The 72,089-nt window shown below is 39.8% G+C and overlaps 2 protein-coding genes across 2 annotated transcripts; both read right to left on the reverse strand.

Moving 5' to 3' along the window:
- Nucleotides 1–9,101: 9,101 nt before the first annotated feature.
- Nucleotides 9,102–11,742, reverse strand: LOC118490524 (mediator of RNA polymerase II transcription subunit 15a-like). The gene is made up of 8 exons (XM_035988212.1): nucleotides 11,603–11,742; nucleotides 10,931–11,033; nucleotides 10,685–10,756; nucleotides 10,226–10,320; nucleotides 10,012–10,114; nucleotides 9,706–9,837; nucleotides 9,288–9,362; nucleotides 9,102–9,155 (listed from the first exon to the last, which is right to left on the reverse strand). The coding sequence occupies exons 1-8, from the start codon at nucleotides 11,725–11,727 to the stop codon at nucleotides 9,102–9,104; spliced, it is 759 nt and encodes a 252-aa protein (XP_035844105.1). The 5' UTR covers nucleotides 11,728–11,742.
- A 16,290-nt stretch (nucleotides 11,743–28,032) lies between these two features.
- LOC110932215 (mediator of RNA polymerase II transcription subunit 15a) lies at nucleotides 28,033–36,689 on the reverse strand. Its single transcript, XM_022175567.2, has 13 exons — nucleotides 36,474–36,689; nucleotides 36,218–36,329; nucleotides 35,872–36,045; nucleotides 35,237–35,403; nucleotides 34,483–34,594; nucleotides 34,228–34,348; nucleotides 31,627–31,891; nucleotides 31,339–31,450; nucleotides 31,065–31,173; nucleotides 29,702–30,637; nucleotides 29,532–29,602; nucleotides 28,651–28,725; nucleotides 28,033–28,534 (listed from the first exon to the last, which is right to left on the reverse strand). The coding sequence occupies exons 1-13, from the start codon at nucleotides 36,566–36,568 to the stop codon at nucleotides 28,181–28,183; spliced, it is 2,703 nt and encodes a 900-aa protein (XP_022031259.1). The 5' UTR covers nucleotides 36,569–36,689; the 3' UTR covers nucleotides 28,033–28,180.
- Nucleotides 36,690–72,089: the final 35,400 nt, after the last annotated feature.

The following is a 72,089-nucleotide window of genomic DNA, read 5'->3' on the forward strand; positions in this document are numbered from 1 at the left end:
ATATACCTAAAATATAATTTAATATATAAAAGTTTTACTAGTAGGGGATGGTTCAAATGAAAACCACTTTTATTGTGAAAACTCGAAAACTAACTAAAAAAAGCCGAAAAAACACACAAAATTTTTTTTTTTCATTTTTTTTTATAAAAATCGCTAGTTTTTATATATAAAAAAAAACTTTTTTTCAAAAAAAAAAAAAAAATTTTTGTGTAGTGCACATGTGTAATAATACACATGTGTAGTACACATACATATGTGCAGTATTACACATTTGCACTACACAAATTTTTTTTTATATTAAAAAACCTGCGAAATTTTGATTGCAAAAAAAAAAAATTAAAAAAAAAAATTTTTGTATGTTTTTTTGGCTTTTTTTAATTAGTTTTCAAGTTTTCACAATAACTAGTGGTTTTCATTTGAACCTTCCCCTTTACTAGTAAGCTACTAAAAAATAAATATATAAAAGTAAATAAATAAAAGACAATAAAAATTACCATAGCAAAAATGTTCCAAGCAATCTCGGGTTGTTTTCTCCGCCATCTTCAAGTACTCGTCGTTGATGTCGTACGTGTTTCCGTATGATAATACGCGTAAGGCGGATGTGACCTTTTGAATTGAGGTGAAGCCTAGATATCCTCGCGCGTCCATCCTTTGCTTAAAGAAATCATACCTATTTTCCAAATCATTATTAATGCGCAAAAATAACCTTTGGCTCATCCGAAAACGTCGTCTAAAAACATTCGGTCCGTGAACCGGTGTCGCATCAAAATAGTCTTTCAACAAACGCTCGTTCGCGGCTTCACGATCTCGCAAAATATAGGTGCGTCGCAAGATGGGTCGTGGAGGGGGAGTAGGCCGAATGTGCTCAAATGCTTGTATCACAAAAGTACATGCACTCGTAACCGCTTCTTCCTCGGCCGCGTCTTCTTCGGGCGAAAAAAATTTTCGGTAAATTTCAGTGAAAGAGTCTTCCGACCGGGAACCCATTTTTTTGAATAGGGTGAGAGTAGCTTCAACACTTTTTAAAAAATATATAGAGAATGAGAGTTGGAATGTATTGATTTGTAAAAAAAAATGGAAGAGTTGGAATGTATTTATAGTGTGAAAATAAAAAAAAATTGAATTTTTTTTTAAATATGACCGTTTGACAACGGTCAAAAATTTAAAACATTCATCAAATAACGCCGTGAAAATCATAGCGCTTTGAATTTTTTTTTTGGGCATAGCGCCCTTCGTTCTGGTGTTCGCGGCGCCATCTCGGCGCTATGGGGGGTGTTCGCGCCCCACTACGTATGCTCTAATAGTAATGGGTTTTGTTTTATACGGTGGGACTAGTCTAAGTACCCTGCGTTACACGAGTGGTTTCAAAGTAAATTATATTATATTATATTATTTAACAATGTTGATATAATAAACTTTTAAATGAAAAAAAAAATGTTCTAGTACTTGGATAAGTATTAAATTACAATGAATTGAAATAAATGAAAACAAAAAAATCATTCATTAAGGATTTCTTTATACACAACATGTGTTGCTTTATCTGTAGATTTACCGTCCTTGTCTAATACTACTAATCTGACTCCATCTTTGATAGTGGCGAAGCTTGAGATTTCCGACCAGGGGATCAAAAACGTATATACCAAAAAATTTCCATACGAAAACTACATACTCTCCACTGCTGAGCGAAAAGTTCAGAGGGTCGGCCGCCTCCTCCCACTCCCACTATGTTGCGCCCCTGGTCTCAGGTTTTTACTATTGATAATGTCACGACCCCCGACCCACCCTGGACGGAATCGGGTGCCGTGAGTAGTCCAGTGGTACTGGTGATTATTTTTGAAAAATATTGCAACGGAAATTTCATCAGGACCATGAGTTAGGAAAAATATCAGAGTTTAAAAACACCGGATTTTATTTATTAAATAGATGGGATAAAACCCATGTTTTACAATGGTAGCTTTAATATAGATAAATTTGATTATATTAAACAATATTTCTTAATTTGAATTAATTAATAAAATAAGCCACTTCTTCTTGAAGTCTTTCAGTGCCGGATCCAATTCTTACTCCAATCTACTGTAATTACCTGAAACGCGTTTTAAAAAGGTTTTGTCAGCGGGAAATACTGAGTGAATCATTCATTTTGATAAAATAACATTTAGTTATAAATTACAGCATAAGAGCGATTACAATGGTTTCTATCTTATTGTTATATGGCACCGTGTCACTTCCTGGTAACGGTGGTCATACCACTATGAGGTCCTGTCACCCAATTAGTGATGATTATCACTGTTAGGGCTTATATGCCTAACCTGTGTTAGGGCTTATTAGCCTAACCCTGTGAGAAAATTAGTAATGTGCACAATACCCCACTAGCCATTGATTAAGATAGCCACGACTTAATCCCTGTAATTATAACCTTTCAAAATAACTTGAGGTATTGTAAAACAGTTGATAAAAAGAGAATGACTCACATTATAAACATGCAGTATTTATTTAACAAGTTTCCTGATTCAAGCTCTTCTGAGAATTAACATCTACTTTGATTGTAAGTGTATGAGTAGAGTTTAGTATACTGATAAGCCTGATAACCTAATTTAAACTATAATGCATACGAAACTAGGTAAATAACTAATACAGCATTTACGATAAACTCACGAAATTAAAACCCTCACGACGAATGACAAAGTGCAATCACTTAAACATCCATCAGATTCACAACGAATGACAAAGTATTCCCCGAGTTCGGGTGGTACTCAAACATCTTGTCGAAATCACGACTAATGACAAAGGATAACTCAATTTGAGCAGCACTTAAACATTCATCGGATAGTTTAGATCGATCGAACATTGAATCGTAGCAGCGATCGAGTTAATACCCTGTATCGTAGCAACGTTTCGGGATTGTGTGTGTTTGGTAGTACAACGGCTATAACTCGAAGTGTAAGACGAATTTTATCATCGTTCCAACTCCAGAAATCAAGTCTCAACATCCTCTATTTATACTGAGATTTTGACCCCCTCGCGTGACGCGAGGGGTCACCCTGGAGGCGTCGCGTGGCGCGACGGGTCATCTTTCTTTGTAGGGTTGCCACGTGTGTTTGTAGGTTGGCTGAGTCGACGGAAACGATAATTTCAATTTTGACAGCAAACTATATGGATAATCGTCAATAGGGAATACCCCCCCCCCCCGAGTTTTAGGGGCCCTGATCCTGATTCTGTTTGTTATGAAAATTTTAGGGTTTGTGCAGAATTACTTGGGTGTCTCTATTAGTGTTTCCTATTGGGTAAAAATAATAGATATGACTTTTGATGATATTTGTTTACAAAATAGAATAATAAATAATAGGTTTGGGTAAATCACACAAAAGGAAATAAAACGGTGAGAGAAGATAATGGACCTACTTTGTAACTTTAGGGTTCAACTAGAAAATCTCCTGGTATAAATTTTGGGTATAACTTCTAAGCTATTAAAAATATAATGCACTCGTGTTAAGTATAGTACCCCTAATTCAACCTTGTCCCGAAGTCCCGAGATAGAATCCCAATAACTTAGTCGGGCAGAGCCCTGACATATGTTATGAGGCTCAGATCAATCGAAAAGGGTAGCGGTGGTCGGGAGTTAAAACATTTAAAACATGGCAGAGCCTTATGATTTATAGTGTAAATAATAAAACAATAAGAATCTATATTATTTCGAGAGAGTGCGTGTAGAAAATGGAAAGAAGGCTGAATCCTTTAATTGTTTGTAGAATGTCTATTTTATAGTTGAACTTTGAGATAGGTAAAGTCATCTTTAAAAGACACGTATGTACTTTATTATTTACATATGCTTTCTTTTTATTGGATGAAATTTTAGATCTTTATCCAAAAGATATGTAAGCATTTCAACAAACTTTCAAAATGGACATGTAGTGGTCATGCATGTATTTCAAACTTGTGTCTGACACATATCTAGTTTTCTAGATTTAAATATAGGTGTTATTAGTTTAATTTATTTATTTCTTTATTTACGTAAGTTTATTTATTTATTATTATTATATTTTATTTTGATTCTTGTCTTCGACATACACACATATAGTTCAAAATTAAATTTGTTAACATTAGTATTATTTTATTATTTAGATATTAATTTAACTGCTTCACTTATTTGGTGCGTATAACTTTTAAAATATAACGTTCTACAAAATAATGAATATGTCATTCGAACGAGAATATTTTTGTCTACATTTGGGTCTAAGTTTCATTAAAACGGAGTAGGTTCAAATATAATGTATTTTTATAATTTAGTAATTAGACGGTTACCAAACTCGTCTAGGTAATTCATATTTCTAACATTTGACTTACCCGTAAGCTAACTGTCTAATAATATAAGTTTTTATATACTTTCATTTTATTTAGAAAGGTCACCCATATACAGGCCAATTAATTATTTTATTTCAACCAAAATAAAATAGTGTTAAAAACTATTGGGTTGAATATTTATATTAAAATAAACTAGTTATTAGTTACTAGTGGTTAATAAATTTAACCAAACCTATAATTCTTATATAAAAATAGGAATATTACAGATAAAGAGACATACAACTGACTATAGGTGAAAACCGACTGATTCAGGTACAAACCAACCCTAGATAGTGATTGTCCTTGGCTTTTGTTGCTTTTCATTGCGAAACATATGACTAATGGAAATTGCCTTATTTGAAACCTAAAAGGAATCTTCTTACCCGAAGGTGTCAAATTAATTCTAGGTATATAGGTGCGTGTACCGATACTTCCTTCTGATATTATATCTGCTTCTATAGCAGGGTTATTCGTTTTTTTACCTGTATTCTTATTCCATTACACAAACCATTTTCTTGGTCAATGTTACGTAATAGCATTACTGGCAAACCAACTTTTAGCACTAACCTATGATTGGACAAACCTAATACTTTAAGTTCGTTGAGTTTCACATACTACATAAATAGAATAACCAATGTTATGTTTTATTATTATAATTTTGTATTAAAATATATAAAAGTATTAGCAGTGCATCAACTCTTACATGTATAAAGTACTATTAAAAAAGACTAAATAAACGAGATATCTATATCTACATCTATACTACTTTATTAAGAGAACTGAGCTTTTTACCATTTGGTAATTTGCCATAGACACAAGTCTTGAAGTAGCATGTACAACGAAGTCAAAGCCCTTTGAGAGGGGTTGAAGTTGTAAAGTGTACAAAGTTTTAAGATGGTTTGAGGGTAAAATTGACAAGCCCTCCTCCGGTCCAAAGCTTTACTATACCCTACTCAATGACAAGGAAAGCCAAGAGACATTAGGAGAGAAAACGATAAAGAGAGAAATCCTAGCTTCATCACCCATTAGTGTGAAACCCTCCGTTCTGAATGTCTTTGCCAATTACTTCTTCGATTATATGTTCCCGAGTCTCATTTAATAGGGGAGGGGAAGGACAATTTTCTTTCCTAATCTCTCCAATTTGGGAGGATGAAAATATGGTCATATTTGGTCATATTTTCTTCATTTTTCCCTCATTTTCCCTCTCCTCTCCCTGTTAAATGAAATGAAACGCAGGATCATGGTTTTTTATATTTTCATCTCGTTTCTCTCCCATGAACAATTGAACCAGTTTAATCTTCCAGTGAGCCTCGAATGAAATGTATGAAACCTCCCATTCAATTTGTGGTGCAATTGAAGAAATTAATGTGATTCATGAAACCACCATTCAATTTGTGGTGTACCTTCACATTGAGACGCGAATTCATATGGGTTTTACTTTATAAACCGCCCCTAGGGTTTTCCACTTTTCCAAGCCGACGATTTCACGTAGAAGGTAGAACCACCACCGCCGTGGCGTCAAGGAAGGGACAATTTGAGTGATTGGTTGATGTTGGCTTCATAGTGGCTGTGGTAACTGATAAAAACTCGTTTTAGATTGGAACATGCGAACCAAATGTGTTAAGAATAGAGTTCAGATCAAAGATGTATTCACTTCCAACATTTTTTTCATGATTTCACATTGGTTATGTATATTACAAGCTAGTATGTTCAACTCTATGATCTACTTACGTCTCCTTGGCATGAATACGTGATTAATACTTGTTTTTTTCATGTTCTTTACGGTTTCCCATTAGTTGGGCAGGTTTCCCACATTGCTTCACAATGAGTTAACGAATGAACCGGTTAGTTTGTTTTAAAACAACTTTTTTTTTTTCTAGAACTTTAATGTTGCAGAAATTATATCTGCATATGATGGTTTGGAGTTGCGCCTTAAAGGACATGGGCGCCTTAAAGAACTGGTATATTAATGGAAGTAAACATTGTATTTTTGTGTGGATCATTTGTGTTCTTTAACATTGGCTTTAAATTTATGACACTACTTTGTAATGCCTTTTTCCTTTATGCCATGTTTAATTTTCTGTTGCATCTCTTAAGGCGTTTTAGATTCGAAAGGTTTTGGCTCATGAATGTGTCATTGGCACAACGCCATCCAGCGGCTCAGCACCATGTGCGGGTAAATTAGCTAAAATAACGTTCGTTGATAAAATGAGTAATAAATTGTAAGTTTTCCTCTGCACCTAATTTAAAGTCTGGTTGAAAAAACCAGAGAAAAGTTTAAAATTTGTTTCTATTTAGGTGTTGTTTTCCCTTTTATATTTATTTTTGATACATACACCCTTTTTTGATGTCACATGAGCTGATGTTGAACATTGATAACAAGTGGCTATTGGTTTTAAATGATGATGCATGCATAGCGGTGTTTTAGGTAGCTGGCAACTGGCTTTGAACTAGGAGCCAACGGTTAATTTCCAGGTTTGAGATGTAAGATCAAGGGTTCTGCCAGGTGTGGCTTGGGTGACAACGAAAGCCTATGTTGGGATGGAGCACGACACCGGCCCTATGATATGAGCATGACTAATGTGTTTGAGCTCCACAATGGTGAATGGTGAATGGTTCATCATCATACCTTTGTGATGCTTGCTGATGGTGAGGTGCAGTGGCGGATCTTGACCTAAAACTCAGCATGGGCCGATGTTTTTTGGAGATAAAATCAGCCTGGGCCGAACCAATACACATTTAAAAAAATTCTCGAAAACCTGAAATTTAACACTACTAGGCGAAAAAACCGCACGGGCCGAGGCCCGGTCCGGCCTCCTCTAAGCTCCTCCCCTGGTGAGGTGGCTGCTCAACCACCTTTGCTTGGGTGGACTCTTTTAGACGATGCTTTTTTTAAGTAAAGAAAAAAATTGGTACAATTATTTTATCTTGAATGTTACTTTCATTCGTTGGATATGATGATTGATCGTATATGAATCTTTGGTTTTTGCCTAACGACTTCCCTAAGGCCACATGCGTTATCAAACGCTTAGATTACGTTTGGTTTACACCTCAATGGAGGGATTTGATACCATATGATGAAGTGAAAACCTTTTATATATTAAATTCCCACCCTTAAAACTAAATCATCAAACCAAACATTAACAGACCATTTTTAGTATCAAATATATCTTGTCTTCTTCTCCGATGGGTGATATGTGACCATAGACTGCGCCCTCTCATCTGCAGCTCCTTGTGATTTAATAAACTTGGCTCTTCATATGGAAATTCGAGACTTTCTTTGCATGTTTCTGACCTTATAGGTTCTACGGCTATTTTTTATTTAATGGAATAATATGTTAGAAGTTCAAAATGGGCTGTGGTTTTTGGAATAGGCATCATAATTGAATTCTATATCAGTAGGGACACCCGCCGCAATGCACGGATCCCACTAGTATAAAAGTATCAACATTGCATCGCGTATCTAGTATAAAATTTGTTTTAGCGAGTGGCATACATTTAAAAAAAAAACTGAATATAAAAATTGAAGTTTTATATTGGCAAAGGTTCCACTCGCCATTACTTCATCATTTCCACGACGACTACCATAAGAGTCGAAGTCCCTGCGTCAACACCATGGTCAAGGAAGCAGGGTATCCTTATGGATATGATTTTGTTGTTTGCTAAACGTTATGTCGTTTGAAATTATGTGTAACAAATGTTAAAAAGTATTAAATCCATATAAAGTGACGTTTTACCCTTTTAAAATCCAAATACACCATTCTAATTCTCGTCTTTTCCATCATTCTCAAATCTTTTATAAAGGAGAGTGTTGTTTAAGTCATTTGTCGAGTTCTTGATGGAATGGTGCATGAAACACCTCTAACTTCATGTTAGTGGTGTTTGTGTTATTAAATAAGTTCTAGACATGAAAATTTTGGGAATCATATACAAAACTTGGTTGTATTTTAAAGGGTCAAGTCAAATTTGAACAAACACGCAACAGACTACATAAAACAATCTTACCATGAGATCTTTTAAAAAAAAACTATGAAAAACCTCCTACTTAAACAACACATAATTATCGAATTTTCATGACAGGACATCCATTAAAGATACAAAACTAAATTCCCGAATCAAAAACGAAACTTTAATGACTAAAGTTTATAAACATAAACGACATTTTTACCATATAACATTCAAATTAAGATAAGTTTTTTTTAATCAAAAATGTAAAAGCATGGAAGTTAACAACTATATTTGTTGCCAGGATTCCAAGTAAGATACCAAATTAAGCACCATTTAAGCAATTCGGCCAGGTACCATATTTAGAGCTGAATCTTATACATGGATGTCTTTTGGGCATGATAGTAACATGCTTAAAACCTTCACCTTTGTAATGCATACAATATAAGACCACCCGTAGTGGGGCGTTATTTTTAAAAAGATTGAAAAAAAAAACGCCCGGAAAGCCCCCACCACCATTACATGGGCTTTTTTTATAAAAAAAATTCACAAAGTTGAGTTTGGCGTTTTTATGATAACGCTGAAAAGGAATTGCATGGGCCAATGGGAGTGGATAAGGTTTGACTGGCCAATGATAGTAGTTTGCTTTTTTTTTTTTTGTTTAATGATTGGAAGGGGCATTATGAGGCATTATTCCCACTACGCCACTTTTGCAATAACGCCCCATGCTGACTGGACTGCCACGTGTCGAATAATGCCCTATGGTGGGGGCATTATTTTGTTTAACCACTACACATGGTCTAAAGACCCATTTATTATCTTATCAGTATCTCAAGCGGCTCGTTATCTGGCTGCTGACGGGAATCATGCTGGACAACAAAAGGTTTTTCATCAAATGACTTTTCCGTATGCTTTTGTAAATTAACATGTTATCCTTTAAACGATTACACATTCTTTTGAACCGAAAAGATTTCCATTTTTTATACGAGACATTAACTTACCTGTAGCAATTTGGAAAGAGAGTTCTGGTGCATGACATTCAAATCTTGTAGATACAGGTCTTTCATAGCTTTTATCTGTAACCAGAAGAAAAAAGAATCCAGGTCATATAGCGCCTATAATTGGAAAAATATTGATATTACCACTCATGGTTTATCAAAAAATTAAATTGTAAAAAAACATACCCCCCCCCCCCCACTTTTATAGTTGCTTAATGCTATTCAATTGGAACAGTAATAACGGCACAAACTTGTATACACTCTTGACATTTGATCGATATTTCATATTAAAAGATGCGTGCGAAAAAAGAAGTAAACTTTGGTTTAGAGTAATGTTGATGAATTTCGTCAACCAAATGCAAATTGAGATGTGAGGTGCTTTTACTACTTTAAAAAAAAAATGCAAGATAGCATACAACACCTTTTGATACACTTCCTCTTTCCAGTCTTGTATCAAATCTAACACCCACGGGTTTACACTGTTGGCATCAGATTTCGATTGCATGGGGTCTATAGCCAGCATCTTCACGGATAACTCCCGTAAATAATTAGACTGCAAACCAAATAAATTGCATGATTTTAGGTCCCACAATGATATCACTTCATTCTCTTATTTGAAGTACTTGGATAATCTGAACATGAAGACTTGCAAAATCTTCATTCCATAGAAGAAAAAAAGCAAAAACTATAAACTATTATTATATATGATATAAAGAACACAACAAACTTGGCTTGTGGCGACGGTATAAGTCTTCTCTTCAAACCACACAGCTATATCCTGTAGTTCCTTATCTCCGGCGAATGGAAGACACCTCTTCAAGGTTTCCGTTCTACACAAGATCAACATATGTCAGTCAAAATAATGCAAATATGTCAGCATAACCAAACTTTAAGTGCACAAAAAGAGAAGAAATCGAAAGGAATAATATAAGTATACATACATCTTGTTCACGAAGATTTGTCGTGAATCTGCTTCTAGTTGAGCTCTCCAATCACCAGATTCCAAGGTAGGGTCATCGACACCGTCAGTTGCACCCTGAATTGGAAAGAGAAATAATATCAAGGTCATAGAGCCTGTAAATGGAAAGAGATCAACGTTCCGACTCATAGTTGCTTATCATTTCAAGTCATTATGTCAATGCTATTCAAACGGAACAATATTAAAAGCGCAAATCTAGTATAAACAAGAGATCGGCAACACAAGCATGATTAAACGCAATAACGTTGCATACTTGCATACACATTTGACAATTGATTGATATTTTTTAAGTAACGCGTTTTTACAAAAAGATTTTATATTTTCAAATCATTGCGAAGATAAGCAAAAGTAAACATTGGCTTAGGAATATGGTGACGATTTTGTCCAACTCAAAAGGGACTTGTGATGAAGATTACAACACCTTTTGATCTCCACTATTTGGATTGCTAGTCTGAGCTGCTGTCTTCAGTGATGTCTGCTGTATATATTCAGACTGCAAACCAAATAAATTACATGACTTTAGGTCCCATGATACGCTACGGTATACCACATATATAATATCACTTTCTTTTCCTATTTTGAAGTACCTTGGCTCAACTGCAATATCTTTATTCAACACAAGCAAAAATTACAAAACTATTAATACAATATAGAGAACACAGCAGACCTGGCTTGTGGCAGCAATGTAATTCGACTTTTCAAAACTCACAGCTTGTTCCATAAGTTCGCTGTGTCCTAAGGATGGAGCATGACTCTTAAAGGTATCAGCTCTACACAAGGTCGACACACACAAGTCAAAATAATTCAAATAATTAGCAGAAATTTTAGAAAGTAAACATCATTTTCGAAATTTAGAGAACCACTCAAGCAGCTCAGCATAATCAAATCATCATAGCACAAAAACAAGGTCGGCCCATGGGAGGGGCAAAGTGGGCGACCGCCCACAGCCCACTTTACCCGGGGCCAAAATTTTTAAATTTATTTATATATATTTTTTAAACAAAAGCCTGAAATTGAATTTGAAAACACAACATATTTGTTCAACCCATCAATCTTTTGATTTAGTTTAGGCCCATTGAACAATTAAACTCAATTACCCAAATAAGTTTTAAACTAGACCCGACTAATAAAAACGTTGGCGGCAAAGAAAAATAAAACAAGAGAGCTAGTGGGCCCATATAATTGTTATCAAAATTATCGCCGTATTATTGACTTTATTATATATACAAGTTTATATTTTAGAGGCCCATTTAATCTAGTCGCACATGATCCTCGAATTCTCAAGGATGACCCTGCACAAAAAGATATAAAAACTAAAAGGAATAATAAAACTACATACATCTTGTCGACGATGAGTTGTCGTAACTCCGGATGCAGTTGAGCCCTCCAATCATTTGATTCCATGGTGGTGTCACCAGCAGCACTACTTGCACCCTCAGTAAGACTCCGGTTACTTGTATCCATCTTCTGTATGATGATTGATTTTCAATCCTATTGTGACAATCTAACATGAAATTACTTCATAGTTTTTTTTTTTTTTTTTTTTTTTTGTTAAAGATGACATAATAACAAAAGTTGATCATATTTATATTTTGTATGAATGGTGTAACTGGAATTAGATAATTTAGATAATTGAATAGTACACGATCTAACATTCAACACAACTTTTAAAGGTTTGATCTGTGAAAAATATTAAAAAAAAGTTGATCATAAATATGTAGTATTTTTTAATTAAAAGGTCAGCATGATTGTGAAAAAAGGGAGTGAATAGCATACATACCAGTCACACAGATGCCAAATCTCGGAATTAGGGTTTTGGTAGCCGGAGCAAATGGACTTAGTCTTATTTTCTCCGCTGGTAGGACTGTAATGGAGAATGGTGAAGCTGCATTTGTAATGAAATGCTGTATATATGAAGCAATTAAATATTATATTAAATGTTTTTTGTTTTGTAACTATTTATAGGCATTATTTAGTATTATTGGTTTTTTTAATAGTCAAACTAATATTCTCCTAAAACAACATCTTCTACGATTTGAACCCTCCACTTCATGAATAGAGAGAAGACATTGGGGGTGCAAACAAGCCAAGCCGAGCCGAGTCTGACTAGACACGAGCTTCTTTAACTAATGAAAGCTCGAGCTTGGTTTCGAAAACTCGAGCTTGACTCGTAGGTAGTTTTTAAAGCTTGCGCTCGGCTCGTTTGTTATTTTTAATTAATTTATATTGATTGTAGTTATTGTTTTATATCTAATTTAGTTATTTTTTAAATTTTTAAATAATAGTAATTGTTATTATTTAAATATATGTTTAATACACTAATTAAAAAATTATTCAAACAATGAGCTCGTTTAGGCTCGTGAGCCTGCTCGAGCTCGTTAAGTGAAGCTCGGGCTAGGACTAGTTTACTAAGGGAGCTTGTTTTTAGGCCCGAGCCCAGACTCGAGCTTCTTTAAGCTCGACTCATTTCAAAGCAAGCTCGAGTAGCCGGCTCGTTTGTATCTTTATACAACACCTTACCACCATATTACGAACTATAGGGACAATTATTAGTTGGTTTAATGTGAAAATTCTGTTGATAAAAAAAGTAATTTGTTTAATATATTTTTCTAAAATTATGTACATTACAAAATCCCCATACCTATAATAGGTTACCTGATTCGAATTTGAAAAACCAAATTGAATAAATTTGAATAGGCTTTTAATATGTATTTTTATCATGTTAATATCAAAACAATCCAAAAACTGGCCCGAAGAACACCGTTTCCTACAACATCCCACTTTACTTTTCCAATATATTATTTCAGGAATACCTTTTCTTATAAAATAATGTTTAGTTCTCATTATAATTAATGTGGTGACATAACTTGGATTAAATTATTAAGAAAATTGACCTAAAATTTCAATAAATATGGAAACCATGGCCAATAGTGAATTTGCGGTTGTGCCAAAAATCCAGATTTATAGACATAGGAGATTAAAATTGTTGTCTAGGAAAACTTTGAAACCCCAAAATTATATATTTTTAACGGTTGATTTTATTAAAACACTAGTAACTAAGCAACTTGCGAGCAAAACAGAAAAAACACGATTATAAAACCCCTTGATATATTTTTTTTAATGGTAAATTTGGATTACTGACGGACCACTAGAGTATCATCGTTCCACTAGCGAAACCACCCAATCATATCCATCTTCACTAGGCAATAATGTTGATACAACAATTTAGGAGGAAACTTAATAAATTTGGGAAAAATCCCCTTGTAAGAATCGAACCCATGACCTAATGGTCATAAGCCTTATCCCACCACTAAGATGACACTAGACTATAATGCCATGAGCCTTAGTATTCATTAAGTGGAGTAGGAACTTCATAAATATTAGTGTGTTTTGGATGAAATCAAGGAGGAAGGTTAGACTTTTGGAAATGAGTACTACTATTTTTAGAAAAACAAATGTTTATGAGTTTCCACCTCTTCCCTTTAGGTTTGTGAACTCGATCCTCAATATAATACAAACTAAGAGGACAACTTTTAAAAATTTTAATAATTATATATTTTATTTATATATATATATATATATATATATATAGAGTTAGGGAAGCACGATGAATAGTAATATTATTTTTAAAATAATATATAGCTTTTTCTTATTATTTTTATTTCATATATTATAACACTTTATTATTATATTTACTTTTAATAACATATTTTTTCCTTTTTAAAACCATATATTTCCTTTACCAAATTTTAATATTTTTTTTCTTTTTTAGAATATATATTAATTTATCAAATAATTTGATACTTCTTTAATAACTTACGTGTATAACTTTATTCTAAAAACTTAAGCACATAGTTGTGCTTGATTTTTCTCTCGACATTCCGTTGTAAATTTTGTTATAAACGAAGTTGTACTCAAAATAAAGTATTCATTTTGTATCATAAAACGGTACAATGATAAACTAAACCGTTCTAATGCTCTGGCTTTCTAAACAAGATATTTTATTTTCAAATCACGTTTGTTTTACATTATCATTTGTTTCGTTTCGCCGCAACGCGCGATGTAAAATAAACTAGTTTGAATTATAATACAAAATAAGTTTACCAAATATGACGCCCGCATGCTGCACCACGTTTGTATCTGTAATGGTTATGTAGGCTTTGGTGATAGTTAAGGACGTCGTTGAGTTTTTTGCTATTATCGTTTAAGCTGAGGTACGGATTTTGTGGTCTTTTCTTGTAGCGTTTTATATCACTCGTAGTATCTAGTTCATCCCACCGTATCATTGCTTCCTATTATTAGTTTAGTATCTAGTATGGAATTGAATTGTTTTCATTGATTCACATGTGATAGATTAAATCCTTAAATTCATTATCGCATGTTCCCATTGATCATTGATTTATTGCCATAGAAGTGCATTATTATACTAGCTGTCTTGACTTAAGTTTACCGTTTTATTGACCTCAATACCCGAGCACATCCACCTATGGGGACATAGGGCGTCATCATTCCGCACTGATGACGTGCACCATCCGTAACGGTGCAATTAGTTCACGGCGTCTCTATATTAGAATTTATTGTTCATTGATTATTGAGAAGCGTATGGATCAATCCTAAGATATTATTGTTATTGTATTGGTATTGGGATAGGTGTGTGTGCCCACATCCCCTTTACATAGCGTATGGATCAATCCTAAGATATTAGTCTGCAGCTAATGTACATATTATTGTTTACTGTTTATTGACACTGGCTCACATGGGTATTTCCACATAGATTCTTATCGTATTGATTGACCATTGATTAGTGTTGACTGTATCGTTACATTGTTATTGTCATAGTATCGTGTCACCATTGATCGAATACCGTATTGACCGTTACCGTTATTGCTATTGTTTTTCCGTTACTGGGCAATTTTTGGCTCAACCGTGTTTCTTTTGTTGTTTTCTCTTGTTTCTTAAATAGGTACTCGGGGGGGGGGGGGGATATGGGGAAAAGTGAGGAGAGAAAACTAAATGGCTAGAGTTGGAAATAAGGAGTTTAAATAAATTTGCTATTTAAATTTTAGACATTTTTATTTTCGTTAAGAACGTTGTGTGGTTTTAGATTTTTAAATCTTTGGAGTTAATGTTTTATTTGAGTTAAGTTTGAAATGTCTCTGATTACTGTATTAGGTGACACGTCAGCCCTATTCGGGCCGGGGTGTTAGAGTATCCGTCCATAAACACCACCAAATGTTTTTCATTAAAGCGTCTCGCGACCTCCTCATTTTGGTTTCAGTTTTCTATTTTTAGACAAGGGGATCCTCTCTCTCCTTTTTCTTTTTTTGGTGGTTATGGAGGCTTTTTCGTGTATGATGGTTAACACTAAGGAGGCGGGCATTTTAAAAGGTATTGTCTCTCCCAATAACGGGCCGATCATGACGCACCTTTTGTACGCGGATGACGCTATCATGGTGGGGGAATGGTCTAAAAATGAGATATTGAACATAGTGAGAATTATTAGATGTTTTCATATATGTTCGGGTCTCAAGATTAACTTGGATAAATCTAATTTATATGGGATTGGAGTGGGTTCGGAGGAATTAGGGAGCATGGCTAATGAAGTGGGTTGTAAACCGGATTGCCTTCCTTTCAAGTACCTAGGCCTTAAAGTCGGAGCCAACATGAACCGGATCTCTAATTGGCAACCGGTGGTGGAGATCTTTAGGGCTCGTTTAGCTAAATGGAAGTCACATCTCTTATCAATAGGGGGTCGTTTGGTCCTCATCTTCCGACTTACTATTTTTCACTCTATAAAGCTCCAAAAAAAGTCATTGCCGGCTTGGAATCCATGATCAAGAGTTTCCTTTGGGGTGGAAATTTGAAGGAAAGGAAAATGCATTGGGTCGCTTGGGATAAAGTTGCTCGCCACAAAAACAAAGGGGGCCTTGGTTTAAGCAAATTACAAGAGGTTAATACGGCTCTTTTGACGAAGTGGGGATGGAGGTATAAAATGGAAAACAATAATCTTTGGAAGAGAGTTGTCGACGCCTTTCACTCGTATAGGGGGGGGGGGGTTGGGAATGTATTCCTTTTAAGAAGTCTCTCAACGGAGTGTGAAATAGTATCGCTAGGATTTTCATTAATACAAAGGTGGGCGAACGTCCTTTAAGAAATTTTTTAAAGGGTGTTGTAGGCAATGGTGAAGAAGTGGCGTTTTGGTTAAGATCCGTGGTTATTAGATGAGCCTCTTAAACTAATATTTCCGGATCTTTTCAGCTGGGAGATGGATAAAAAGTGCAAAGTTTCGGATAGAATTAGGAGTCTTGGAGAAGATCGGACTGTTTTATGGAGCTGGAGATCGGTCTCCTCTGCAGCAGAGCTGCAGTCTAGTATCGATCAGCTTAGTTCCTTGGTTTTCGGGGTTCAAATGTCGGCTGCAAGTGATCGGTGGGTGTGGTCCGCTGACCCGGTTGGTGGTTTTTTAGTCAAATCAGCCAAACGGCTGCTGTTAGCGGAAGATTCTCAGGGAGATGTTTTTATTTTGGATTGGTGTAGGTGGATTCCAGCCAAAGTTAACATACATATGTGGAGAATGGAGATGGATAAAATCCCTACGGCGGCTGCGCTTAAAAGAAGGAACATTCAGGTCGAAGACGATTCGTGCCCGTTTTGTAACTCGAATGAAGAAAATTCAGAGCATTTATTCATTGGGTGTCTTTCGGCTTCGATCGTGTGGAACTTTATTAGCTCTTGGTGCAAGATTCCTAGCATTTTCGCTCTCTCTAAAAGACCTAAAGAGCTTAGATTTTCCGATAAAAAGAAAGACGCGGTTCAAGGGATTATGTCGATTGCTTGCTGGAGCCTTTGGCGAGCTAGGAACAATGCTAAATTCTCCAACATTCCGATAAAGATAGAATAATTAGCGAGATCAAGGCTTTGGGGCTTTTGTGGTTTGTAAATAGATCTAGATATAAAGAGATAGAATGGTGGGATTGGTGTTCCTTTGTTAATATGTGAGTTGGTCGGTTGTTTGGTGTCGGCCCGGCTTGGGTCGGCGGTTCTTTTTTAATGAAGTTTACCTTTCAAAAAAAATAAAGAGTTGTGGTTTTGGTTTGATTTTTGAGTCTCAAACTAAAGTTCAGTTTCAGTTTTGATACGTGACAAAGCACATGAACCATTCATGTAACTTCTAAAACACAAAATGCCAAATCTATGTAGTTACTTGAGTTACCAAGTGAATTTTCATCCAAGTTGGTGTACTGAATATGTGCTAGTAAGAGATCAATTGTGACAACCCGAAATCTAGAACCTTTCTTGTGCCTTGATGTAACGTGCTTGAACGCTATGTGACTAGTTACCTTGTTAACGTAATAATAAATGTGAAGTTTTATGTGATTATGTGTTGTGTTTGTATGCATATATGTATGTGTATACGTGAGCCGAGAACCCAACTCGAGACGACAAGGACCCGACTCGGGACCATGAGGTCTCGAGTGAATAGTGACCGATTTGGGCCTTTGGGCCGTGACCTCCTCTAACCGGTTTTGGTAAGCCCTTTAGGGTGGATCATGAAGAACTAGTATAAATACTACACTCATGACCACACTCACCATTTCCTTGGACTACACACACTCACACTCTCATACTTTCCCTCTCACTAAAACCCTAAGAACACAAACACACATCATTTTCGGATCCAATCGGTTAGCACTAGGATTTCGGTTCAAGCTTGGAAATCAACATTTGGAGTTCACCTTTCATACCTCTTAACCGGTTAGTGACTCACATTGTATTTCGGTTTGTTGTTGATGTGTAATGAGGTTGAATGATAATATGTGTTGGCTTGATGATTGTCTATCTATGATAAAGATGTTTGCTAGATAGAAAATAGTTGTTTGTTGTCAAAAGATGATATTACATGTATGATAATAATGAACCGGTTAACATGCTTGAATTCGGATTGTTGATGCTTTGTGTTTAAAGGAGGTTGAACCACTAGTTTTAAGGAGCATGAAATCGGTTTGTATTTGTCATGTAATCGGGTTAATAAAGGACCGAATTGTAGCCTTTGGTTCAAGTGTTTGATAGTTGTTCATGTTATAATTAGGATAAATGCATAGTGTGCTTGAACAAGGGTTAAATGTGTTATGAATATGTCTTTTGGATATATGATGAACATGAACATGACTTGAATATATGAAGAACTTGTTGAATATCATATGAATGTGTGTTGAATATTTGAATTCTGCCATGTTTGATCCATTTTAGCAAGGGTTTAGACAACAAAACATGTTTTAGTGGATAGTACAATATTTGTGTTGCATGACATTCAAATTCTATTGGATAGTACAACTGTGCAGAATCAGCAACTGTTGGGGAGTCGAGACCCCTGGTTGCGACTCGAAACCTCCACGTTGCGACACCAATTGCGAGTCGAGAACATCTGGTTACGACTCGCAACCATAACATGACAAGCCGAGACCACAGGTTGCGACACAGGTTACGAGTCCCGTTGCGACTCGAGACCTTAGCATGACGAGCCGAAACCATGGTTGCGACATAGGTTGCGACTCGCAACCACCCATGATCAACACAAACAGCATGACTCGAAACCATGCTTGCGAGTCCGGTTGCGACTCGAAACCACACTTATGGGCTTGCTTAATTATGGGCCAGGCTTATGGGCTTCTGTATTACTGTTGACGTATTGTTTGGGCCTGTTATCACGAGCCCAACTGTTAGGGCCTCACACTTAGACCTTGGACTGTGTATGACTGTTAACTGTGAGCTGTTAATGTTAAACGTGTTTGCCATGATCAATACCTGTGTACAATACGTGTTGAACATTCGTGCACTGCTTGGCTTGAATCTGATACGAATAATATCTGTGATAGGACCTAATTGATTACCTGCAATTTGATTGACTTTCTGTGTTACTACCGAGCAAACCAAGGTGAGTTCACACCCTCTACAAAGCATGGGATTCCCTGGGATTGGGAACGGGGTTAAGGAACGTGGGTTCCTCGTCCTCCTTGGGTAGGACGGCTATGGTTCAGGAATGTGATTCCTCGTCCAGATGGACGGATAACTCGTACTAGACTAAAACTCTATCACGAAGTCCCTCCTTGTTGTATCGACTTAATCGCCGGGCCAATGGCGAGCGGGTCATTAGTTAGATAGCGCTATTTAGGTCTGACAAACCTCACACCGTGCCGCAGAGGACGGGCGTGAACTAATGGATCTGGGGCACGTCAATGATGATAGACATTGATGGTTTTCAGGGCACATAAACATGACTACAGTCAGCAGTCGATATGGTAACGAGTCTAGTGTACGCATGGGGTAGCCCCCACGGCCGAAATGCCTGATAACTAACATGGGGTAGCCCCCACGGCTGGAGTGCCGGAGTAACTGGGAATGAACAAGTCACGTTTTTAAACTATGGGGTAATCCCCACGGCAGGATGCCAGATAAAGGAAACTGTTTTCGAAACAACTAAAACGAACAACCACTGTGAACTCACTCAACTAGTTGTTGACTCGTTACTACATGCTTTGCAGGACCATAGGTACTCAGCTGGAGCTTGCATGGAGGAGAGTCGTTGTGGGACACGGATTGCTGCGTACCTTGTTAAACTTGAAAACATTTGAACTTATGTTTTACTTTTGAGACTTATGCTTCCGCTTACAACTTAAACTTGTTTGTTTTGAAACACCAATCGTATTGGTTAAACTTTTATGATTATTTATATGCTTGTTCAGTATGATTGGTGGCTGGATCCTGGTCAGTCACGCCTCCAAGCGGTAGTACTCCGCGGGTGGATTTTGGGGGTGTGACAGATTGGTATCAGAGCCATTGGTTATAGTGAACTTGGTTTTGATAAAGGGGAAACGTTTTTGTTAAAACCAGACTATAACCGGTTTAGTGCTCAACGGTCCACAACGACGCTCCACTCCACATGCAAGGCTCGACATTCTAGGTGATATGATATGTGTATATTGCCTACTTGTTAGTTACGTATTACATTGCTCATGGTATGCTTGATTAGTATAACTACTGTCGTTTGAACACGTACGTGCTTACTCTGTCCTACTATCGTACTTTCGCGAACCCCTCTCACTCGTATTACTCTTGTTATGAAGAATCATGTCTGGACGCGTTAACATGACACAAGCCCAGTTGACGGCTTTGATCAACGAACGAGTTGCCGCAGCACTCGCAGCTGCACACGCAGGAGGTATATCCTGCAGCCCGAACTTATCCTAGGATCTTAGGATCCTACTCTCGTGAACCAACCTTTGTGTTAAACTCTATCTTTCTTTCACCTACCTTAGGTCAATATGCTCAGGCACCGGTGTGCACTTTTAAGACCTTTATGGACTGCCGACCCACTACTTTTAGCGGAACTGAAGGAGCAGTAGGTCTCCTACACTGGTTTGAGAAACTAGAATCTGTGTTCGAAATGTGTGAATGCCTTGAAGCGCGCAGGGTAAAGTATGCTACTGGTACTCTCGAGGGTTTGGCCCTCACGTGGTGGAATGCTCAAGTGCAAATGCTGGGGTTGGTTGCTGCCAACGCCACCCCATGGGAGAATTTCAAGGAAATGATCAGGGAGGAATACTGCATTCGCGATGACATCCATAAGCTGGAAGATGAATTCTACAATCTCAAGATGACGGGGTCAGAGATTGAGGCATACACTAAGAGATCGCATGAGCTTGCCTTGTTGTGTCCTACTATGGTGGACCCTCCCTATAAGCGAATTGAACTCTATCTCAAGGGCTTGGTGCCAGAGATCCAAAGTCATGTGACTTCAGCAAACTTGACTACTATCCAGCAGGTTGTTCAGTTGGCTCACCGTCTCACTGATCAGGCGGTGGAGCAGAACAAGTTACCAAAGCGTATAGGTGCTGCAACTACTTCTGGTACCTCTAGTGGGGACAAACGGAAATGGGATGGAACTTCAAGCAAGGGTTCAACTTCTGTGCAATCTCAGTCTCAGCAGAGAAAGACTGACGACCACAAGAGCCCCAGTCAGCAATCGTCTGGTGGTCAAAGTCATGGTGGGTACAAGGGGAATCACCCCAAATGCAATCGTTGCAACCTACACCACAGTGGGCCATGCACCAGGGGCAACTGTCATCGGTGCAACAAGCCTGGTCATGTTGCAAAGGATTGCAGGAGCGCATACCCCGCCAATCAGAATCGTCAGCAACCTCAACAGAACCAGCGACAGCAACAGGGTAACAACAAAGGATGCTTTCAGTGTGGAGCTGAAGGCCACTTCAAGAAAGATTGTCCCCAACTGAACCAGAACAACAACAACAACAATCAGGGGAATGGTAACAATGGGAACCACAACAACAACAATGGTGCTAGGGGACGAGTGTTCGTGATTGGTCAAGGTGAAGCAAGGAATGATCCCAACGTGGTGACGGGTAAGTTCCTTCTCGACGACTTTTATGTTACAGTCTTATTTGATTCGGGTGCCGATACTAGCTATGTGTCACTAGAAGTTAGTCAAATGCTTAAGCGAATTCCAACACCCCTGAACACCAAGCACACCGTAGAGCTAGCTAATGGTAAGAGTTTGGAGGCCTCGCACGTAGTCAAAGGTTGCCAACTTATTCTCGCTAACCAGACCTTCTCTATTGACCTCATTCCTATCGTCTTGGGTAGTTTCGACGTTGTCATTGGGATGGATTGGTTATCCCAACACCGAGCAGAGATTCTTTGCAACGAGAAGATCGTTCGTATTCCTGGTTTAAGTAGTGAACCTCTCATGATTCGTGGCGACAAGAGAAGTGCTGTTGAGAACATCATCTCTCTCCTTAAGGCCCAGAAGTGCTTACGAAAGGGCCACACTGCGATTTTGGCTCTAGTTACTGATACCACAGAGAAAGAGAAGAAGCTAGAAGATTTTCCAGTTGTACGCGACTATCCTGAGGTATTCCCTGAGGAATTACCTGGTCTTCCGCCCCATCGCCAAGTCGAGTTTCAGATTGAACTAGCTCCTGGAGCTGCGCCTATAGCACGTGCACCTTATCGTTTGGCTCCATCAGAGTTGGAAGAACTCTCCACGCAACTACAAGAACTCTTGGATAAGGGTTTCATTCGTCCTAGCTCATCGCCTTGGGGAGCCCCAGTACTATTTGTGAAGAAGAAGGACGGTACCTTCAGAATGTGTATCGACTATCGTGAACTCAACAAGGTGACTGTGAAGAATCGTTATCCTCTACCGCGCATTGACGACTTGTTCGACCAGTTGCAGGGGTCGAGCTACTATTCAAAGATCGATCTGAGATCGGGATATCACCAGCTGAGAGTTCGAGAAGAGGATGTCTCTAAGACAGCCTTTAGAACTCGATATGGGCACTATGAGTTTTTGGTCATGCCGTTTGGGCTGACAAACGCACCCGCAGTTTTCATGGACTTGATGAACCGAGTTTGCAAGCCGTACCTGGACAAGTTTGTTATAGTCTTCATCGACGACATCCTGATCTATTCTAAGAGTAAAGAGGAGCACGAACAGCATCTACGGCTTATTCTGGAACTCCTTCGGAAAGAACAGCTCTATGCAAAATTCTCGAAATGCGACTTCTGGCTTCGTGAAGTCCATTTCCTAGGTCACGTGGTAAACAAGGATGGGATTCACGTTGATCCATCCAAGGTAGACTCTATTAAGAACTGGCCTGCGCCTCGCACACCAAAGGAAATTCGCCAATTCTTGGGATTGGCAGGTTATTACAGGAGATTCATCAAGGACTTTTCTAAGATCGCGCAGCCTCTCACCTTACTAACGCAGAAAGGCGTTGTTTATCATTGGGGAAATGCACAAGAGTTAGCTTTTCAGCATCTAAAGGATAGACTCTGTAGTGCACCTATCCTTTCACTGCCAGAGGGCACAGACGATTTTGTGGTTTACTGTGATGCATCAATTCAAGGTCTTGGTTGTGTATTGATGCAACGGGATAAAGTCATAGCCTACGCCTCACGCCAACTCAAAGTTCACGAGAAGAACTACACAACACACGATTTGGAGCTGGGAGCTGTTGTTTTCGCACTTAAACTATGGCGGCACTACCTGTACGGAACCAAGTGCGCAATCTACACCGACCACAGGAGCCTAGAGCACATATTCAAGCAGAAGGAACTGAATATGCGGCAACGACGATGGGTCGAGCTGCTGAATGACTATGAGTGCTCCATCAGGTATCACCCGGGCAAGGCCAATGTTGTGGCCGACGCCCTGAGTCGAAAGGACACTGCGCCTAAGCGCGTAAGAGCTCTACAACTCACGATCCATTCTAGTTTACCTTCGCAAATACGAGCTGCTCAGATAGAAGCACTGAAACCAGAAAACGTTAGAGCCGAAGCCCTACGCGGGTCAAGGCAACGCTTAGAACAGAAGGAAGACGGTGCTTACTACGTGACAGGACGCATTTGGGTCCCACTCTATGGCGACTTGCGAGAACTTGTGATGGATGAAGCACACAAATCTCGCTACTCGGTACACCCTGGTTCGGACAAGATGTACCATGATATTAAAACTACGTATTGGTGGCCTAACATGAAGGCCCACATAGCAACTTACGTCAGCAAGTGTTTGACTTGTGCGCGAGTCAAGACGGAATATCAGAAACCCTCAGGCCTACTCCAACAGCCAGAGATACCACAATGGAAATGGGAGCAAATTTCCATGGATTTCGTTACTGGCCTACCTAGATCCCAGCGTGGAAACGATACTATCTGGGTGATTGTGGATCGACTCACGAAATCCGCACACTTTTTGGCAATTAAGGAGACGGATAAATTCTCCACTCTGGCGGAGATATATCTCAAGGAAGTTGTTTCGAGGCACGGGGTGCCCACCTCTATCATATCTGATCGAGATGCACGTTTTACTTCAGAGCTGTGGCAAGCAATGCACAAGTCCTTTGGCTCACGATTAGATATGAGCACAGCGTATCACCCACAGACGGACGGGCAGTCCGAGCGCACTACCAGACATTAGAAGACATGCTTCGTGCTTGTGTAATCGACTTTGGCAACAGCTGGGAAAGGCATCTGCCACTCGTGGAATTCTCGTATAATAACAGCTACCACACCAGCATTAAAGCTGCTCCGTTTGAGGCATTGTACGGACGTAAATGCCGGTCACCTCTTTGTTGGGCAGAGGTGGGGGATAGTCAGATCACTGGTCCAGAACATGTGGTAGACACTACTAAGCGGATTGCTAAAATACGACAGCGCATGGCGGCCGCTCGTGACCGTCAGAAGGCCTACGCCGATAAGGGCAGGAAACCACTTGAGCTCCAGGTTGGGGAGCGGGTATTACTCAAAGTTTCACCCTGGAAGGGTGTGGTTCGTTTTGGTAAACGAGGCAAACTCAACCCACAATACGTTGGACCTTTCGAAATCATAGAGAAAATAGGCAAGGTGGCCTACAGACTGAACCTACCAGCAGAACTCGGTGCAGTTCACAACGTTTTCCATGTGTCGAATCTGAAGAAATGTCTGTCAGATGAGACCCACGTAGTTCCTCTGAAGGAACTCACGATCGACGAACAGTTGAAATTCGTCGAAGAACCAGTCGAAATCACGGACCGGGATGTTAAGGTCCTCAAGAGCACTAGAATACCTCTCGTTCGAGTTCGTTGGAACTCACGTCGCGGCCCAGAGTTCACCTGAGAGCGCGAAGATCGGATGAAACAAAAGTATTCCCAACTGTTTGAGAACAGTACAACCACTACTGAGGCTGAAGCTACGGAATTTCGGGACGAAATTCCAGATCAACGGGGGGTGGATGTGACACCCCAGAACAACCGGGAAAACCATACAACTTAACTAGCTTCCTCAGTGAGTGCCATCAAATTTCGGGACGAAATTTCTTTCAACTTGGGGATGATGTGACAACCCGAAATCTAGAACCTTTCTTGTGCCTTGATGTAACGTGCTTGAACGCTATGTGACTAGTTACCTTGTTAACGTAATAATAAATGTGAAGTTTTATGTGATTATGTGTTGTGTTTGTATGCATATATGTATGTGTATACGTGAGCCGAGAACCCAACTCGAGACGACAAGGACCCGACTCGGGACCATGAGGTCTCGAGTGAATAGTGACCGATTTGGGCCTTTGGGCCGTGACCTCCTCTAACCGGTTTTGGTAAGCCCTTTAGGGTGGATCATGAAGAACTAGTATAAATACTACACTCATGACCACACTCACCATTTCCTTGGACTACACACACTCACACTCTCATACTTTCCCTCTCACTAAAACCCTAAGAACACAAACACACATCATTTTCGGATCCAATCGGTTAGCACTAGGATTTCGGTTCAAGCTTGGAAATCAACATTTGGAGTTCACCTTTCATACCTCTTAACCGGTTAGTGACTCACATTGTATTTCGGTTTGTTGTTGATGTGTAATGAGGTTGAATGATAATATGTGTTGGCTTGATGATTGTCTATCTATGATAAAGATGTTTGCTAGATAGAAAATAGTTGTTTGTTGTCAAAAGATGATATTACATGTATGATAATAATGAACCGGTTAACATGCTTGAATTCGGATTGTTGATGCTTTGTGTTTAAAGGAGGTTGAACCACTAGTTTTAAGGAGCATGAAATCGGTTTGTATTTGTCATGTAATCGGGTTAATAAAGGACCGAATTGTAGCCTTTGGTTCAAGTGTTTGATAGTTGTTCATGTTATAATTAGGATAAATGCATAGTGTGCTTGAACAAGGGTTAAATGTGTTATGAATATGTCTTTTGGATATATGATGAACATGAACATGACTTGAATATATGAAGAACTTGTTGAATATCATATGAATGTGTGTTGAATATTTGAATTCTGCCATGTTTGATCCATTTTAGCAAGGGTTTAGACAACAAAACATGTTTTAGTGGATAGTACAATATTTGTGTTGCATGACATTCAAATTCTATTGGATAGTACAACTGTGCAGAATCAGCAACTGTTGGGGAGTCGAGACCCCTGGTTGCGACTCGAAACCTCCACGTTGCGACACCAATTGCGAGTCGAGAACATCTGGTTACGACTCGCAACCATAACATGACAAGCCGAGACCACAGGTTGCGACACAGGTTACGAGTCCCGTTGCGACTCGAGACCTTAGCATGACGAGCCGAAACCATGGTTGCGACATAGGTTGCGACTCGCAACCACCCATGATCAACACAAACAGCATGACTCGAAACCATGCTTGCGAGTCCGGTTGCGACTCGAAACCACACTTATGGGCTTGCTTAATTATGGGCCAGGCTTATGGGCTTCTGTATTACTGTTGACGTATTGTTTGGGCCTGTTATCACGAGCCCAACTGTTAGGGCCTCACACTTAGACCTTGGACTGTGTATGACTGTTAACTGTGAGCTGTTAATGTTAAATGTGTTTGCCATGATCAATACCTGTGTACAATACGTGTTGAACATTCGTGCACTGCTTGGCTTGAATCTGATACGAATAATATCTGTGATAGGACCTAATTGATTACCTGCAATTTGATTGACTTTCTGTGTTACTACCGAGCAAACCAAGGTGAGTTCACACCCTCTACAAAGCATGGGATTCCCTGGGATTGGGAACGGGGTTAAGGAACGTGGGTTCCTCGTCCTCCTTGGGTAGGACGGCTATGGTTCAGGAATGTGATTCCTCGTCCAGATGGACGGATAACTCGTACTAGACTAAAACTCTATCACGAAGTCCCTCCTTGTTGTATCGACTTAATCGCCGGGCCAATGGCGAGCGGGTCATTAGTTAGATAGCGCTATTTAGGTCTGACAAACCTCACACCGTGCCGCAGAGGACGGGCGTGAACTAATGGATCTGGGGCACGTCAATGATGATAGACATTGATGGTTTTCAGGGCACATAAACATGACTACAGTCAGCAGTCGATATGGTAACGAGTCTAGTGTACGCATGGGGTAGCCCCCACGGCCGAAATGCCTGATAACTAACATGGGGTAGCCCCCACGGCTGGAGTGCCGGAGTAACTGGGAATGAACAAGTCACGTTTTTAAACTATGGGGTAACCCCCACGGCAGGATGCCAGATAAAGGAAACTGTTTTCGAAACAACTAAAACGAACAACCACTGTGAACTCACTCAACTAGTTGTTGACTCGTTACTACATGCTTTGCAGGACCATAGGTACTCAGCTGGAGCTTGCATGGAGGAGTCGTTGTGGGACACGGATTGCTGCGTACCTTGTTAAACTTGAAAACATTTGAACTTATGTTTTACTTTTGAGACTTATGCTTCCGCTTACAACTTAAACTTGTTTGTTTTGAAACACCAATCGTATTGGTTAAACTTTTATGATTATTTATATGCTTGTTCAGTATGATTGGTGGCTGGATCCTGGTCAGTCACGCCTCCAAGCGGTAGTACTCCGCGGGTGGATTTTGGGGGTGTGACATCAATAATACCCCAAATGTGAATATTCTTAAATTAGCACATTATGTTAATTTGGCAGAGATTTTGCTACCTTTTGGTACCAACTTATTAACAATAATAACTTAAATACATCTACAAAGTTGCATTGTTTTGAATCACCATATATGCAACATACTACAAAAAACAATCTTACCATTAAAACTTTCCAAAAAAATATATATACGGCATAGATATTGCAATTTTCACGGGAAGACAACCATTAAAGATGCAAAAAGCTTATGCGAAACTCCCGACTCAAAAGAGAAAGATAAAGAAATTGTAATGTCTAAAAAGTCTAAACATAAACCACAGTTTTATCATAGAACATGAAAGTTTTGATAAGTTTTGTTTCAAATATGCAAATGTAAAAGCAAGGAAGACAACAACTATACTTGTTGCCAGGATATCAGAACTTCAAACAAAGATAACAAGATTAAGCAGCACTCACCACGGTATTTTGTTATTGAGAACCGCTAAGGACCTGGGGTGTATGCAATTCATCATTTTCTGTTGAAGATTTTGAATCCACTGAGGGAGAAGCGGTGGTAGATTGCTGCAAACTTCCGATATCATTCAGTTTCATTTGTGCCATAGAACCCTCTAAATTCATCTGATTTTCATGTGATTGAACTTGCTTATTTGAATTGATGACATTAATAATATGCTTCTCATAGACAGGCAGTTTGTCTTTATAACTTTCTGATATTCCATTCTTTGGGATTTGTAAGAATTGCATGTAACGCTCCAACACATGTTTAAATACAATCAGCTTCTCAATTTGCACATTTATTGGGTGCTGAGGAAGAGAATTGTGCTGGATAACAAAGGGTTCTCATTAATAAGAAATAAAAGATAGCATATCATCTTTAAATGATTATACATGATTTAGAACATAAAAGATATCCAATTTGATATGAGCAACTAACTTACCTGCTGCAATTTGGATATAAATTTCTGGTGAATGTCAATTAAATCCGGTAGATACTTATCCTTCATAGCTTTTATCTGTAATCGGAATAAAAAAATAGTCAAATAGCCTATAACTGGAAAAAGACTAATATCATCATTCATCAAGAATATCAGTACACAAATACCATTTAGCATATTATCATTTCAAGTCATAACATCAAGGGTATTTAAGTGTAACGGTACTAATTTCAGAAAGTTGATATAAATAAGAGAATGACAAAACAAGGATGATTACAAGCAAAAAAAAACTTGTAAACGCTCTTTTAAAATTTGATTGACATTTTATCATTTTTAACGCCCTGCTTCCGGTGTGCACATATAATGTATATGTGTGGGCCCTCGGGGGGCAAAAGTGAAATTGCACTAATTTTAACGTTATTTTACTAATTTCATGAAAATAACGTTAAAAGCGGGGGACGGTTAATCATGCATCATGTAGTGGCGTTGATAGCCGAAAGACAAGGGGGTACATGCACTAATCGGCCTTTTTGCCGAGAGTTATGTGCCTTATGTCCAAGGCTTGATGCAAAACTACTATGGAGCCAGGGGTCTCACTGGAAGCAGCCTCTCTATTCCTACGGGGTAGAGGTAAGGCTGTCTACACCTTACCCTCCTTAGACCCTACCTTAGCTTTGCTATAGGTGAGATTTACCGAGTATGATGATGATTTTATCATTAATTTATTTTTTACTCAAAGTGGTCATATATTTTGAAATCAGTGCGAAAAAAAAGTGAGTAAACTTTGGTTAGAATAATGGTGATGGTTTTGTTCAACCCAAATGTGAATTGTGATGCCAGGTGCTTTCACTGCTTTAAAAGAAATGTAAAACAATATACAACACCTCTTGATACGCTTTCTCTTGCCAATCGTCGCCATTTGGAATGCCAGTCCGAGCTGTCGAATCTAATGATGCTACAGACGAGCAGAAGTTTGAGGCATTAGCTTATTAAAATTATTTCAATATCTAAAAACAAACAGATATAACAAAATAAAAAATAAGAATAACGCTACTTGATGAAGCCGCTGGCATAACTTTCTGCTTCTGAATTGGCTGTTTCCGTTGATCAATCACATTTTGCAGCGGAAAACCACTTGCGGTTGGAAGCCTTTGTTGTGTGTTCCTTTGCAGCAGATTTGGCTGTTGTTGCATACCCAGCTGCAGCCCAAGCGGCGATTGCATGTGTGGTGGCGTCACCTGCTGCTGCAACTGTGGCTGTGATTGTTGAACCTGCGTTGGTAACACATTTGCTGAACTCTGCATATCTTGTTTCTGATTAGGCATATTAATAGGTTGCGGCATTGGAGACATATTTTTAATGTTCGGCATCTTTAAATTTTGTCCAGCAACATTTGTCGGCGTGGTGGATTGACCAATTAACGGCTGTGATGACTGTAGTGGACTTGAAAGCCTATTTTGCTGGCCTATGAAACTCTGCTGTTGCCGGAGCTGTTGTAGCAGGAGCTGCTGCGACTCAGAGAGTCCCATAGCCTGGTTTCGTTGAGGTATATTTTGAATGTTCTGCATCTTTAAATTTTGACCAGCAACATTTGTCGTGGTGGATTGACCAATTAACTGCTGTGATGGCTGCACTAGACTTGAAAACTCATTTTGCTGGTTCATCAACCTCTGCTGTTGCAGCATCAGCAGTTGCTGCCGCTGCTGGAGAATGTTAGAGGAGTTATATTGTTTTCCACTGAGCGGGTTTTGTCGAAAACTAGACATGTTTTGCATGTTTAAACTTTGACCAGCAACATTTGTCATGGTGGGTTGTTGTAACGCGCTGCCAGGTGGCAATGCAGAAGAAGATAAACCAGAATAGTTGTACATCCCATCTAAACCAATGTTACCGTGCATGTTCTTTGACATCACTTGTTGAGTATTATTAGACGGCACATGAATAGAAGGTTGTTTCACTTGGTTGTTCACTTGCTGCATGACCTCGGAACCTATCCATTGGAGAAAAATCATATAATTACCATAAAAAGCATTAAAAACTGTTACACTAAATATACATATAGGAGAGCCTTCTTTTCAAGACCAATGTTGAGAACCGGATAAACAGAAAAAGTGAAAATATTAATTTCACCCGGTGCGCATACCATCACCCCTCCCCCCCCGACACACACACACATATATATATATATATAAGATTATGTATTATCCCATTATGCAGCTCAATGGGTCTTAAGGTTTAGTTTAGAGTTTCTATATATACATGTCCCCTCTATAATGTAAAACAAACAAAATATATAAAATATAGTTAGATGTATTCCATCAACTTGTATCTCATTACAGAAATAAACTTGTACCTACATAAAACATAACTATAAAAATTAGCGGCAGAACATTGAACGATGGTATGTTATAAAATACCTGGATTTGAAGGGTTTACACTATTAGTCACAGCGTTTGATCGCATGGGACTTTTTGATCTATCCTCCAAATCCAGTATCTTCACCGATATCTTCCGGAAATAATCAGTCTACAAACCAAATAAAAGAACATGATCTTAGGTCCCACAATGACAAACATGATACCATTTCCTTGTCTTATTTGAAATAGTTAGATCATTTGTACATAAAGACTTGCAAGATCGCCATTCCACGAAAGAAAAGGCGAAAACCACAAAATTATTCACTCTTCAAACCTGGCTTATGGAAGCAGTATAAATCTTCTCTTCAACCGTCTCAGCTATTTTCTTAAGCCCTTGTAGTTCCTCGTCTCCAGCGAATGGAAGATGCATCTTCAAGGTATCCACTCTACACATGTCAGCCAAAACGATGCAAATATTTAGCAGAAAAGAAAACATTATTTTACAAAATAAAAGTGGAGTGAACCAGTCACACCAAGCAATTGGCACTCAACAAGGTCAGCATAACCAATTCATTTAGAGCACATAAAATAAGAAGATATAAATAATAATATAAGTGTATACATGTTTTTCACGCTCCTTTCACGTGCATCTGCTTGCAGTTGAGCCCTCCAATTATCAGATTCCTTTGTGGGGTCACCAACAGCACCGGGCATATTTTGAAGGTTCTTCATGTTCGAATTTTGACCAAAAACATATGTCATGGTGGATTGACCAATTAACTCCTGTGATGACTGCGGTAGACTTGAAAGTAGATTTTGCTGGCCTGTCGTCCTTTGCCGTTGCAGGAGCTGCTGCGGGTTGTCCACTTGTTGCGTCACCTCAGAACCTATACGTTGGAGAAAAATCATATAATTAGCATAAAAAAAGCATTAGTAAATTTTTAAACTAAATATACATATAAGAGGGTTCGTTTCAAAACCAATGTTGACAACTGTGAGAACCGGATAAAAAGAGAAAGTGAGAGAGCATTAGTTTTTACCCTACGCAAAAAAAAAAAAAAAAAAAAAAAAAAAAAAAAAAAAAAAAAAAAAAACTGCAATAATAAAAAAAATGAAGTATGCATAGCAGCCTAGCAGGTATATAGAAACTTAAAACCTAATATAACTAGTAATAGAAATTAGTAACCTTTTAAAATCTTTGTATATTTTATTATTTCTATCAATTAATGAAAAAAAAATGTCCAAAATTAGTTTTAATAAGAAAAGCCCAAAAAGAAAAAAAGATCCTGCAGGTGCAGAATTAGGGCTATGGCGCAAACTATTCACTTTGTAGTATGCTTGGTGAGATTTGGTAGTTCTCGCGCGCACACCCACACGGACATATATATATATCAGCTTATGTATTAGCCGTGCAGCTCATTGGGTCTTAGTGTTTAGTTTAGAGTTAGTTCCCCTTCTATATATACGTGTCCCCTCTATGATATAAAACACACAAAATATATACAATATAGTTATATATATTCCATCATTTTGTTTCTCATTGCATAAATAAACTTATATCAATGAAGGGTGGAGATACAATAGGAAGTTTATTTGGCTAGGAAGGATAGGAAGTGATCTTGACCATTCATTAAGTTAATCAAGGGCTAAGATTAAATCAGGGAAATTGAAAAGAATAAAAGAGGCGCGTGAGTTTGTTCAAGGGCATTCTAGTCAATCCAAGCCAATAGTTTCTCTCTCCTCCAATTCCCCCCCATTTTTTAAACGTTAATAACTCTTTCATACGACATTATTTTTTTATAAAAATTGCACCAAAAAAACGAGCGTTTTTTTTTCTTTAAAACGAGTATACTATTGCTATATTTTAAAAAAAAAAATTAAAACCCAGTTGCGTAAAACGCAATAGAAAAACCACCAGTTACGTAAAACGCAATGAAAAAAAAAACCTAAAAAATGACATTTTTCTAAAACGCAATGCACCAAAAACACAAAGAAATGACTTATTTGTAAAACGCAATGGCCAGAAAACACACAGAAATGTCTTATTTGTAAAACGCAATGGCCAGAAAACACATAAAAATGTGTTCTACCTAAAACGCAATGCACCAAAAACACAAAGAAATGACTTATTTGTAAAACGCAATGGCCAGAAAACACACAGAAATGTCTTATTTGTAAAACGCAATGGCCAGAAAACACATAAAAATGTGTTCTACCTAAAACGCAATGCACCAAAAACACAAAGAAATGACTTATTTGTAAAACGCAATGGCCAGAAAACACACAGAAATGTCTTATTTGTAAAACGCAATGGCCAGAAAACACATAAAAATGTGTTTTACCTAAAACGCAATGCACCAAAAACACAAAGAAATGTCTTATATGTAAAACGCAATGGCCAGAAAACACTTAAAAATGACTCATTCTAAAACGCAATGGACTGAAAACACCTAAAAAATGTGTCACTGTGAACTGTCTGAATTGTCTACGAATTACTGTCTTCGAAATGAGCCAATTTATGGAAAATTAATTTTTCTGATGCGTTTTTAGTACAGCAGCAGCTCAACCCCAGCCAGGGGCTCTGCCCCTTGGACCCCGCCAGGGGCTGCCGCCCCTGGGACCCCGCTACCGGGGGCTGCCGCCCCCGGACCCCCGCAAAGATTGTAAAACGCAATGACTAAATCAAAAACCCAGATCATGAAAATGAAATTAAAGAATTTCTTACATGGATCGAAGCCGATTTCTTCATCAATTGACAAATTTTGAATGATAGAAACACTTATCAACGCTCGAATCGAACGAATCGAGTGATTATCTCCAAAATCACCGGAAAAAACGAGATTTTTTTATGAAATTAAACTGGGTTTTCTTCAAAAAAAAGCTAAAGAACACGTTGATCGGGTTCTGAATCATTGATTGGTGATGAAAATCGCACTATAATGTAGTGATTATTGAGATAGAAAGTGAAGAAATAGTTGAAGATGGTGGGTTTTGAAAATGGTGGGTTTTTGAATTTACTGGGTTTTGAAAAAGGAAGAAGAAGGAGTTGGATTGACTAAAATACCCTTTCTCTTTATTTTAAAATTTGCCACATGTCATAATCCTATGGCTTCCTATCCTTCCTAGCGAAAATTAACTTCCTATTTGATCTTTTCCCTATCAATGAAAACATAATTATAAAAATTAAGGGCTAAACATTGAACGTTAGCGTATTATGAAATACCTGGATTTGAGGGGTTTACACTATTAGCAGCAGAGTTTGACTGCATGGAGTCTGACATGAAATTTCGTAATCTAGTCTCCATTGTCAGCATAATCAAGCATAGCAACCGTGCATATTCAGACTGCAAACCAAATAAATTACATGTTTTATGCTGTACGACAAACAGGATATCACTTCCTTCTCCTTAAGAGTTGCAAAATCTTCATTCCACGAAAGCAAATAAGAAAAAATACAAAAACTACAAGACGAACAAACCAGGTTCGTGACACCGGTATAAATCTCCTCTTCAACCGTTTCAGCTATTTTCTTAACTTCCTGTAGTTCCTCGTATCCAGAGAATGGAAGATGCCTCGTCAAGGTATCCATTCTACACAAGGTCAACACATGTCACTCAAAATAATGTAAATAGTTAGCAGGATCATAGTTGTTAAAAGCCATCGCCTCTTGCGCCTAGGCCCATTTTTCAGACGAGGCGAGGCAGTTGCTCTTTAAGTCGAGGAAATTGGGCTTTAATTCTCCAGGTGATGGTTCAGGCGCACATTCCGGCGAGATTCCTAGATTCCGGAGAGTTTCCGGCTAAATTCTCTAAATTCCGACAAGATTCTAGCCAGATTTCTACTTTTATTCAAGGAAAACTACTTTTCTACACTAATACACTAATATTTTGGTACTAATTAGATTATATAAAGTGTTACATAATAGACTTTGTTAATTTTGTTTGAAGAATAGTATTTTTTTTTCTAATACATAATATATTTTTAATTTTTTTTCTTTATGCACTTTGTTTTTCTCAGGCCCTCGCTTTTTTTGCGTTTTGCGCCTAGGCCCCAGGCGAGGCCTATGCGCCTTGAGTGCGCCTAGCGCCTTTAATAACGATGAGCAGGATTTTAAGGTGGAAAACGTCATTTTACAAGAAGTGTAAGAGAACCAGTCACACCATTAGGTCAGCATAAACAAATATAAAGAGCACAAATAATAAGAAATTTAAAAGAATAATATAAGGACATACAACTTGTTCACGATCCTTTCCCGTGAATCTGCTTGCAGTTGAGCCCTCCAATCACCAGATTCCATGGCGGTGTCACCAACAGCGCCACTTGAACACCGTGTAGGCCTCAAATCGAGTAGATACAGGTCTTTCAGATCGAGCAGATACAGGTCTTTCAGAGCTTTTATCTGTAAGAAAAAAAAATATCAAAGTCATAGAGCCAGTAATCGAAATAGTTTATCTAAAACCTATGCAGTTAATGCGGTAAATATCCGTCAAGGACCGATATTTGAGATATAGGTTATCGCGGTGGGATATCGGAAATTTAAATATCATGCAGAATTTATATATATAGCAATTTAACACTAATAATTCAGTGATATATCATTTATATCGGTGATATATCGGTACCGATATTCTGACTGATATTTGACACCGATATTTTACTAGGGGACCGATATAACCGATATTAACTACGTAGTCTAAAACATAAGTAAATATACATGAGTCCCCTTGAGTTTCTTATAACTTTAAGTCATACGTCAATACATTTCAAATTTAAGAGGATCATTGGGGATGATTTTGATACTAAATAGCATATTGTGAAGTCAGGTGCTTTTACTGCATTAAAAGAAAGGTAAGATGACACACAGCACCTTTTCATAAATTTCTTCTTGCCAATCTCCGCCATCTTTTTTGCGAGTCTGAGCCGTCGAATCTAATGGCACTGAGCGGTTTACAGTATCAGCAGCAGAGTTTGACCGCATGAGAGTCTGTAATCTAGTCTCCATAATCAGAATATTCAAGCATATCTTCCGTGCATATTCAGACTGCAAACCAAATAAATCACATGAAGCAAAACCTTACGCTGTATGACAAACATGATATCGCTTAATTTCTTCTCCTAAAGATTTGCAAAAGTTTCATTACACAAAAGCCCAAAAAAAAAAAACTACAAGAATGTTAACATAATATAAGAATTAACGAACACAGCAAATTAACCTGGCTTGTGGCCGCAGTATAAATCTCCACTTCAACCCTCTGAGCAATTTTCTTAAGTTCCTGTAGTCTCTCGTATCCTGAGAATGGAAGATGTGTCTTCAAGGTATCCATTCTACACAAGTTTAGTAAAAAAAAAATGCAAATATAAGCACAAACTTCAGGTGTAGAGAACCATTCACACAAGCATGTGATGTAAGCATAAGCAAATTTTTTTAGAGCAGAAACAAATAGAGAAGATATTTAAAAAGAATAATACATCTTCTTCGCGATTCTTTCCCGTTGCATTTGAGCTCTCCAACCACTGGGGTCACCAACAGCGCGACGTGCACCCTGAGTAGACATCGTATCCATCTTCTGTTTGTTTGATGATTGATTATCTTTTGGAAAGCAAGCAAGCAAGAGAAATAGGGTTTAGGAAAATGATAAAGGCGACGTTACGGTGAAATCGGGATTGATTGTTACACTAATTTTGGAAACCATATCAATTATCAAGGGAGGAAGAACAACAACTATACTTCGTTTTCTTTTTATAAACATGAGAGTTAACTTACGTTTTGCTCGTTTTACTCCCTGTTGTTTGGTTAACGGTTTTGCCTCAATCCTTTAAAAATAGTCATTTTACTCCTTAATCTGTTTAACTTATCTCCATTTCACTCTCTGTCCCTAACTCTGTCTAAAATGTTTGTTAAAGATAAGGGTATTATGGTAATTCTATAAATATGAATTTAAATTGATTTTTAAAATCCATTTGTTTTGTCTTTTTGTTGATATCAGTATCCTCTATCATCCTTCCTTCACCTCCCCCAATCTCACCCAAAACAAACCAACATTACCTTCTTTAATCTCCATCCACAACTCTCAAATCCCCCAATCTTATCATGTAAATCAATCCACCAAGCAATGCACCCCATCAAAACCCGCCTCAACAACCACAACCCTTCACCCATGCATCCCCCCGCATTCGCTACTCTCGTTCCACAACCTCCGCCCGTTTCACCCACCAATCACTCAGGGGAGGAGCTTAGAGGAGGCCGGACCGGGCCTCGGCCCGTGCAGTTTTTTCGCCCAGTAGTGTTAAATTTCAGGTTTTCGAGAATTTTTTCATATGTGTATTGGTTCGGCCCAGGCTGATTTTATCTCCAAAAAACATCGGCCCATGCTGAGTTTTAGGTCAAGATCCGCCACTGCAATCACTCCCTCACCCTCAGGGCGTCTTGTTATTTGTACCGCTTCTTTACTTTTCCGGTATGGTGTTTTACTCCGGGACCATGCAATTCGACGTCGTTTCAGGTGGAATTGAACGGTCCATGGCGGTTAGATCGGTGTACCGGAGCCCTGAGCTAATATCTGAAGGTTCGGGGTGATATGGATGCTGATAATCCACTGCTGATGTGGTTAGTCATTGATTTGCAGATTTTGGCCTAATGTAATTTTGACCACCTTTTTTTTTACTTTAGTTGGTTAATGAATAATGAAATAACTCACGACGTGGTCGATGTGTGGTGGCGCTAGTTAATTTGTGGTGGCAGACGGTGTTGTGTAAATGTTCTAACATCGATTTCGTGGTGGTGTGGAGGTGGTTTGTGGGTAGGAAGGAGTGGATATTAGGTAGATAATATGAATATTTGAGTTAATAAGAAACAGAAAATTAAGTGGTGGAGGATGGTGGTGATAGCAGGTGGTGGCGACTGGATGGTGATGGTGGTCGATTAGCAGTAGCCGGAGGTGTGGGAGTGGTGACGGTGTGATGTGTTAATATATAAATAATCAAATTTTTATTTTTCTGATATTATAATAAATATTTAAATGGTTATGTTAAATATAAATTACCATAACACCCTTATTTTATATTTGAAATTACCAAAATACCCTTTTAGATAACATACAATATGAATGGAGTTAAGGCCGTGAAGCAAACTAAATCAAAACATCAAGGAGTAAAATGGCTATTTTTAAAGGATTGGACAAAACCATTAAAACAACCAAACCCCAGGGAACAAAACGGAAGTTTACTCTAAACATAAAGTCTTTTATAAATCCAACCTCTTAATTTAAATTTAAATTTCGTTAATATATACTAGGTTATTCTCGTGAACCCTGAACTTCAGGGTTGGAAATTTAATTTTAAATAATCTTTAAATGTATAATTAAACTAAACTTATACGAGTTGTAAGAACTTAGGTAACTCGGCCTTACGAAAGGTTTTTTCATAAAAAATTATAAAAAATCCTACAAAAATCAACTTTTTCGAAAATAAAAAAAACTAGTTTTTTTTCCATTTACGGCAAGAGTAAATGTTGTAAAAAATGATATCATGCTTATGTCATCACATTTTTATAGCTGATGTAAGGAGCTGAAAAACACCACTTCGATTTTTTTACAACAGTCTTTTCTAACATTTTTGTCACACCCAACCGATGGCGGAAATATCGGAGTAAGACGAAAATGAGATTGCAAGAGACTTCATAGCGACTAATTGTGACAATATTTAGATAATTTAAATTTCATTGATACTAAGGGGCTGTTTGTTTACCTCTTAATGAGGCTCTTAATGATTCAGACCTCTTACTGGTTCAACACTTAATGGTTCAGACTGTTTGTTTCATGAGTAGATGTCTGAATGGTTCAGACATTTCCCTCTGAATGGTTAAGATTTATACAGAGTCTGAATGGTTAAGATGTCACACTCCAACCGATGGCGGAATCATCGGGGCGCGGCACTGAGCGAAACAGATTGTCCAGAAGTTTCCATAACAACTATATTTACCAAATATTTAAAGCAACATGTCCCATACCATGTCATATCAGATAATACAATTATTACAGAAAAGATCTAGTCAAATTGTTCTGTTCCGACAACTCAAATTCTTATTATAGACAATTGTTTATTGTTGACCTAGGTCTTTTAGCCTCGATTTCACAGCAAAGTACGCAAATAAGCATCCTAAGCACCTGTCACATACGTTAAAGTAAAAGTCAATACACATAGTGTAAAGGTGAGTATACAAGTTTGATAGATATAGTAGAGTTCGAAATCGATTACGCATAACCAGCACGTACACAGTGTAAAATGAGGCATGTTAGTTATCGACATGAACCTATCGATACCAATGACTGCGGGTTGACTGCCCAAGGCAGTTCGCGATACACACTCACCACTGTGAGCCATGTAACTAATTGTCCTTAACAACCCCTGAGTGAACAGGTGCTGAGTCCAAACTATAGTACTATCGTTGCTAAGGCAGGTAGACAGCATTCCATGTGTAAACATAACAAACAAGCATTCATTAAGTCACGTATAACATGCGGTAACGGTTAGCGTTTAAAGTATTGAGTAGTGTGTTTGATGTGATTTAGAATAAGTAACGTATGTAACACCCAAAATTGCATAAAGCAAAAAAGGATCGAGTATACTCACAGCGATTGATGGATTGAAGGGAGCGCTAGAGAGTAGGGTTAGCCTGATAAGAACGATAGCATAAACATAAGAGACGCGGAAATCGATACAAGTGTTGGTGAGTCAGACGACAGTTCGATCGGACAGCCGGTCGTTCGAGTGACAGTCCAGTCGGATGGTCATCGATCGGGTGACCTTTCGAGTGGATTGTTTCTTCCTCTGGGAAGGATGTGTTTGTGTATGATAGTTTGACTTTTGAAGTTTTCGTTGTAGCATTATGAAAACATAAGAGTATCTCTGCCTTTCAGGTCGGTCGATCGGATGATCATTCGATCGGACGACAACCCGATTGGTTGGACACCTTAGCGAGAACAAGTTCACAACAGTTTGTTACTCGATCGGATTGTAGTCCGATCGGGTGGCAACCTGCTGGTATTATTTGAGTGTTGAAGTCTGATCATTACATAGTTGAGTGGTAGTCCGATCGGGTGGTAATCCGATCGGTCAGCACTTAGTTCAATGTTCATCCTTTAAGGTTTTGAAAATAAAAGTTAAGTATGGGGCCAAGGTGTAAGTCGACCGGTGACAACCCGTTCGGATAATAGTCCGATCAGACGGTAGTCTGATCGGACGACATTCCGTCTTGGTCGTTCCATTCTCCTTACTCTTGGTTGTTTTGATTGTTTGTCGTTTTATCGAGACGGTGTGATAACGTGCTAAACAACAGAACTCAATCTTGACCGTAGTGACCCGATTGAACAGGAATCACCCAAGTTCAGCCAGTTAACCGGTTCAAGACGGTTGTTCTTGGTTAACCCGAAATCGGTGGTCTCGTGGATAGAATCTAGATCTTGAACCAACACCTCAACAGGAAGGAGTAGACGGTTAGAACAAGCTCCGATTCTATCGGTTTTGAGTGCATTGAGTGTAAAAGAGTTGAAAGAAAGTTGGAAAACCATCTTTCAATCCTTTTTACTGTGAATATGTTTGGATCTATGAAAGATCTTTGTTGGTATATGTGGATATCGGTTAGATCTAAGTTGTTCTCGGTGGATTCGGGCCAAAACATGAAGTTCTTCAAGAACACTATGATGACATCATCCTAGAACACCTCAAATCTAGCGATTTCACGGTTAAAAGTTAAGATTCAAAAGATAGAAAGGTGTAGAATCAAGTGTGGATCAAAGATGTACAAGATTTAGGGTGAGATCTTACCGGAATTGCGAGGAATCAAAGAAAAAGTAGGGTTGGAGCGCTGGTCGGACAGTGAGTGCCAAAAGTAGTAAGTTTGATGGTGACAGAGGGTATTTATAGGGTTCCCAAAGTGGAAAAGGTTGGTCGATCGGGTGGCAGTCTGGTCTACTGGTCACCTGGTCGATTGGCTAGTTGGTTCGAGTGTTCGGCACGACGAGTTTTGTGGTTTCGATTGTGATTGCGAGCGATGCGAATGCGGTAGATTTTCCTATTCAAATTACTTTTAATCCCAACTAATATATCAACATACAATCATCCTTAATTCACTCGCATTTAGCATTTGCGATTCGATTGCGATTGAGTTTCGATTGCGTTTCGGTTAATCACCACAACATACATAAATAAGCATGCACAAGTAACACATAAAAAGCACACACACGTATAACAATAGCCAAAATGCGCAATTCGAGTTGCGAGTGCGATTGCGAATACACGATAAGCGACCAAATATGCGATAAATAGCGATAAATATCGGTTAAACCTCGATTATTAATAAAGTACTGTAGTTTCGTGAAACGACCTAACGAGTCGATCAGAAGAGTGCTCAGACAGAATCTAAGGCGGAATTCATTGATTCTGTTTTCGTTTAGCTTGTAGAACACTGAAAATACTATTTACAGTCTCTTGTATATATCAGAACGTGATTACAAACTCAAATACACTTTGGCAGGGCTTCGCCGTCACATACAAGAACTAAACTTGCTTGATTTCGCTCAAGAGTGCCTATATATAGGCTTGGGGTTCCGCTTGAACATGCATGTGCATTTCGAGCGGAATCAGCATATTGAACATGCATGTGCATTTCGAGCGGAATCAGACAATACATTTCGAGCGGAATCAATGAAAACCATCTCGAGCGGAATCAAGAACTTAAGTGATTTCGCTTGAAATGACAAGGTGTCATTTCGAGCGGAATTAACACTAAATCATGTTTTCTCGATTCTCGTGCACTATACAATCAGTCCTAAACTAAGACTCGAACGAAGATGAAGTCGACAGACAACTGCACCAACAGACTCCCCCTTGAATTTTGACGGAATCTTCAGTGAGAGTCTTCAATCATGCAACTCTTCAATCTTGATCGGTCTTCTTCAGGAACTTTTCCTGGAATCATTACCCGGATCTTTCTCTGGCTCTAACTCTCGTCAGACTCCCCCTTTCACCATGCTGGGATCGCCGTCTGGAATTTGTTATCGCCTTTGAAATTACATCCTGGCTTTTTCTAATTAAGCTCTCCGCAGGTTCTGATGCATCTCCTGGCTTTCCGTAGCAACAGGATCAGAAACCTTTCCATCACCTACACACATCTCAAAATACTCATAAACAAATTTTCTCACTTAAAAGCTTATCAAAAATTTGAAACATTCAAAATTCTGATTCAGCTTAATGAATCATCTAAACATTTCAGAATTTTCAGCTTAAACACTCTCATCCAAACTATCAGTTCGTCATGTTTAGCCTTTGAATTTTGAAAATCAGCTCTTCATCAACAGTTGTCGAAAATCTTTTTGAATTTTTCAGACTAACAGAAATTTAAATGCAGAAATGAAATATGTACAAACATTATTTTTGAGAGTTTGTGAAAGAGGATCATATCAGTTTTTAGACACATCACAAGCACCGTTAAGCTTTTAATCGTTTTAAGTTTTAACCAATTCACATAGATTGACGATATTGTTGTCCACATAAACTCAAACTAAAAACTTTCGAAATGCTTACCGATACGTTTAGGTATATTAATTTTGCACTAAATTCTTATGGACCCCACGATCTCAGCATATCCCCTCATCATGCAATACACTGACTCAAGTAATGCCTTTAAACTTTGATCAACTGTGATATATGCGAAAAGAACGCAGAATGTTTAAACATTAACAATCAGGTCGATACTTCCGTATACGCAGAGAAAGTCCAATGTTTAAACAAATAAAGAAACTAAAAATAAATTGAAATTGTTTAGGCTTTAACCACCAGGTCGATACTTCCGTATACGCAGAGGTGATCCAAAGCTTAAACGAAACACCAAAGAAAATAAAGCAGAACGTTTAGGCACTAACATCCAGGTCGATACTCATGTATACGCAGAGGATGTCCAATGCTTAAACAAAATAAAGAAATAAAACAAGTTTAAATCTTTGCAAAATAAAAAGCACAATCACAGTGTCATTTTTAGTAAAGTTGTGAAAGCTCACAAACTTAATCAGTTTTTATGCTTTTGGCATTCAGCAATTACTGAGCAGGCACACAATCAAGAAGGACAAAACTAAGTACTATGCTTTTGATCATGTTTTCCACTACTAGGCTTTTTTCTTTATGTTTGTATCGTTATTGCAAATCTACTAGTCTAGCTGAGCATATCGTCACATCTTTAGTGAGACCGTTTATCACTTTTAGACTTTACATTTCTTTAGCATGTTGTGATAGTTCACTGATTTTCTATCATTTCCTCTTGTTTCAGCAAAACTCATTTTTAAATTTTTCATGTTTTTGACATTTTCAAATTTTCTAATTTTTTTAAAATTTTTACTCCCCCTAAAATCAAAATATGTTTCAATTTTGATTTTCTGGGAAAATTTGAAACAAATTGTACAAACTTGACAACTTGATGAGAATCACTTCAATTCTCCATCCACCTGGCGTAAACAATCAGAACTCCCCAACAAACTATTTTCACATTATGATTTCAAAACACTTAAGTTTGTTTTAATCAAAATGGTTTTTCCGGAAAAATTAGTTTGTTTACCAAACATTTGTAGGTTTGGGGTCACTTCATCACCTTGTTCCTTTTAACCACATGTAGATTTATCATTTTTCAGTTTTAACCTCAACACCACTTGTAGAAAATCAAGTACAATTTAATGTCCTTGATTAACCACTTGTCGATCGAAATTTCACCTAAGTGAATTTCTCAAGAAAGATGCCGATTCATGTTCCACGCTTACCAACCTGGGAACTCCGGCAAGTCAGGTTTTTCTATTTAAACAAATTCACCCAAGCCTGACGGTCCTTGGGTGATTTCGAATTCTTGTTCAACAATGATGGAAAGTTTGCATCATCCATTGTTAAACCAGAATTCTCGACTTTTACCTCAACACATGGCTCTTCTGGCTTTACCATACCAGAATCATTGCCTGAATGTGGCTTGTCTGACTTTAAGGAGCCAGATTCATCGCTGACATGTGGCTCCTTTGTTTCCGAAGAAACAGATTCATCGCCACCAACATTCTTTTTCTTCTTTCTCTCTTTTGTCCTCAGATTTGTATCTGATGAATTCGTTTTGCTAGACTTGTCATTCTTTGGAGAGCAAGACGATTTATCAGAACTGCAGTTTGGTTTTCCTGATGTACCCGAGGACAAAATCTTCTCGAGATACTCTCTCGCCTTCTTCCTCTTCTTTCTCAGTCTGTCTTTCTGCCCTTGAGAAAGCTTCACTTTCTTTTCTTGAACTTTAGGTTCTTGAACCTTTTGTTCTTTGGGCTTGACATTGATTGGTTTCTTTGCCATTTTCTGAGATCCAGCTCTCGATTTTTCATTTGATCTCCTTGGACAATCTCTGGCAATATGACCTTTGATATTGCAGTTAAAGCACCTCCTTATCTCAAAATTCCAACTCTGGCAGTTAACAGCAATGTGTCCTTGATAGCCGCATCTGTAACACACTCTGTTATCGTACCAGTCACCATTTTCAGCCCAAACATTCAAATCAAAGCACTGTTTGGCTTGGTGATAATCCTTTCTCCTCCTAAAAGCTAGATTTGGCTTTGAAGCACTGTGATCAAACCTGCACCACTCATCATCAACTATTTTTGAGTTTTAATTTTTCAATTTTTGTGATTTTTTAATGCGATTGGATGATTGATTTGATGAACTTTTATTTTCTTTTTGTACAAATTTTTCATTTTTAACTTTTTGGTTTTGTTCCACTTTCTTCTTCAAAGGTTTTTGCTTAGAGCATTCTCCCTTTTCAATTGAATGTAAAACAATATTTTGAAACATTTCATTTAACTTCAAAAATGTTTTCCTTTTTTCTTCTTTTTCTTTTTCATCATCAGATTTGTCATCACAATCTTCAATTTTGACTTTGTCAAAATTTGTGACATTGTCACTTATTGGAACTGAATTGATCGGTTCTGGACACACATATGGTGCAGAAGTCACAAAACCTTTCAATTTATCCTCTAACTCTTTGATTTTCTTTCGAGCATATTCAGCTTCTTTTTCAAGTTGAATAATCGTCTGAAGATGGGAATTTATCATCTTTTGCTTTTCAATATTATTCTTGCTAAAAACAGATCTCCTATCTTCAAGAATCTTTATTTGACTTTGAATTTTTTTTTTCCATTTTTAATTTTTCATTTTCAAAACATTTGATTTTATCTTCAAAGATTTTTTTTATTTTCTTTCAATTTCTTGTTTTCCAATGTCAAACTGTTCAAATTATTCAACAGTTTGACATATTCAGACTTCAACTTCTCACAATTTTCTCGTAAAACAAAAATCTGTTTATCATCAGATTTCTTTTTGTCTCTCAAAACTGAAATCTCTTCAGTCAAGTCTTCTCCCATTTGCACATCTTTTTTACTTTTCTTATTTTCAGCATTGATCACCATCTATTCTTCAATCTTTTCAATGAGTTGACAAATCGTCAATCGAGAAAATTCTCCGGAAATCTTCAAATTCAAGATATATTTTCCCCATTCTTCTTGAGGTAAAGCACTGGCAAATTTCTCAACCCATTCTTCTGGTCTTTTGGTTATACCAATTTTAGACATTGAATGAACAAGATGGCTATATCTTTCAATGATATTCTTTGTACTTTCACCTGAACAATTTGAAAACAAGTCAAATTCTTCCTCTAATATGCAAACTTCCAACCACGAACCCTTTTCAATGATATTCTTTGGAAACACGTTTATCGAGACAGCCCTTTTCAAGCGAAAATGCAAACTTCCAACCACGAACCCTTTTCAAGCGGAATCTGTTCAATCAAAAACACCTGAAAAACAACACTTCAAGCAAAATAAGCAATTCAACAAAAATGTGATTAAAGAAGAACAATGTGACTAGACCGATTCTTATATTGATAAATGGGTCAACACAAATATTGATTGGGCCATCAACGATTAAAACTCCAAATCTGATTGGGCCGATTAAAATGTTGTGGGCTGACAACAATGATAAAACTCCAAATCTAATCGGACCAAAACCTTGATGCAATCAAACTTTGATTGGGCCGTGTGGTGAGCTGACAACAATCAACTATACCCGATTGTTATTGGACCGATATTTGACTCGAGCAGTGTGTGATCGATCTAAACTCGAGCAGTGTGATCACATGGGTATCACAATTTGACTCAGTTGAATTTTACTTTTCACATGCAAACTCGATTTCATAAATTGCCGACAACACATCATCTCATTGGACCTCAATATACATCACATGGATATGTAAGAAATGACAGGCATCTAATTATGAATTCACATAACTCGATAATCATCACATGCAATTCTCAAATCAAATGTCTGACAATTATGATACCAACTGATTGCTGATTGGACCTCACGCAAAAACAACTTATCAGTACTGATTCAAGCGGAATCAGTCTACTGTTTTTACAAGAGAAATCAAGACATAACGTGTTAGAGCGAAATCAAAATACTACTTTCGAGCGGGCTCTCAATTCGAGCGGAATCAATTGAAATTTCGAGCGGAACCTCACTTACAAGCGGAATCAAGTGGAAACTTCGAGCGGAATCAGACGTTAACCCTTAAGCGGAATCAGATGTTTGGAACGAAATCAGATGTTTGGAGCGAAATCAGATGATTTTGGAGCGGAATTAGGATAATTTTGGAGCGGAATCAGGATGATTTTGGAGCGGAATTAGAACCTTCGACACCAAACACTTGATTTCGCTTGAAATTCAAGTGGAATCACCAAACCCTTCGTTCGAGCGGAATTAGATTCTAGGCCATTTTTAACCACTTTTAAGCTGTATTTTAAGCTGAAACTCTCAAGGGTTTTTAAAATGTCAATTTTACACAATATGTCAAAAATTTGGCCGATTTTAACCGTGAAAATTTGAACAGTTATGAAAAGAAGGTGTAGGAATCAGAATATTCCAGCGAAAACGAGCTAAACGGTAAGAACTCTTCCTCCTGAGCTCTGATACCACATGTAGGATCGTGAAACGACCTAACGAGTCGATCAGAAGAGTGCTCAGACAGAATCAGAGGCGGAATTCATTGATTCTGTCTTCGTTTAGCTTGTAGAACACTGAAACTACTATTTACAGTCTCTTGTATATATCAGAACGTGATTACAGACTCAAATACACTTTGGCAGGGCTTCGCCATCACATACAAGAACTGAACTTGCTTGATTTCGCTCGAGACTGCCTATATATAGGCTTGGGGTTCCGCTTGTACATGCATGTGCATTTCGAGCGGAATCAGCATATTGAACATGCATGTGCATTTCGAGCGGAATCAGACAATACATTTCGAGCGGAATCAGTGAAAACCATCTCGAGCGAAATCAACACTAAATCATGTTTTCTCAATTCTCGTGCACTATACAATCAGTCATAAACTAAGACTCGAACGAAGATGAAGTCGACAGACAACTGCACCAACAAGTACTCCACATAATACAACTAACGTTAAGCATAAATTAGGTTATCTACGAGTCAAAGAAATCAAAACAGGAATTAAGCAAGGAGTGACAGATCGCAATTAGCAATCTTGTCTCTCTTTGACTTCATTCTTGACTTTGACTTTGACTTTCGAAACACGGGGTGTTACAGCCTCACCTTCTTAAGGGAATTCCGTCCCGAAATTAGGCCAAAGCCGTAACAAACAACTGCGGGTACTTCGCCTTTATGTCTCTTTCGAGTTCCCAAGTGAACTCTGCGCCTCGTTTGCCTTCCCATCGGACTTTCACAATAGGAATGCGCGAGCGTCTATGCTGCTTGTTTTGGCGATCCATGATCTCGACAGGATTCTCCACGAAGTGTAGTGTTTCGTTTATTTAAAGATCATCAAGAGGTACAATTAAATCTGTCACACCCCCAAAATCCCACCTGCGGAGTACTACCGCTTGGAGGCGTGACTGACCAGGATCCAGCCACCAATCATACTGAACAAGCATATAAGTAATTATAAAAGTTTAACCAGTACGATTAGTGTTTCAAAACAAACAAGTTAAGTTGCAAGCGGAAGCATAAGTTTTAAAGTTATAACATAAGTTCCAAAGTTTCATATTTAACATAGCACGCAGCAACCCGTGTCCCACAACGATCTTCCTCCATGCAAGCTCCAACTGAGTACCTATGGTCCTGCAAAGCATGTAGTAACGAGTCAACAACTAGTTGAGTGAGTTCACGGGTGGGCGCTTGTTTTAGTTATTCCGAAAACAGTTTCCTTTAACTGGCAATCCTGCCGTGGGGGTTACCCCATAGTTTAAAAACGTGACCTGTTCATTCCCAGTTACTCCGGCATTCCAGCCGTGGGGGCTACCCCATGTTAGTTATTCAGGCATTTCGGCCGTGGGGGCTACCCCATGCGTACACTAGACTCGTTACCATATCGACTGCTGACTGTAGTCATGTTTATGTGCCCTGAAAAACATCAATGTCTATCATCATTGACGTGCCCCAGATCCATTAGTTCACGCCCGTCCTCTGCGGCACGGTGTGAGGCTTGTCAGACCTAAATAGCGCTATCTAACTAATGACCCGCTCGCCATTGGCCCGGCGATTAGTCGATACAAAAAGGAGGGACTTCGTGATAGAGTTTTAGTCTAGTACGTTTATCCGTCCATCCGGACGAGGAATCACATTCCTGAACCACAGACGTCCTACCCAAGGAGGACGAGGAACCACGTTCCTTAACCCCGTTCCCAACCCAGGGAATCCCATGCTTTGTAAAGGGTGTGAACTCACCTTGGTTTGCTCGGCAGTTAATCACAGAAAGATCAATCAAGTCGCAAGTAGTCAATAACGTCCTAACACGGATATCACTTATAATCAGATTCAAACCAAGCAGTACACGTACAAGTAGCAGTTACGGCATACAGTTTCTATCATGGCATTTTAACAACAGTGTACAGTATCGCATTTGGCCCACAAGTTCTACCTAAGCCCGGTGTACGTATTAATCAGTTAACACAGAAGTTCACAAGGCCGGCCCATTAACTAAGGCCCATGAGTGTGGTTGCGAGTCGCAACCGGACTCGCAAGCATGGTCTCGAGTCATGCTGTGTGTGTTGATCTCAGGTGGTTGCGAGTCGCAACCGGTGTCGCAACCATGGTCTCGGTTCATCATGCTAAGGTCTCGAGTCGCAACGGGACTCGTAACCTATGGTTTCGGCTTGTCCTGCTATGGTTGCGAGTCGCAACCGCGTGGTCTCGGGTCATCACGCTGTGGTTGCGAGTCGCAACCGGGTGATTGCGAGTCGGTAGCAGTCGTTTTCACGATCAGGTGCTGATGCAGATATAGTCAGGTTAATGGTACAATATAATCAGGCCCAAATCCGGAAATAACCAATAGAATTCCACTAACATTTTTCCTAATCAGGCTATTAGTCAAATGTGGATCAAAATCACAAGGGTTTTCAATCTTCAACTATCATTCAAAGTGTTCTTCAAATATTCAAACTTATATTCATCAAATTCATAGCATTTTTAACCCTTATTCAACCAAAACAATGAACAATCATCAAAACACTAAACATAACACACAACTCGGTTTTCATATATGTCCGATTTCATGCCAAGTGCAACCCGATTTCATGTATCATCAAGATCTAGTAGTTTAAACTCTATTTAACACATGAACACATTCCAACACTAAACTTTTTAACACACATAAGACATCATCTCATTCATGCATCTATTTAAGCACAAGCATAACATGAACATACTATCACTAAGCATTCAACAAGGATCATCAAGAATTACTAACAATAAACATCATCTCATGCATTTTATCATACATCACAAAGCACAACAAAATTAACCATAAAAATACTAACCGGTTGGTGAGGTGTGTGTGAAGCTTCTAGCCGATTCTAGTGTGAGCCGATCCAAACTTCCAAGATCCGAAAGTGATGAAGTGTTTGTGTTCTTGAGTTTAGGTGAGAGAGAAGTAGAAGAGTGTGTGTGTTGTAATGTTCAACAAAGTGGTAACAAATAACTAAGGGTGGTATTTATAGTCAAGTTCCAAGTGTGTGCACCCTTCATGGGTTTCGAGTGGGATTTACGGCCCAAAGGCCCAACCGGCCAACGGTTCTCGGCCCAAAGGCCCATTCGGTCACTATTCACTCGAGACCTCATGGTCTCGAGTCGGGTTCTTTGTTCTCGGGTTGGGTTCTCGGTTCCCTTATAACACGTATAAATATATACAATGCACACATAACAAGCACATATCACATAAAAAGGTTCACGTTATCATTAAGTTCAATCAGTTAACTAGTCACATAGCGTACAAGCAAGTCACATCACGACACAACGAAAGGTTCTAGATTTCGGGTTGTCACATCATCCCCAAGTTGAAAGAAATTTCGTCCCGAAATTTGATGGCACTCACTGAGGAAGCTAGTCAAGTTGCATGGTTTTCCTGGTTATCCTGGGGTGTCACATCCACCCCCCGTTGATCTGGAATTTCGTCCCGAAATTCCGTAGCTTCAGCCTCAGTAGCGTTTGTACTGTTCTCAAACAGTTGGGGATACTTTTGTTTCATCCGATCTTCGCGCTCCCAGGTGAACTCTGGACCGCGACGTGAGTTCCAACGAACTCGAACAAGAGGTATTCTAGTGCTCTTGAGGACCTTAACATCCCGGTCCGTGATCTCGACAGGTTCTTCGACGAATTTCAACTGTTCGTCGATCGTGAGTTCCTTCAGAGGAACTACGTGCGTCTCATCTGACAGACACTTCTTCAGATTTGACACATGGAAAACGTTGTGAACTGCACCGAGTTCTGCTGGTAATTTCAGTCTGTAGGCTACCTTGCCTATTTTCTCAAGAATTTCGAAAGGTCCAACGTATCGTGGGTTAAGTTTGCCTCGTTTACCAAAACGAATAACACCCTTCCAGGGTGAAACTTTGAGTAATACCCGCTCCCCAACCTGGAGCTCAAGTGGTTTCCTGCCCTTATCGGCGTATGCCTTCTGACGGTCACGAGCGGCCGCCATGCGTTGTCGTATTTGAGCAATCCGCTCAGTAGTGTCTACCACATGTTCTGGACCAGTGATCTGACTATCCCCCACCTCTGCCCAACAGAGAGGTGACCGGCATTTACGTCCGTACAATGCCTCAAACGGAGCAGCTTTAATGCTGGTGTGGTAGCTGTTATTATATGAGAATTCCACGAGTGGCAGATGTCTTTCCCAGCTATTGCCAAAGTCGATTACACAAGCGCGAAGCATGTCTTCTAATGTCTGAATAGTTCGCTCGGACTGCCCGTCCGTCTGTGGGTGATACGCTGTGCTCATATCTAAACGTGAGCCAAAAGACTTGTGCATTGCCTGCCACAGTTCCGAAGTAAAACGTGCATCTCGATCAGAGATAATAGAAGTGGGCACCCCGTGCCTCGAAACAACTTCCTTGAGGTATATCTCTGCTAGAGTGGAGAACTTATCTGTTTCTTTAATTGCCAAGAAGTGTGCGGATTTCGTGAGTCGATCCACGATCACCCAGATAGTATCGTTTCCGCGCTGTGATCTAGGTAGGCCAGTAACGAAATCCATGGAAATTTGCTCCCATTTCCATTGTGGTATCTCTGGTTGCTGAAGTAGGCCTGAGGGTTTCTGATATTCCGTCTTGACTCGCGCACAGGTCAAACACTTGCTGACGTACGTCGCTATGTGGGCCTTCATGCTAGGCCACCAATACGTAGTCTTAATATCGTGGTACATCTTGTCCGAACCAGGGTGTACCGAGTAGCGAGATTTGTGTGCTTCATCCATCACAAGTTCCCGTAAACTGCCATAGAGTGGGACCCAAATGCGTCCTGTTACATAATAAGCACCGTCTTCCTTCTGTTCTAAGCGTTGCCTCGACCCGCGTAGGGCTTCGGCTCTAATGTTTTCTGGTTTCAGTGCTTCTATCTGAGCAGCTCGTATCTGCGAAGGTAGACTAGAATGGATCGTGAGTTGTAAAGCTCTTACGCGCTTAGGCGTAGTGTCCTTCCGACTGAGGGCGTCTGCCACAACATTGGCCTTGCCCGGGTGATATCTGATAGAGCACTCGTAGTCATTCAGCAGCTCGACCCATCGTCGCTGCCGCATATTCAGTTCCTTCTGCTTGAATATGTGCTCTAGACTCCTGTGGTCGGTGTAGATGGCGCACTTGGTTCCGTACAGGTAATGCCGCCATAACTTAAGTGCGAAAACAACAGCTCCCAGCTCTAAATCATGCGTAGTGTAGTTCTTCTCGTGAACTTTGAGTTGTCGTGAGGCGTAGGCTATGACTTTATCTCGTTGCATCAATACACAACCAAGACCTTGAATTGATGCATCACAGTAAACTACAAAATCATCTGTGCCCTCTGGCAATGAAAGGATAGGTGCACTACAAAGTCTATCTTTTAGATGCTGAAAAGCCAACTCTTGTGCATTTCCCCAATGATAAACAACGCCTTTCTGTGTTAACAAAGTGAGAGGCTGCGCGATCTTAGAAAAATCCTTAATGAATCTCCGGTAGTAACCTGCCAATCCCAAAAATTGGCGAATTTCCTTCGGTGTGCGGGGCGCAGGCCAGTTCTTAATAGATTCCACTTTGGATGGATCAACGTGTATCCCATCCTTGTTCACCACATGTCCTAGGAAATGGACCTCTCGAAGCCAGAAGTCGCATTTCGAGAACTTTGCGTAAAGCTGTTCCTTCCGAAGGAGTTCCAGAATAAGTCGTAGATGCTGTTCGTGTTCCTCTTTGCTCTTAGAATAGATCAGGATGTCGTCGATGAAAACTATAACAAACTTGTCCAGGTACGGTTTGCACACTCGATTCATCAAATCCATAAAAACTGCCGGTGCGTTTGTCAGCCCAAACGGCATGACCAGAAACTCATAGTGCCCGTATCGAGTCCTAAAGGCCGTCTTAAAGACATCCTCTTCTCGAACTCTCAGCTGGTGATATCCCGATCTCAGATCGATCTTTGAATAGTAGCTCGACCCCTGCAACTGGTCGAACAAGTCGTCAATGCGCGGTAGAGGATAACGATTCTTCACAGTCACCTTGTTGAGTTCACGATAGTCGATACACATCCTAAAGGTACCGTCCTTTTTCTTCACGAATAACACTGGAGCTCCACAAGGCGATGAGCTAGGACGAATAAAACCTTTATCCAAGAGTTCTTGTAGTTGCGTGGAGAGTTCTTCCAACTCAGATGGAGCTAAACGATAAGGTGCACGGGCTACAGGCGCGGCTCCAGGAGCTAGTTCAATCTGAAACTCGACTTGGCGATGGGGCGGAAGACCAGGTAATTCCTCGGGGAATACCTCAGGATAGTCGCGTACAACCGGAAAATCTTCTAACTTCTTCTCTTTTTCTGTGGTATCAGTAACTAGAGCCAAAATCGCAGTGTGGCCCTTTCGTAAGCATTTCTGGGCCTTAAGAAGAGAGATGATGTTCTCAACAGCACTTCTCTTGTCGCCACGAATCATGAGAGGTTCATTACCAAAACCAGGAATACGAACGATCTTCTCGTTGCAAAGAATCTCTGCTCGATGTTGGGATAACCAATCCATTCCAATGACAACGTCGAAACTACCCAAGACAATAGGAATAAGATCAATAGAGAAGGTCTGGTTAGTGAGAACAAGCTGACAACCCTTGACTACGTGTGAGGCTTCCAAACTCTTACCATTAGCTAGTTCTACAGTGTGCTTGTCGCTCAGGGGTGTAGGAATACGCTTAAGCATCTTACTAACTTCTAGTGACACATAGCTAGTATCGGCACCCGAATCAAATAAGACTGTAACATAAAAGTCGTCGAGAAGGAACTTACCCGTCACCACGTTGGGATCATTCCTTGCTTCACCTTGACCAATCACGAACACTCGTCCCCTAGCACCATTGTTGTTATTCCCATTGTTACCATTCCCCTGATTGTTGTTGTTGTTGTTCTGGTTCAGTTGGGGACAATCCTTCTTGAAGTGGCCTTCAGCTCCACACTGAAAGCACCCTTTGTTGTTACCCTGTTGCTGTCGCTGGTTTTGCTGAGGTTGCTGACGATTCTGATTGGCGGGGTATGCGCTCCTGCAATCCTTTGCAACATGACCAGGCTTGTTGCACCGATGACAGTTGCCCCTGGTGCATGGCCCACTGTGGTGTAGGTTGCAACGATTGCATTTGGGGTGATTTCCTTTGTACCCACCATGACTTTGACCACCGGACGATTGCTGACTGGGGCTCTTGTGATCGTCCGTCTTTCTCTGCTGAGACTGAGATTGCACAGAAGTTGAACCCTTGCTTGAAGTTCCATCCCATTTCCGTTTGTCCCCACTAGAAGTACCAGAAGTAGTCGCAGCACCTATACGCTTCGGTAACTTGTTCTGCTCCACCGCTTGATCAGTGAGACGGTGAGCCAACTGTACAACCTGCTGGATAGTAGTCAAGTTCGCTGAAGTCACATGACTTTGGATCTCTGGCACCAAGCCCTTGAGATAAAGTTCAATTCGCTTATACGGAGGATCCACCATAGTAGGACACAACAAGGCTAGCTCATGCGATCTCTTAGTGTATGCCTCAATCTCTGACCCAGACATCTTGAGATTGTAGAATTCATCTTCCAGCTTGTGAATGTCGTCACGACTGCAGTATTCCTCCCTGATCATTTCCTTGAAAGTTTCCCATGGGGTGGCGTTGGCAGCAACCAACCCTAACATCTGCACTTGAGCTTTCCACCACGTGAGAGCCAAACCCTCGAGAGTACCAGTAGCATACTTCACCCTGCGCGCTTCAGGGCATTCACACATTTCGAACACAGACTCCAGTTTCTCAAACCAGTGTAGGAGACCTACTGCTCCTTCAGTGCCGCTAAAAGTAGTGGGTCGACAGTCCATAAAGGTCTTAAAAGTGCACACCGGTGCCTGAGCATATTGACCTAAGGTAGGTGAAAGAAAAGACAGAGTTTAACACAAAGGTTGGTTCACGAGAGTAGGACCCAAATGATCCTAGATCAATTTCGGACTGCAGGATATACCTCCTGCGTGTGCAGCTGCAAGCGCTGCGGCAACTCGCTCGTTGATCAAAGCCGTCAACTGGGCTTGTGTCATGTTAACGCGTCCAGACATGGTTCTTCATAATAAGAGTAATACGTGTGAGAGAGGTTCGCGAAAGCACGATAGTAGGACAGAGTGAGCACGCACATGTTCAAACAACAGTAGTTATACTAATCAAGCATACCATGAGCAATGTACTATGTAACTAACAAGTAGGCAATATACACATGTCATATTACCTAGAATGTCGAGCCTTGCATGAGGAGCGAAGTGTCGTTGTGGACCGTTGAGCACTAAACCGGTTATAGTCTGGTTTTAACAAAAACGTTTCTCCTTTATTAAAACCAAGTTCACTATAACCAATGGCTCTGATACCAATCTGTCACACCCCCAAAATCCCACCTGCGGAGTACTACCGCTTGGAGGCGTGACTGACCAGGATCCAGCCACCAATCATACTGAACAAGCATATAAGTAATTATAAAAGTTTAACCAGTACGATTAGTGTTTCAAAACAAACAAGTTAAGTTGCAAGCGGAAGCATAAGTTTTAAAGTTATAACATAAGTTCCAAAGTTTCATATTTAACATAGCACGCAGCAACCCGTGTCCCACAACGATCTTCCTCCATGCAAGCTCCAACTGAGTACCTATGGTCCTGCAAAGCATGTAGTAACGAGTCAACAACTAGTTGAGTGAGTTCACGGGTGGGCGCTTGTTTTAGTTATTCCGAAAACAGTTTCCTTTAACTGGCAATCCTGCCGTGGGGGTTACCCCATAGTTTAAAAACGTGACCTGTTCATTCCCAGTTACTCTGGCATTCCAGCCGTGGGGGCTACCCCATGTTAGTTATTCAGGCATTTCGGCCGTGGGGGCTACCCCATGCGTACACTAGACTCGTTACCATATCGACTGCTGACTGTAGTCATGTTTATGTGCCCTGAAAAACATCAATGTCTATCATCATTGACGTGCCCCAGATCCATTAGTTCACGCCCGTCCTCTGCGGCACGGTGTGAGGCTTGTCAGACCTAAATAGCGCTATCTAACTAATGACCCGCTCGCCATTGGCCCGGCGATTAGTCGATACAAAAAGGAGGGACTTCGTGATAGAGTTTTAGTCTAGTACGTTTATCCGTCCATCCGGACGAGGAATCACATTCCTGAACCACAGACGTCCTACCCAAGGAGGACGAGGAACCACGTTCCTTAACCCCGTTCCCAACCCAGGGAATCCCATGCTTTGTAAAGGGTGTGAACTCACCTTGGTTTGCTCGGCAGTTAATCACAGAAAGATCAATCAAGTCGCAAGTAGTCAATAACGTCCTAACACGGATATCACTTATAATCAGATTCAAACCAAGCAGTACACGTACAAGTAGCAGTTACGGCATACAGTTTCTATCATGGCATTTTAACAACAGTGTACAGTATCGCATTTGGCCCACAAGTTCTACCTAAGCCCGGTGTACGTATTAATCAGTTAACACAGAAGTTCACAAGGCCGGCCCATTAACTAAGGCCCATGAGTGTGGTTGCGAGTCGCAACCGGACTCGCAAGCATGGTCTCGAGTCATGCTGTGTGTGTTGATCTCAGGTGGTTGCGAGTCGCAACCGGTGTCGCAACCATGGTCTCGGTTCATCATGCTAAGGTCTCGAGTCGCAACGGGACTCGTAACCTATGGTTTCGGCTTGTCCTGCTATGGTTGCGAGTCGCAACCGCGTGGTCTCGGGTCATCACGCTGTGGTTGCGAGTCGCAACCGGGTGATTGCGAGTCGGTAGCAGTCGTTTTCACGATCAGGTGCTGATGCAGATATAGTCAGGTTAATGGTACAATATAATCAGGCCCAAATCCGGAAATAACCAATAGAATTCCACTAACATTTTTCCTAATCAGGCTATTAGTCAAATGTGGATCAAAATCACAAGGGTTTTCAATCTTCAACTATCATTCAAAGTGTTCTTCAAATATTCAAACTTATATTCATCAAATTCATAGCATTTTTAACCCTTATTCAACCAAAACAATGAACAATCATCAAAACACTAAACATAACACACAACTCGGTTTTCATATATGTCCGATTTCATGCCAAGTGCAACCCGATTTCATGTATCATCAAGATCTAGTAGTTTAAACTCTATTTAACACATGAACACATTCCAACACTAAACTTTTTAACACACATAAGACATCATCTCATTCATGCATCTATTTAAGCACAAGCATAACATGAACATACTATCACTAAGCATTCAACAAGGATCATCAAGAATTACTAACAATAAACATCATCTCATGCATTTTATCATACATCACAAAGCACAACAAAATTAACCATAAAAATACTAACCGGTTGGTGAGGTGTGTGTGAAGCTTCTAGCCGATTCTAGTGTGAGCCGATCCAAACTTCCAAGATCCGAAAGTGATGAAGTGTTTGTGTTCTTGAGTTTAGGTGAGAGAGAAGTAGAAGAGTGTGTGTGTTGTAATGTTCAACAAAGTGGTAACAAATAACTAAGGGTGGTATTTATAGTCAAGTTCCAAGTGTGTGCACCCTTCATGGGTTTCGAGTGGGATTTACGGCCCAAAGGCCCAACCGGCCAACGGTTCTCGGCCCAAAGGCCCATTCGGTCACTATTCACTCGAGACCTCATGGTCTCGAGTCGGGTTCTTTGTTCTCGGGTTGGGTTCTCGGTTCCCTTATAACACGTATAAATATATACAATGCACACATAACAAGCACATATCACATAAAAAGGTTCACGTTATCATTAAGTTTAATCAGTTAACTAGTCACATAGCGTACAAGCAAGTCACATCACGACACAACGAAAGGTTCTAGATTTCGGGTTGTCACATCATCCCCAAGTTGAAAGAAATTTCGTCCCGAAATTTGATGGCACTCACTGAGGAAGCTAGTCAAGTTGCATGGTTTTCCTGGTTATCCTGGGGTGTCACATAAATCATGCTCAGCCAAGCACTTTCGGAGGTTCGAAACATGGAAAGTCGGGTGGACGTTACTAAGTTCCTCCGGTAGTTCGAGTCTGTAGGCGACTTTTCCGATCCTTTCCAGAATCTTAAAGGGTCCAACATATCGAGACGCTAGCTTCCCTTTCTTGCCGAATCTGACCACACCCTTCCAAGGTGATACCTTTAGGAGTACGTAGTCGCCAACGTCAAATTTAAGGGGCTTGCATCGTCTATTGGCGTAACTTTTCTGACGGCTCCGAGCTTTCAGCAGATTGTCTCGAATTTGGAGGACTTTGTCAGTTGTTTCTTGCAATAGCTCAGGACCGGTTAATTGCGAGTGCCCGATCTCGTGCCATACAATAGACGATCGACATCTTCTTCCGTATAAAGCCTCAAACGGTGCCATTTGAATGCTGGAATGATAACTGTTATTATACGAGAATTCGACTAACGGCAGGTAAGCTTCCCAATTACCACTGAAATCTATAACATACGAACGGAGCATGTCTTCAAGGATAAGAATAGTTCTTTCAGTCTGACCGTCGGTTTGAAGATGGAATGCGGTACTCAAATTAAGCATAGTACCGAGAGCCGCTTGAAACGTTTCCCACAATCGCGAGGTAAACCGAGCATCACGGTCAAAGATGATGTCGCGAGGCGTCCCATGTCGACAAATGATCTCATCGGTGTAGATTCGGGCTAATTTTTCTACCTTGTAGTCTTCTCGTATTGGCAGAAAATGGGCAGACTTGGTTAAGCGTCAACAACAACCCAGATGCTGTCGTGACCTGATGACGCCCGCGGGAGTTTGGTTATGAAGTCCATGGCTATACTCTCCCACTTCCATATAGGGATCGGGGGGTGTTCGAGTAAGCCAGAGGGTCTTTGGTGTTCAGCCTTAACCTTCGAGCAAGTCAGGCATTTTACGACGTATAGAGCGATATCCCTTTTCATGCCCGGACACCAGTACTTGTAGGGAAGGTCCTGGTACATTTTATCGGCACCGGGATGAATAGAATACCGAGATTTGTGGGCTTCGTTCATCAAAATCTGTCGCAAATTGTTCCGCTTAGGGATCCAAATTCGGTCCAGATAATGGAATATCCCATTCGACTTATTAACAAGATAGGCACCATCATGGTGGATTTTTTCCTTCTGCAGTGTACGTTCAGTAAAACACACATGTTGGGCTTCGCGGATGAGGGTTTCGAGATGATGCTGGGCAGGAACACTAGGAATACTGTGCAGATAGCTTCGCCGGCTGAGAGCGTCGGCAACGACATTTGCCTTGCCTGGATGGTAACGAATCTCACAGTCGTAATCGTTGAGAAGTTCTACCCATCGGCGTTGACGCATATTAAGTTCTTTCTGATCAAAGATATGTTGTAGGCTCCTATGATCGGTGAAGATCGTACCGTAAAGGTAGCGTCGCCAAATCTTTAATGCAAAAACAACTGCGCCTAGCTCGAGGTCATGGGTTGTATAGTTCTTCTCGCGAATCTTGAGCTGACGCGATGCGTAGGCGATAACCTTGTCTCGTTGCATAAGAACACAACCAAGGCCAAGGTTTGAGGTGATGTGCGTGAAGTGTGTTATATTTTTGATGAGTATTTAAGCCCCTTTTTTACACTTTTAGCCAAATTTTAAATTTATAAAACACGATATTCACTAACACTAAACACACATATGGGCAAGTGCACCCATCGTGGACGTAGTATAGTGTTGGTAAGATACCGAGGTCGTCCAAGGACACAAGAGCTTTTAATACCGGTTTATCCTCAACGTCTAATCAAATCAAAAAGTTAGAAAAATGTTTTAAACTAAGAAAAATAAAAACTAACTAAATGCTGAAAATAAAAATAAAATAAAAACAGATAGACGAGATGAATCACTTGGATCCGACACGTGTATTAGTATAACCTTTGATTATTTTTGCACTTTTGCACTTGTTTAAGAGATTATCTTAGTTATTGTAGTAGGCCCCTCTTTTGAAGGCGACGTTACCCTCAACCCAGTAGTTTGAGTCAGCAAGGATACAATCCTAAAGGGTCGGATTATTGAAAGATAATGAATTAAGTTATTAATGCAAATTGTGGTAGGCCCCGCTTTTGGCGGTGACGTTACCCTCGGCTAAGTAGTCTGAGTCAGCAGGGATACAGTCCTAAATAGCCGGGTTATAGTATTAATAGTAGTTAACTTATGAGGGGGTCAAAGAGTTTGGATCCCCGCCATCCAATACCTATGGGCATTGAAGGAGATCCTACTAAATTTGACCCAGGTCCCAAGCAGGACCTCTAAACGCTGAACAAGGGCAAGACCCTTACCAAACTGTTCCCTTAACCCCCGACCAGGTAGCCAACATACCTCCATATAGACCGTGGAGATATGAATGGTGAAAATCTTTTATTTTATATAGACAGTAAAATAATGCCAAGACACCACGGACAAACGATAAGGAAAGATCACCTTCAACATAAGTAACTAGTTATTAAAGTCATTAATACAAAACCAAATAAAAAGTGCAAAAGATTAAAAATAAAAAGTATTATACTAAACACTTGTCTTCACCAAGTGATGTAAGAGACTTAGGCAAACATGGCCTTGATTGTCAAGAACTCTTACGATCAATCTTGGATCCCGAGACGACTCACACACTCTACGATGGACAATGGATGATGGTGGTGGATGATGGTGTTATGGTGGTGGTGGGTGGTGGATGAAGTGTGAGAGAGGTGGTGTGCCAAGGGATGAGAGAGAATGAAACCAAGCTCCTCTATTTATAGGCTGAACAGAAGGCTGGACACGGCCCCGTGTCCGCTGGACACGGCCCCGTGCCCGTCTGACATTCTCTCTCTTCATTAATTGTAATTCGCAATTACAATTAATGCGCCTGCTGTACTTTCACCACGCCCCCGTGCCCGCTGGACACGGCCCCGTGGTGGGCAATGGAAGCTTCTACTGGTTTGTCTTTTCTGCTGCTTCCTGGGCACGCCCCCGTGTTCGCTGGACACGGGGCGTGTTCAGACTCTGTTTCTTCTCCTTTGCTTTGGGAGGTGCCGTTGAGGGTCCGGGCAGTCTACTTTTGTTCCTTTTCTTGTATTTATGGTAGAATTAGTTGTCGTTTTACTTCTTTTGTGATTTTGAGCTCATTTCATCCTGAAAATACTAAAGGAAGACAAAAACACTCTTTTTCCAACATTAGTACTTAAAAAGGGTTAGTTTTATGTCTTAATTGATGTGATTTATATGTTGCATTTTACACACATCAAATACCCCCACACTTGAACTTTTGCTTGTCCTCAAGCAAAACTCTTTAAATGTGGCTTACACTCCCAAATGGAATAGGTAGAAGAGAAGTTTTTAGCTTGTCCTAGAGTGTCGGGAATCCAAGGTCTTTGTAAGTTTTATTTTTATTTATTTACAATCCTATTCGTTATGATTTATTTTGAACGTTTCATAAGATAAATTACTTATTTGGGCATAGCATGCCTTATTAAAATTCCATTTATATACAAGTTCACATACCTCACGGGAGATCACTCAACACTCGAGAGCGGCACGGAACTTACGCCTTCCATAGGCTTGCCAAGCAATCAATCCTCCTCCTTTTTAACTTTTTACCTTTGTAAATATCAAGAGGACTTTTGGGTGAAGGGTTAGGCTTGGGTTAAAGGTGGGTGGTTGGGTTAGTGGTTAGTAAAAAGGGCGAAAATCGTAAAAAGCGTCGGTTTTCGTAAAATACCTTGTTTTTAGTGACTTTTTATTTTGAAGTATTTCTCCAAACAAGCTTTTTTATAGCTTTTGTTTGTTTTTTACTTCATCATCATTTTTTTTTCACATGAAAAGGCGAGTTTACGAAAAACCGAGCTTGTTACTAAAATAAAGGGTGAAAAATAAAAAGGTTTTTGGTGGGTAAAAAGGGTTTTTGGGGTAATGAAATGAAAGGTTTAGGCTCAAAGGGGCTATCTAGGGGGATTTTTGGGTAGGTGATAAAAAATGAAAAATAATGGTTTTGAAAGAAAATGGTTAGTCCTAATGCCTCCATCATTTACTTACTTGGGTTTAAGTTGGTAAGGACCGGGAATGTATTGTCGTGGCAAGTTCTAGATTTGTAAGAACCGAGCGGCTATTCACACAAGAAACGAAAAATGAGCATTTAGTCTAAATATGTATATTTTTATGCTCAATAAAGGCTCAAAACTCACTTTTGTGGGAATGGGTTTTTAATGTGACCAAGTATATATAATCAAATTTTTAACTAGACTTGTTATGCCGTTTCATAATTTTCTTATGTTGGTTCTTTTTTTATCACGACGCTATCGGTTGTAAACTTGTAAAAATATAACCTTTTTAGAACTTGTTATTCCCAACTTAAACTAAGACAAGTAAATAAAAAAAATTGAAAAAGTTTTTGAAAAAATTTGGGGTGTTTAGCGGTTCCAATAGAGTTTTGTGTAAGGCTTGTGTTTAGGATTTTGCAAAATTTCAAGGTTTTAGCATCCCCCCACACTTAAATTACACATTGTCCTCAATTTGTCCAAAAATAATGTTTTTGGTTGATTAGAATGTGTAAAAGTGGGTTTAAAAGCAAAGGTTTATGTTACTGGCAGTCTGGACACGGCCCCGCCTTGGGTACTCTTCCGGTCTTGTTTGTAGAACCTCGTATCGTGCCCTAGCGTCCAGTTCATTTGCGTTAAACCTTGTGAATTTAGACATCTGAAAAGAATACATAAAGAGTTAGTACGAAACAAGGAAAAATCAGAGTGAAACTGCAAACAGTGGGCTGGACACGGCTCCGTGTTCAGCGGACACGGCCCCGTGTCCAAGCGTCTGTAACCCAAAAATTTCATTTTTCGTCCCGGTTTCGAAAACCTGAAAATTTTTAGCCCAATAGTAGCGGTTTCCCCCGAAAATGAAACCCTAAGTGTCATTTTTCCCAAAACAAACCGTTTACCCTTTCAATTTCGTGTTTTTCGGTTCAAGAACAAGGGTTTGGTGTTTTAGTTGGAAATCGGACAAATCTATCAACAATACATGCTTATTTACTTTCTACTACTCTAATCTAAACTACTACTAACAAATTTCATCAAAAATTTTGAGTTCGATCCGGATGAACATGAAGAACCCTAGATTTTTCCCCAATTTTTGATGTTTTAACTACATGCAAGTAACTAATCTAACTACTAAGGAGGATAGAATCATACCTTGACGTTGTTAGATTCGGTGGTGACGTTGAAAAACTACAGAAAATCGCCTCAAACCAGAGCGTTTTCGGCTAAACGGGGCGTGTGGAATGGTGTAACTGATAGGAAAAGAGGGTTTTATCCCGACAGTCGCCTCGACACGGCCCCGTGTCCAGCGGACACGGCCCCGTGCCGAGCAAAGTTTTTTTTTTTTATATATGTGCTCGTGTGCATGCCCCTTATTTCCGAAAAATGGTTAGACGATTTACCGGTTTTTAAACGTACACTTACCTGTAACATGTCGGGTATGAGTTTATTCGTTAACCGTCTGAAGTGAGATCTCCTCTTCCTCATCCTCAATGGATCCTCGGTAAAGTTTCAGCCGTTGGCCATTGACTTTAAATGGCGTCCCATTTCGAGTTTTAATTTTTACTGCACCGTGTGGAAAAAACATGGGTGACAGAAAAAGGTCCTGACCACCTAGATTTTAACTTACCAGGAAATAATCGAAGTCGTGAATTAAACAATAGAACTTGATCTCCTACCCGAAATTCATTGGATTTAATATATTTATCGTGTATATTTTTCATTCTTTCCTTATAAATTTCGGAGTTAGAATATGCATAATTCCTTAGTTCGTCTAATTCGTTTATTTGACAAAATCGATTTTTACCGGCATTTTCCAAATCTAAGTTTACGTTTTTTATTGCCCAGTAGGCTTTGTGAGCTATTTCTACTGGCAAGTGACAACTTTTTCCATAGACGAGTTTATATGGGGTTGTGCCTATAGTAGTTTTATAAGCAGTTCGAAAAGCCCATAAAGCGTCGTCTAATTTGTCGGCCCATTCTTTTTTATTTATTCCTACGGTTTTTTCAAGTATTCGTTTTAAACCTCGATTAGTCACTTCGGCTTGCCCATTTGTTTGAGGATGATATGCCGTTGAGACCCGGTGATAGACCCCATATCTTGTTAATATTTTTTCGAGTTGATGATTGCAAAAATGGGTACCTCTATCACTTATCAAAGCCTTTGGTGTCCCGAAGCGAGAAAACAACTTTTTCAGAAATTTTACCACTACTCTCCCATCATTTGTTGGAAGAGCCTCGGCCTCTGCCCATTTAGACAAGTAATCGACTGCCACAAGTATATATTTGTTTCCCTTTGAAGGTGGGAAAGGTCCCATGAAATCGAGTCCCCACACATCAAAGATTTCACAGACGAGAATGCCATTTTGAGGCATTTCGTTTTTGGAAGAAATATTACCTGATCTCTGGCAGGCATCACATGTCTTTACAAGGTTTTGTGCATCCCTGTAAATGGTTGGCCAGTAAAATCCCGAATCAAATACCTTTCGTGCGGTACTTGCGGCACCATGATGTCCTCCGTATGGACCTTCATGACAACGACGGAGAATTCTTCGTGCTTCATTACCATGGACACACCTTCGGATGAGCTGGTCGGCACACATTTTGAAAAGATAGGGGTCTTCCCAAAAGTAATGCTTTACATCAGCAAAGAATTTCTTTCTTTGATGATGTGGCCATCCTTTGGTGACTATACCGCTAGCTAAGAAATTAGCGTAGTCGGCATACCATGATTCTTGTCTACTTTCCATCATTTCCAAGGATTCCGTGTGAAATTTCTCGTTGATTTGCTCGTCTCTGGTTGTCTCCAAAGCTGGGTCTTCTAAGCGTGAGAGATGATCTGCAGCAGTGTTTTCTGCTCCTCTTTTGTCCTTGATTTCAATGTCGAATTCTTGGAGGAGTAGAATCCATCTGATCAAACGGGGTTTTGCGTCTTGCTTCTTGAAGAGGTACCTGATGGCTGCATGGTCTGTATAGACTACTGTTTTAGAAAGAACAAGATAAGAACGAAATTTATCAAAAGCAAATACCACTGCTAGTAATTCTTTTTCTGTAGTTGTATAATTTTCTTGTGCGTCATTAAGAGTTTTACTAGCATAGTAAATTGGGTGGAAATGCTTTTCTTTTCTTTGTCCCAAGACTGCTCCAACAGCAAAGTCACTTGCATCACACATGATTTCGAAAGGAAATTTCCAATCTGGCGCTATCATGATGGGTGCATTGACTAGCATTTCCTTGAGGGTTATAAATGCTTGATTGCATTCCTTGTCAAAGATGAAGGGTGCATCTTTTTCAAGTAATTTTGTTAGAGGTCTTGAAATTTTTGAAAAGTCTTTGATAAACCTTCTATAAAATCCGGCATGTCCTAGGAAACTTCTGATTGCTCGTACGGAGGATGGAGGAGGTAATCGAGAAATAGTTTCTATTTTTGCTCGATCAACTTCCATTCCTTCGCTTGAGATTTTATGACCGAGTACTATTCCCTCTGTCACCATGAAATGGCATTTTTCCCAGTTAAGGGCGAGGTTAGTTTCCTCACATCGGGATAGCATTCGTTCAAGATTATCGAGGCATTGGTCATATGAGTCTCCAAAGATGGAAAAGTCGTCCATGAAGACTTCCATTGTCTTTTCGATCATATCATGGAAAATGGCGACCATACAACGTTGAAATGTTGCAGGCGCATTACATAGACCGAATGGCATGCGTCGATATGCAAAAGTTCCGTAGGGACATGTGAAAGTTGTTTTCTCTTGGTCTTCTGGTGCTATCGGTATTTGAAAGTAACCTGAAAAACCATCTAAGAAACAATAAAATTTATGATCGGATAATCTTTCTAACATTTGATCAATGAAGGGTAAAGGGAAGTGGTCTTTCCTTGTCGCTTCATTTAATCGCCTATAACCTATACAAACTCTCCATCCTGTGACGGTTCTCGTTGGTATTAATTCATTTTTCTCGTTAGTTATTACCGTCATACCTCCTTTCTTTGGGACTACTTGAACGGGACTTACCCACGGGCTATCGGAGATAGGGTAGATTAGTCCGGCGTCGAGTAGCTTGATGACTTCATTCTTAACCACTTCTTGAACATTGAGGTTCACTCTTCGTTGTGGTTGAATTACCGTTTTGTAGTCATCGTTCATTAAAATTTTGTGTGTGCACATGGAAGGGCTTATTCCTTTAATATCTACAAGCTTCCAAGCGATCGCGTTTTTGTGTTTTTTAAGTAGGCTTATTAATTTTTCTTTTTCTAAATTACTTAATTTAGATGAAATAATTACAGGTAAACTACCATCTTTGCCTAGAAAAGCATATTCCAAACCTTTAGGAAGTTCTTTGAGCTCAACGGGTGGGTCTTTGGAAGACACCTTATTTTGTGGCTCATCTAGATTAAGAATCTTAAAGGTTTGTTCTATGGCTATCTCTTCCTCGACAAAGTGGTCTTCTTCATTGGTTGTATCGGGTGGTTCAGCTTCATCTTCAATTAGGGGGTCATTGTTACCAAAAGGATATTTCATTGAACGCTCAAGATCTATGCTCCTTTTGAATGCCCCTAATTGAAGAGGTAGATTGTTGAATTTCCGGTTTTTCAAAGCTTTATGAGTTTGTACAAAAGGTTTTCCCAAGACTAAGGGGGCGTCATCAAGGATGACGAAGTCGGTTGGGATTACCATTTGATCTGTTTGAACCAAAACATCTTCAACTACACCGATTGATTTCATTACTTTTCGATTGGATAGAAAAATGGGTATTTGAAGTGGAGTAAAATCACTAACACTTAATTTTTCAAAAATGTAGTTAGGCATTATGTTAACACAAAGATCTTTATCAATGGTGATATTACTAATAAATGAATTTTGAAAGAAACATGGAACCGGTGTAATGTTAATTTCAAAAGGATCTTCTTTTATTAGCGAGGTTTGATCATTAGTTAACTTAACACTTACTAAGTCTTTGATTTTAGCACTAGTGTTTAACTCTTTTAAAAACTTGGCATGAGAGGTTATTAAACAATGATTTTCGAAAGTAGGTGATAAGAGAATAATTTCCTCAAAATTAGACTCTTCTTGAATTTTAACATTATTGGACTCACCTTTTTCGTTGTTTAACTCATGTGTCGGTTTTTCACTTTCTCGTTCTTCCATTTTTACACTTTCAACTACCTCTATGTTATTATTTTTTAATTCTTCTCTTGCGCGGGATTCCTCTTCCCTTGCGCGAGATTCTTTTATATAACGTTCGATAGTTTTAAGTTGTTCCAATATCCTATTAGTTACTTCGGTGAGAGAAAAAGAATTTGGATCTTCAAAGCTTGAATCCGGTTGTTCGATCCTTGGTTCCTCATAATTCTCATATGAAGTAGATGGTTCACACCATTGTTCTTCATTATAAGTATATGATGGATAAGGGTCGAAACTTTGTTCTTCATAGTACTCATATGAGGTGGGTTGTTCACGCCATGGTTCCTCATAATAAGAGTATGAAGGTGGTGGCTCATATGTTGAATCTTCAAAGTATGAGTATGAAGGCTCATATCTTGGTTCATCAAAATATGAGTATGAAGGAGGAGGTTCATACCTTTGGTCTTCATAGGATGTGTATGAAGTTGATGGCTCGTACCTGGGCTCCTCATAGTAGTTGCATGAATTGGATGGTTGATATGAGTTATTATATTGAACCAAGCGTGCATTACGACAATTAGTGCAATAATTACCCCTATAATCATCCTCATCATAGGTGTAGTTGTAACCTCTTGAGTATTGATCCATAAGAATCACTCAACAGATCACAACTGAGTCTCGGGACCAGAAAACAAAAAATAAAGACGGAAACAGAAGCTGGACAAGGCCCCGTGTTGAGTGAACACGGCCCCGTGTTCAGGGTCTGTATCTGGGCGTTTTAATTAAAGTTACTGGTCACGTTGAACACGGAGGCGTGTTGAGTGAGCACGGCCCCGTGGTCAGACTCTGTATCTGGGTATCTACTCTAAAAATATGCAGCACGGGGGCGTGTTCAGCGAGCACGGCCCCGTGTTCAGGCTACTGTAAATGCAAAACTAAACTAAAATGCAGAAAAAAATGCGCGCGTTTTGAAAAGGTTTTGAAAAACTGATTAGGCCGTCGATTTTAAGCTTTCTTAAAATCCTTGTGTCCCCGGCAACGGCGCCAAAAACTTGATGTGCGTGAAGTGTGTTATATTTTTGATGAGTATTTAAGCCCCTTTTTTACACTTTTAGCCAAGTTTTAAATTTATAAAACACGATATTCACTAACACTAAACACACATATGGGCAAGTGCACCCATCGTGGACGTAGTATAGCGTTGGTAAGATACCGAGGTCGTCCAAGGACACAAGAGCTTTTAATACCGGTTTATCCTCAACGTCTAATCAAATCAAAAAGTTAGAAAAATGTTTTAAACTAAGAAAAATAAAAACTAACTAAATGCTGAAAATAAAAATAAAATAAAAACAGATAGACAAGATGAATCACTTGAATCCGACACGTGTATTAGTATAACCTTTGATTATTTTTGCACTTTTGCACTTGTTTAAGAGATTATCTTAGTTATTGTAGTAGGCCCCTCTTTTGAAGGCGACGTTACCCTCAACCCAGTAGTTTGAGTCAGCAAGGATACAATCCTAAAGGGTCGGATTATTGAAAGATAAAGAATTAAGTTATTAATGCAAATTGTGGTAGGCCCCGCTTTTGGCGGTGACGTTACCCTCGGCTAAGTAGTCTGAGTCAGCAGGGATACAGTCCTAAATAGCCGGGTTATAGTATTAATAGTAGTTAACTTATGAGGGGGTCAAAGATTTTGGATCCCCGCCATCCAATACCTATGGGCATTGAAGGAGATCCTACTAAATTTGACCCAGGTCCCAAGCAGGACCTCTAAACGCTGAACAAGGGCAAGACCCTTACCAAACCGTTCCCTTAACCCCCGACCAGGTAGCCAACATACCTCCATATAGACCGTGGAGATATGAATGGTGAAAATCTTTTATTTTATATAGACAGTAAAATAATGCCAAGACACCACGGACAAACGATAAGGAAAGATCACCTTCAACATAAGTAACTAGTTATTAAAGTCATTAATACAAAACCAAATAAAAAGTGCAAAAGATTAAAAATAAAAAGTATTATACTTAACACTTGTCTTCACCAAGTGATGTAAGAGACTTAGGCAAACATGGCCTTGATTGTCAAGAACTCTTACGATCAATCTTGGATCCCGAGACGACTCACACACTCTACGATGGACAATGGATGATGGTGGTGGATGATGGTGTTATGGTGGTGGTGGGTGGTGGATGAAGTGTGAGAGAGGTGGTGTGCCAAGGGATGAGAGAGAATGAAACCAAGCTCCTCTATTTATAGGCTGAACAGAAGGCTGGACACGGCCCCGTGTCCGCTGGACACGGCCCCGTGCCCGTCTGACATTCTCTCTCTTCATTAATTGTAATTCGCAATTACAATTAATGCGCCTGCTGTACTTTCACCACGCCCCCGTGCCCGCTGGACACGGCCCCGTGGTGGGCAATGGAAGCTTCTACTGGTTTGTCTTTTCTGCTGCTTCCTGGGCACGCCCCCGTGTTCGCTGGACACGGGGCGTGTTCAGACTCTGTTTCTTCTCCTTTGCTTTGGGAGGTGCCGTTGAGGGTCCGGGCAGTCTACTTTTGTTCCTTTTCTTGTATTTATGGTAGAATTAGTTGTCTTTTTGCTTCTTTTGTGATTTTGAGCTCATTTCATCCTGAAAATACAAAAGGAAGACAAAAACACTCTTTTTCCAACATTAGTACTTAAAAAGGGTTAGTTTTATGCCGTAATTGATGTGATTTATATGTTGCATTTTACACACATCAGAGGCATCGCAATAGACAATGAAGTCGTCGTTTCCGTCAGGTAAAGTGAGAATAGGAGCATCGCAGAGCATATGCTTGAGAGTTTGGAAAGCAGTCTCTTGTTTAGTTCTCCAAACAAAAGGCTTGTCTTTATGAGTGAGAGCGGTAAGCGTCACAACGATTTTTTAGAATCTTTCGATAAATCGATGGTAATAGCCCGCTAGTCCGAGAAAAGAACGAACTTCAGACGGGTTCTTTGGTGTAACCAAACTCTTAACTGCTTCAATCTTCGCGGGATCGACATGAATACCTTGACTATTGACAATGTGACCGGGGAATTGAACCTCTTCTAACCAAAATTCACACTTGGAGAAGTTGGCATAGAGTCGATTCCCTTGGAGTAGCTCGAGTACCAAACGTAGATGCTGCGCGTGTTCGTCTTTCGACTTGGAATAGATCAGGATATCATCGATGAACACGATGACGAAGAGGTCCAGAAATGGTTTACACACGCGATTCATCAGATCCATGAAAACTGCGGGTGCGTTAGTTAGACCAAAAGGCATAACAATGAACTCATAGTGGTCGTATCGAGTGCGAAAAGTGGTTTTGGGTATATCCTCCTCTTGAATGCGTAGCTGGTGGTAGCTTGAGTGTAGATCAATCTTTGAGAAACATGTAGCACCTTGTAGCTGATCAAACAAATCATCAATTGGGGGCAGGGGATAGCGATTCTTGATTGTCAGCTTATTCAACTCCCGATAGTCGATGCACATTCTGAACGACTCATCCTTCTTTTTGACGAAAATGACTGGTGCGCCCCATGGAGAGGTGCTCGGGCGAATGAAGTCTTTATCAAGCAATTCCTAGAGCTGACTCGAGAGTTCACGCATCTCGGATGGAGCGAGTCGATAAGGAGCTCTAGCAATAGGGTTTGCTCCAGGAATGAGGTCGATACGAAAGTCGATATCACGACTTGGCGGCAGCCCGGGAAGATCATCATGGAACACCCGAGGAAATTCCCAGACCACAGAAACATTTTTCACCTCTGACTTTCCTTTCTTTTCCTTCCCTGCTACTACAACGTTGGCCAAGAAGGCTCTGTATTCCTTGCGAAGATACTTGCTAGCTTGGACACATGTCATGAGCTTGAGACCTTTCAAGGGAGTTTCGCCATAAACATATAATACATCACCGTTAGCGAGCGCGAATCGAATCATCTTATCAAAGCACACAACTTAAGCATGGTTTTCACGAATAAAGTCCATGCATACTATGACGTCAAAACTTCCGAGTTGCATCGAAATAAGGTCAATCGGAAAGATGTGATTGTTGAGTTCAAGGGTACAATCACTAAGAATTGAATTGACGACGACGATTCTTCCGGTGGCGACTTCGACATCGAACGTCGAGGATAAATGGGAGCGCTTACGATTAAGGAGCTTCTCGAATTCAAACGACACAAAACGGTTATCGACTCCAGTATCAAACAAACACAAAGCATAAATACCGTTCACGAGAAACGTACCATTAACCACATTGTTGTCGGCTTGGGCTTGGCGCGCGTTGATCTTGAACGTTCTGGCGCGGGCGGCTTGTTGCTGTTGCTATTGAGGCTGTTGTTGCTGAGGCTGCTACTGCTACTGGGGCTCTTGTTTCACAACCCTGTTCGGGCACATGTTCGCAAAGTGGTTAGGATCACCACATGCGAAGCAGACTCTGGCGTTGATCGCGGGTGCTTGAGCCGCTTGTTGGCCTTGAGGGGCTGGGAGCAGAGCTTGATGAGCAGTGGCTTGAGCTGGTGATTGGCGAGGACCAGTACAGCAGTTTGCTGTGAAGTGGTCGTACATATTGCAGTGAGCGCAAAAACGGAAAGCTAATCCCACCGGGTGGTGATAAGTGCATGTTGGGCAGGCAGGGTGAGGACTAGTATACGCACGTTTTGCGGGCGGCGCATAGGTGATTGGTGCTGGAGCTGATCGATGTTGCTGCTGAGCTGGTACCGCTTGAAGTGGAGCAGCGGTAGTGACAACACAGTTCTTGTTGCTGGAGCTGCTGTTGTTGTTCTTCCTCTTGCGACGAGAGGGCTTGGATGATTGTGATGCGGCGGTGGCGGCGGTGTCGGCAG

This window comes from Helianthus annuus, chromosome 3, assembly GCF_002127325.2.
Source record: "Helianthus annuus cultivar XRQ/B chromosome 3, HanXRQr2.0-SUNRISE, whole genome shotgun sequence".
Taxonomy (NCBI): Eukaryota; Viridiplantae; Streptophyta; class Magnoliopsida; order Asterales; family Asteraceae; genus Helianthus; species Helianthus annuus.

Coding starts and splice junctions, on each gene's coding strand:
- LOC110932215 (XM_022175567.2), bottom strand. CDS start 36,568: ATGGATACGATGTCTACTCAGGGTGCACGTCGCGCTGTTGGTGACCCC. Junction 30,638..31,064: donor TGTAAACCCTTCAAATCCAG/GTATTTTATAAC, acceptor TCCAATGGATAG/GTTCCGAGGTCATGCAGCAA. Junction 28,726..29,531: donor AAGAGAAAGCGTATCAAGAG/GTGTTGTATATT, acceptor TTCCGATTACAG/ATAAAAGCTATGAAGGATAA.
- LOC118490524 (XM_035988212.1), bottom strand. CDS start 11,727: ATGGATACAAGTAACCGGAGTCTTACTGAGGGTGCAAGTAGTGCTGCT. Junction 9,363..9,705: donor AAGAGGAAGTGTATCAAAAG/GTGTTGTATGCT, acceptor TTCTGGTTACAG/ATAAAAGCTATGAAAGACCT. Junction 9,156..9,287: donor CTCTTTCCAAATTGCTACAG/GTAAGTTAATGT, acceptor TTTGTTGTCCAG/CATGATTCCCGTCAGCAGCC.